Genomic DNA, 72,089 nt, shown 5'->3' with positions numbered 1-72,089 from the left:
CTGTAACAGTTAGCTGAGTAGTTAATTAGAAAAAGGAACCAGGAAGAGAAAAGCTTGTGGAGTGAGACCTCATTCTTCCAGAATTGGGGACAAGGCAGTGGATCCTGATATCGTCTGGAACTTGAGAGAGGACAGGGACCTGTCTGTGTCACTGCTGACCAGTCTGGAGTGAGGCACATGGAGGGACCAAATGAAATGAAAGCTCCTACCTTAGCTGGAAAATCCTTTTCTAGTAAGTAACCCTGAAGGTACAATTAAGTCTGGTGAGGTGGGTAAGGCTGTCCCCTTACCCCAACAGTAGGGAAACGAGGAGAGGTGGGACCCCAAAACTCCCTCAGGACTGAGTAAGTAGCTCTGGTGTTCAGAAGGAAGAAGATGGGTCACCCAGATATTATTATTACTACTCTGGGTTCCCTGTATGAGGTGGGAGTGGCTGGGCTGGGAACCTGGCAGCTTCAGTCATGGCTGAATGCCAAGCCTGGGAAGTCAGCCAGAGGGTGGTCCTGTGCCCCGCCTGCAGGGCTTCAATGGGTTCTCGACCACCCTAAGGAGGGAATGTAGGGGCAGGAGATACAAAGGAAAAGACACCAAGTCTGGATTCTGATCAAGGTGCCACTTTATTTCTCTTCCAGAAAGGTTTATATAGCTCAGCAGGGTGGGGGGAGCAAGAAGCCGTCATCTGCATAAGGTGGGGCAAGCTAACAGGATGTGTGTATAGGATGTTTACAGGGTGAGAGGGTCAAGGGCTCTGACTCAATGTCCTGTTGCTAGGCAACCTGACTGTAAGATGATCTAGTTCCCTGTCTTATTGGGGGTCTGTATTTTTCCATTAACTAGAGATTCTGTCCTTGTCCCTGACAGTCCTGATCTGATGTTCCCATGCTGCTAGGTACACTGGGGCAGTCAGCTGACCAGTGGCCCTTCTGGCATCATTTTGGACAAGGCCTTATCGGAAAAAAAAATCTGAGTTATGGCATCAATGTTGTTTTTTAAAAATGATAAGCGGCACTGGTTACTGTGCAGAAAGGTCATGAGGCACCAGCCATGACAAAACCCAGTATCAGAGCTTTATTAGGAGAAGAGGGGATACAAAAGAACCAGGCCTAGGGAAGAAGCACATGCAGAGAGTAGAGAGAGAAAAATAGTCGGGGGAAGAGAGAACAGAACAGAGAGGAGGGGGAGTCTGCGTCTAGCTTTTTAAGGACTCCTGTGAATATGCAGGTGAGCTTACAGAGCTATGTCACACATGCACTGGTTGTCTGACCATGCCATGTGCACATAATTACCAGCACACACTGATGATGTAAGAGGCAAGACCCCTTGCTTAGCTCCTGAACTGCGCATGTGCGGTCATGCAGCTGGAGCAGCAGCAGAATCCCAAGAGTGACAGTTCCTCATGTTGTGTTGACCTCCAACCATAAAATTATTTTCTTTTTTCTTTCTTTCTTTTTTTTGTGGTTTTTTGAGACAGGATTTCTTTGTGTAGCTTTGCGCCTTTCCTGGGACTCACTTGGTAGTCCAGGCTGGCCTTGAACTCACAGAGATCCACCTGGCTCTGCCTCCTGAGTGCTGGGATTAAAGGTATGTGCCACCACTGCCTGGCCCATAAAATTATTTTCATTGCTACTTCATAAGTTTGACTGTTATGAATCACAATGCAAATATTATTTGGTGATAGGGGTTTTTGCAAAGGGGCCTTTTGTGAACAAGGATGAACAGTTTTTTTTTTTTAAAGAATGATTCTTTTATGTATCTGGAAGAGGCTTTTTAATTCAACAATATGTACTATTACCAAGGGCTCTCCAGTTATTGAAGTCTCTACTGGGAGCTCAGAGGGTACTGCAAGCCCATGGTGTGAACTATATTACAAACATAAAGAGATAAATACATTTGATTATCCTAATTCATCAGTTGTGAGTGACAATGCTTTTGGTGACTCTGAGTATCTTTAGATAGTGTGATAAAAGATAAGAAAGTGTTAATGCTGGTCTGTTGCTCTTTGACGCTCTAGATGAATTGATGAGAGATAAGGATGAGCTCTGTGATAACATTAATCAACTTCAAGCTTCTCACAATACATGGTAGGACAACAATGACCTTGATGAGAAAATTGACAAGCTCCAGATGCAAATAGACACTTTAAAGGTTTCTAATTTTGCCCTGGAAGAGAATGTTCTTTCCAGAAGCCAGAGAGCTAAAGTTGTAGAAAATCAAAGTGAAGCCCTCATTATAAGGTTGGCTTGAAAGACCCCCAGGGGAGATCTTCCTTCAGGAGAGACCCCAAGCCCAAGGAACACACTGAAACCACAGATCAGATGCAAACAGCAAGAGGGTTTATTAGATACACAAGTACCTGGGGCGAAGTCTCTCAGAGGACTTGCGCGCCTTCCTAGGGCAAGGGGGACTTTTTATGGGATCCCAGGGGCAGAGGCGCAGTTACAGAAGCGAGAAGCATAGTTACAGGGTCCCTATTGGTTGTTTCAAAGAAGGCCAGGGTGAACTTGGGGTCATATGTGTGTGGCTGACTTGGCCTTGCCCAGGGTATAGTGGGTGTTTTTCCAGCCCAGCTGCTTATTCCTCAAGGCCAGGGGGCCAGCCATAAAATATCCTGATTTGACTCAACTGTTTTTCTCCCAAGGCCACCGACCACAGTTATCTCTCTCCCAAGGCCGGATGGCTGGCCATAGTTATGTCTCTCTCAAGGCCGGATGGCTGGCCACAGCTGTGAACTCCTGTTTTTCTGATTCCTTCAGAATGGCGTTTCTTAGGCTAAGTTATTGGGACGGGGGGGGGAGGGGCATTTCATCGGCCCAACGCCCCATGTCCTCATAATGTAGTGGGGGTCTTTCATTCCCCCATTTTCTTTTGTACCAAATGGAATCTTTCATTTTAGGATGGAGAATAAGGGGTCAGCTCCATCTCTGACTGTCTGAGCCTCTGATATTGCTGGGTTAGGATCAAAGCCTGGACAACAGAAACCCTATCCTTGATGAATTGCACCAATCTGTTGAGGATGCATGGCCCAAACAATAAAATGAGCAGGAGGATGATTAGGGGGCCCATAATGGTAGAGACAAGGGTCGTAAACCATGGTGACCTTTGGAACCATCCTTCAAACCATCCCTGTTGAGACTCAAATAATTGCTGTCTCTGTTTTAATCTTTCTCTTAATTTAGCCATGTTATCCCTGGCTACTCCAGTATGATCTGCATAGAAGCAGCATTCTTCTTTGAGGGCAGCACTACTTCTGATAGGGATGTCAAGGATTTTTCTAACACACTAACAGATTCCTCTAGGGCTTTGATGTCTGTATTCATGGCTACTTGGAGCTGTCTGAATTGGCCGGTCTCCATAAGGGCTGCGGTCCCTGTACCTACCCCAGCAGCTATTCCGCCCATGGTAATTCCTCCCAGTAACAGGGCCAGCGTCAGGGAAACAGGCTCTCTGGTGATGCCCCTCCTAATGTCAGGAGGACTATTAGGGGGATCAAGGGGACCCCCGGGTGAGTCTTATCTTTAGTGGGTTTGGAGAGCGTTGAACTAGATGTCTCGGTGCTCTCAGCTTCGTCGGGTTCCTTGGCAGCCTTCACATGGGACGCGTGGACCCAAGCCGCTATCCCGTCAATCTTGAGTGCGGTGGGAGTAGTTAACAGGACGGTGTATGGTCCTTTCCACCTCGGCTCTAGGTTCCTGGATTGATGGCGTCGGACCCAGACAGAGTCCCCAATTTTGAATGGGTGAGGCACCACCGGGCGATTCAGTTGCTCCCGGTAGGCATCGGCTAGGGGTTTCCACACCGTCTTTTGTACCAGTTGGAGGGCTTGGAGGTGCGCCTCCAGGGTAGGGCTAGTGGCAAAAGAGGAGATATCAGGGTGAAGGAAATTTACAATTGGTGGGGGAGCCCCATACATAATCTCGAACGGGGTTAGGCCATGAGGCCCAGGAGTATTCCGGGCTCGGTAAAGGGCTAGAGGGAGTAGGAGCACCCAATCTCTAGTGCCAGTTGCAAGCGTTAATTTAGTTAAAGTCTCTTTAATGGTTCTATTTGCACGTTCTACCTGTCCTGAGCTCTGGGGGCGGTATGCACAATGGAGTTTCCAATCAATCCCCAGTAGCCTGGCCACCTTCTGACTTACCTGGGAGACGAAGGCGGGCCCATTGTCTGACCCCAATATCTGGGGCATTCCATACCTCAGTGAAGTCAAGTTCCCAATGGACTCCGGGGTGGTGGCCTCGAAGGCGGCTCCCTCTGCTCAGATGGGCTTTTCCTGGATTAACTTGGGCACAAGCAGGGCAGTTGGAAGTCACCTGTTGGAGGACCTGTTCCTTCCGCCATCCGGAGGGCCTGGGTCAGCTCGATCAGCTCTGCTCTTTGGGCCGATGTTCCAGGCGGCATCGGTGAGGCCCAAATTACCTTTGATTCGGTGGTGACGGCTGTTCTGGCCCTCTGTTCTCCTTCTTGGAGGAAGCTGCTCCCATCCGTGAACTAGATAAAATCTGGGTTCGACAGCGGTTGATCTGTTAGGTCGGAGCGGGTGCCATGGGCTTCCGCCAGAATCTGGAGGCAATTGTGCTCCTTGGATGGGTCTGGCAAGGGCTGCAGGGTTGCGGGGTTGAGGGAGACAACTGGTCCGAACACCACTCGGTCTGTGTCTAACAACAGAGCCTGGTAGTGGGTCATCCTGGAATTTGAGAGCCATCTATCTGGGGGCTGCCGGACCAGAGCTTCCACCGCATGGGAGGATAACACAGTTAATGGCTGTCCCAACGTCAGTTTCCCTGCATCCTTGAGCAAAACAGCAATGGCGGCTACCATGCGCAGACAGGGGGGCCATCCTGCAGCTACCGGGTCCAATTTCTTGGATAGATAAGCTACAGGTCTCTTCCATGGCCCCAGTCTCTGTACCAGCACTCCTTTTGCAAAGCCTGAGTTCTCGTCCATGAACAGTTCAAAGGGCTTGGTCAGATCTGGTAGGCCAAGAGCCGGTGACTCAAGTAAGGTTCTCTTAATTCGTTGATAGGCCTGTTGTTGCTCCTCTCCCCAGTGGAACATGGTCCCAGGCTTGGTGAGAGGATACAGGGGGGGCAGCCATCTCGGCAAAACCTGGGATCCAGAGGCAGCAGTAGCCGGCTGTACCTAGGAACTCCCTCACCTGGCGAGGGTTTTGTCCAGATGCCAGCTGAACCTTTCTCTCGGTGGTCCATCGATACCTCCTGCTACCTGTGGCCCCCTGGACCAAAGCTGTGCGGTCACTGAGAGAGCCTCCGGTATGGGTCAGGACTGAATGTTGAGCCCCGGTGTCCAATAGGAAGGTCACTGGCTGCCCCCCAATCTTGAGAGTTATCCTAGGCTCGGGGGGGGGGGGGGGCCTCCTGGCCTTGACCTCCCTAATCCTCCAGATTGAGGAGGTCCGTGGCCGTTGGCTTAGTTCTCAGAGACCCTTGAGGCTTCTTTGATCAGTCACGAGCCCAATGCCCTCTCTCTTTACAGTAAGCACACTGGTCTTTGTCAAGCATTGTCCTTCTTTGACCTCCCGTCCTAATTCCCTCTCTGACCTGTCCCTGAGACACTACAGTGGCCAGGACTTTACTTATTTCCCTATGACATTTCTTATCTCTTTCTTTTTCCCCTCAGATCCAACACCTCTTCCTCTTCCTCGTTTCAGGATCTTTCCTGCCTCTTTCCCTCTCCCTCCGTGTCTCTGTTTCTCGCCCTCCCTTCCTCCTGCTCACTCTCCGCTCTCCTTAAACACTTTCTCTTCTCTTTTATTAAATAGATAAACTGAATGAATGCAATCCTTCTAGTCTCTGTAACTTGGCCCTTATATCTGGACTTGACTGATAGATGAAAGACAAAATGACACCCGGTGCCTGTCCTGGATCTTCCGGATCGTACGAGGTATACGTCCTATAAGCCTCTCTAAGTCTTTCTAAGAACGCTGCCGGCCTCTCCTCCTTTCCCTGGATCACATTCCTAACCTGAGCCAAATTGGGCATCTAGCGGCCCCTCGGAGACCCGCTAAGAGCAACTGGCGATAGAGACGTAGGTGCTCCCTACCTTCTGGGGTCACAAAGTCCCAGTTCGGGCGGGTGAGGGGAAAGGCTGCATCATCGTAGGCGACCGACAATTGGGGAGGGAGCCGGGGCCTCATCCTCCCGCTCTCTCTGTAGAGGCTGTTCGGGGGGCCGCTGCGGGAGTCACCGGTCCCTCCGGTGCTGTTGGGGGGGCTGTAACACTCAGGGCGGGGTGACTCGGCGTCCACGGGTGACGCCGCCCCCGAGCCACCTTCCCCACACTGGGCCCTCCCAGCCATCCCGGAGCCGGTCACGGCGCACCGCCATGGTGGAAGTGCGCCCGGCGGCGGCGGCTGGTCGCCATCGGGGAGCGGTCCCCTGCCGACCCCACCCCTGGCCCCGCCCATGCGCCCCCGCCACACCCCGCGCCCGCCGCCGCCGCCGGAGCAGCGGGACGCGGAGAGAAGAAACGACGCGTGGGTGAAGGGGTCGGGAGGAACGGGGAGCGGGAGAGATCCACCGATCCAGCTTCCTCGGCCCCGGGATTCGGCGAGCGCTGCTGCTGCTGGGGGCTGGAGGGGAAAGAAACGGCCTAACCCATGGGGGGGGGGTTCTGTCGCCAGGAGTCTTCACATGGCGATGTATGGGACCTGGTCCGGGTGGCCATGGGGACTCGGAGCGAAAACTTTTCCCTCCACCTGTGAAATAAGACTGAGGTTAAAGGTTCCTTCGCGAGGCCATCCTATTTCCATCATGACCCATTCGGCCTCGCAAAGGGTGAGTCATTCATTTTCCTTGATTACAACTCCTTCGTTGTTGGCTCGTGTCTTCACGTCTGACCAGTGGTCAAGCGTGAGGCTCAAGGGGGTGGTGACAGTCTGTCCCATGGCTGTTTCTAGGAGGAGAACGGTTAAACAGAAAACAAAGAACAACAGACAAACACAAATGAGACTAACACGCGCTGCGCAGCTTCGGTTCCAGACCGAAAGCAAAACCTCAGAAGGAGACTGCGAGGGTCCGGACCCCTCGTCTCCCGAAAAACTGTGCCCCAGAGGGGACTTCAGACACCCATGGAACGTCTTCCAGGGTCACGGTGGGCGAAGTCCGAGCTCGTCAGCTCCTTCAGCCCTCACCACCACAGACAGATCAGGCGCACAGACAAACAGACAACACTCAGACAGGACAGGGATGACATATACCGAGGCCAGCCAGCTTACCTCTTGACGGTGGGTCGGTGGTCCCAGGGAGGGGTCTCTTTCCCCATACGGGCCACCAAATGAAAGACCCCCAGGGGAGATCTTCCTTCAGGAGAGACCCCAAGCCCAAGGAACACACTGAAACCACAGATCAGATGCAAACAGCAAGAGGGTTTATTAGATACACAGGTACCTGGGGCGAAGTCTCTCAGAGGACTTGCGCGCCTTCCTAGGGCAAGGGGGACTTTTTATGGGATCCCAGGGGCAGAGGCGCAGTTACAGAAGCGAGAAGCATAGTTACAGGGTCCCTATTGGTTGTTTCAAAGAAGGCCAGGGTGAACTTGGGGTCATATGTGTGTGGCTGACTTGGCCTTGCCCAGGGTATAGTGGGTGTTTTTCCAGCCCAGCTGCTTATTCCTCAAGGCCAGGGGGCCAGCCATAAAATATCCTGATTTGACTCAACTGTTTTTCTCCCAAGGCCACCGACCACAGTTATCTCTCTCCCAAGGCCGGATGGCTGGCCATAGTTATGTCTCTCTCAAGGCCGGATGGCTGGCCACAGCTGTGAACTCCTGTTTTTCTGATTCCTTCAGAATGGCGTTTCTTAGGCTAAGTTATTGGGATGGGGGGGGGCATTTCATCGGCCCAACGCCCCATGTCCTCATAATGGAGTGGGGGTCTTTCAGGCTGAGGTATAGCTAAAAGGATCAAGCAGACACCATAACAGGCTCCTCAGTCTTCTCTTAGCGATCAGGTCTCAATTTCAGTTTCCTGAGACTTGAGCAAGCAGTTTCTGGGAGGGCTATGACACAGTCCTTGCAGTAGCTCCCTTTCTACATGTACTCTGACCACTCAAGGTTCAGCCAGTTGTATACTGTCTGGGACCCCTCATCAACTTAAAGCAACATGCATGGGTCAATGTGAATGTGCAAGGCCAGGCAGCATCCATGGCAGCTCAAGGACAAAGCATGGAACTTGTCCAGGTCTGCCCAAAAATGATAACTGTAACCCCCAACCAGTAAATTCAAAGGTTACACACCCTCACCCAATCATATGACAAAAAAGCTTGTACCACCCTGCTTGTGATTTTTCCCTTTAAACCCCCCTTACCCTGAGAGCTCAGGGCCATCCTTCTCCACCTGCTCTGCTGAGTGTTGGACATGGACAAAGTCCAGGCTTGCTTGTTATCAATTTGGCCCTGTGTGGTTTGAATTGGATATCAGCTTGGTGGTGGTCTTGCTCAGGGGTCTGACAACATGGGCACAACACAGTCGACCTCAAAATTCAAGTCCTAGCCCTAGAGTGTGTTAGCAATCAATGTAAAGGTCTAATTTGGTAAAGAATAGGATCCTGTAACTTAGGAGGTGGCTGTGTGGAAGGATCCAACTGAAGCTTAGAACTTCGACCCCTCAGATTCTCAAGGGTTTATCTGAACTGAGGAAGTAGTACCCTCTGCCCCACCCCTTGAATGATGCCTTTTTCACTTTAGACTGAGAGATTATTCTTTCATTGTCTGCTAATCATCAGTGATTTTCTCTGAACGAAATGCCAGGAAAGGGAAATATATAGGTGTGTGTTCAAAGGGTGTGGCCTATGTGTACCTGGTAGATATACATGGTAGGAGCAGGTGTACCTGGTAGATATACATGGTAGGAGCAGGTGTGATGCGTATCTCTGCCTGGCTGCTATCTTTGCATGTAGAATGTTCTGCCCAGATCATTACCCCCAGAGAGACCACCAAAGACAAGCATGCTGGAATGCAAAAGCAAGGTTTCATTCTGGATATACAAGCCTAGGCAGGGACTTCGTCCAATACATCCAACCTCAGCTTTTTATTTTATTTATTTATTTATTTTACAATACTATTCAGTTCTACATAATAGCCACAGATTCCCTTGTTCTCTCCCTTCCTGTCCCCCTCCCCTTCCCCCCAGCCCACTCTCCATTCCCACCGCCTTCAGATCAAGGTCTCCCCCGAAGACTGGGATCGACCTGATAGACTCAGTCCAGGCAGGTCCAGTCCCCTCCTTCCAGATTGAGCCAAGCGTCCCTGCATAAGTCCAAGGTTTCAAACATCTAACTCATGCAACGAGCCCAGGACCTGGTACCACTGCCTAGATGCCTCCCAAACATATCAAGCCAATCAACTGTCTCACCTATTCAGAGGGCCTGATCCAGTTGGGGGCCCCTCAGCCTTTGGTTCATAGTTCATGTGTTTCCATTCATTTGGTTATTTGTTCCTGTGCTTTATCCAACCTTGGTTTCAACAATTCTTGCTCATATAGACCCTCCACTTTATCACTAATTAGACTCCCAGCGCTCCATCAGGGGCCTAGCCGTGGATGTCTGCATCCAGATTCCTCAGTCCTTGGATGGGGTTTATGGCACAACTATTAGGGTGTTTGGCCATCCCATCACCAGAGTAGGTCAGTCCCGGCTGTCACTCGACCATTGCCAGTAGTCTTTTGTGGGGGTATCTTTGTGGATTTCTGTAGGCCTCTTTAGCACTTTGTTTCTTCCTTTTCTCATGTGGTCTTCATTTACCATGGTCTCCTATCCCTTGTTCTCCCTCTCTTTTCTTGATCCAGCTAGGATCTCCTGCTCTCTTTCCCTCGACCCTTGCCATTCATTGCTCCCACTCATGTCCAGGATCTTCAGGTAGATCTCATCGATTTCTCCGTGTCTTTCTTGGGGTCCTGTTTTCCAGGTAGCCTCCCTGGTGATGTGAGTAGCAGTCCAGTCATTCTTGTTCCACATCTAGCATCTTCCTATGAGTGAGTACATACCATATATGTCTTTCTGAGTCTGGGTTACCTCACTCAGGTTGATTTTTTCTAGATCCATCCATTTGCCTACAAACCTCATGATGTCATTGTTTTTCTCTGCTGAGTAGTATTCCATTGTGTATATGTGCCACAATTTATTTATCCATTCTTCAGTTGAAGGACATCTACGTTGTTTCCAGGTTTTGGCTATTACAAACAATGTTGATATGAACATAGCTGAGCAAGTGCTCTTGTGGTATGATTGAGCATTTCTTGGGTATATGCCTAGGAGTGGTATAGCTGGATCTTGGGGGAGATTGATTCCCAATTTTCTAAGAAAGCGCCATATTGATTTCCAAAGTGGTTGTACAAGCTTGCATTCCCACCAGCAGTGGAGGAGAGTTCCCCTAGTTCCACATCCTCTCCAGCATAAAGTGTCTTCAGTGTTTTTGATCTTAGCCATTCTGACAGGTGTAAGGTGGTATCTCAGAGTTGTTTTGATTTGCATTTCCCTGATGATTAGGGATGTTGAGCAATTCCTTAAATGTCTTTCAGCCATTTGAGTTTCCTCTGTTGAGAATTCTCTGTTTAGTTCTAAAGCCCATTTCTCAATTGGACTGTTGGTCGTTTTGATGTCTAATTTCTTGAGTTCCTTATATATTCTGGATATCAGTCCTCTGTCACATGTGGGGTTGGTGAAGATCTTTTCCCATTCTGTAGGCTGTCGCTTTCCTTGTTGACCATATCCTTTGCTCTACAAAAGCTTCCCAGTTTCAAGAGGTCCCATTGATTGATTGTTTGTCTCAGTGTCTGTGCTACTGGTGTTATATTTAGGAAGTGATCTCCTATGCCAATGCATTCAAGACTACTTCCTACTTTCTCTTCTAGCAGGTTCGGAGTAGCTGGATTTATGTTGAGGTCCTTGATCCACTTGGACGTAAGTTTTGTGCACAGTGACAGATATGGATCTATTTGCAGCCTTCTACATGTTGATATCCAGTTATGCCAGCACCATTTGTTGAAGATGCTTTATTTTTCCATTGTACACTTTTGGCTTCTTTGTCAAAAATTATATGTTCATAGGTGTGTGGGTTAATGTCAGGGTCTTCAATTCGATTCCATTGGTCCACATGTCAGTTTTTATGCCAATACCAAGCTGTTTTTATTACTGTAGCTCTATAGTAGAGCTTGAAGTCAGGAATTGTGATGCCTCCAGAGGTTGTTTTATTGTACAGGATTCTTTTGGCTATTCTGGGTTTTTTGTTTTTCCATATGAAGTTGAGTTTTATTCTTTCCAGGTCTGTGAAGAATTGCGTTGATATTTTGATGGGGATTGCATTGAATCTGTAGATTGCTTTTGTTAAGATTGCCATTTTTACTATGTTAACCCTGCCTATCCATGAGCATGGGAGATCTTTCCATTTTCTGAGATCTTCTTCAATTTCTTTTTTCAGGGACTTAAAGTTCTTGTCATATAGGTCCTTCACTTGCTTGGTTAGTGTTACCCCAAGGTATTTTATGTCATTTGTGGCTATTGTAAAGGGTGATGTATCTCTAATTGCCTTCTCAGCTTCTTTGTCCATTGTATATAGGAGGTTTACTGATTTTTTTAAGTTGATCTTGTATCCTGCTATGTTACTGAAGGTGTTTATAAGTTTTATCAGTTCCTGGGTGGAATCTTTGGGGTCACTCAAGTATACTATCATGTCATCTGCAAATAGGGAAAGCTTGACCTCTTCCTTTCCAATTTGTATCCCCTTAATCTCCTTATGTTGTCTTATTGCTCTGGCTAGAACTTCAAGTACTATATTGAATAAGTATGGGGAGAGTGGACAGCCTTGCCTCGTTCCTGATTTTAATGGAATTGCTTTGAATTTCTCTCCATATAATTTGATGTTGGCTGTTGGCTTGCTGTAAATTGCCTTTTTTATGTTTAGGTATGTTCCCTGTATTCCTGATCACTCCAAGACTTTTATCATGAAGGGGTGTTGGATTTTTGTCAAATGCCTTTTCTGCATCTAGTGAGATGATCATGTGGTTTTTTTCTTTGAGTTTGTTTATATGGTGTATTACATTGATGGACTTTTGTATGTTGAACCACCCTTGCATCCCTGGGATGAAGCCTACTTGATCATGGTGGATAATTGTTCTGATGTGTTCTTGGAGTCTGTTTGCCAGTATTTTATTGAGTATTTTTGCATCAATGTTCATGAGGGAGATCAGTCTGTAGTTCTCTTTCTTTGTTGTAGCCTTGTTTTCTTCAGGAATCAGGGTAATTGTAGCCTCATAAAAGGAGTTTGGTAATGTTCCTTCTGTTTCTATTATGTGGAACAATTTAGAGAGTATTGGTATCAACTCTTCTTTGAAGATCTGGTAGAATTCTGCGCTGAAACCATCTGGTCCTGGGCTTTTTTTGGTTGGGAGACTTTTAATGACTGTTTCTATTTCCTTAGGGGTTATTGGACTATTTAAATAGTTTATCTGGTCTTGATTTAACTTAGGTATGTGGTACCTATCCAGAAAAATGTCCATTTCTTTTAGGTTTTCCAGTTTTGTGGAGTAGAGGTTTTTGAAATATGACCTTATCATTCTCTGGATTTCCTCAATGTCTGTTGTTATGTCCCCCTTTTCATTTCTGATTTTGTTGATTTGGATTCTCTCTCTGTGTCTTTTGGTTAGTTTGGATAAGGGCTTGTCTATCTTGTTGATTTTCTCAAAGAACCAACTCTTTGTTTCATTAATTTTTTGTATTATTCTCTTAGTTTCTAATTTATTAATTTCACCTCTCACTTTGATAATTTCCTGGTGTCTATTCTTCCTGGGAGACTTTGCTTCTTCTTGTTCTAGAGCTTTCAGGTGTGCTGTTAAGTCACTAGTGTGGGATTTCTCCAACTTCTTTATGTGGGCATTTGGTGCTATGAATTTCCCTCTTAGCACTGCTTTCATAGTGTCCCATAAGTTTGGGTATGTGGTGTCTTCATTTTCATTGATCTCTAGGAAGACTTTAATTTCTTTCTTTATTTCTTCCTTAACCCATTGGTGATTCAGGTGAGCATTATTCAGTTTCCATGAGATTGTAGGTTTTCTGTAGTTTTTGTTGTTGTTCAAATGTAACTTTAAACCATGGTGGTCTGATAGAACACAGGAGGTTATTCCAATTGTTTTGTATCTGTTGAGATTTGCTTTGTGGCCAAGTATGTGGTCGATTTTAGAGAAAGTTCCATGGGGTGCTGAGAAGAAGGTATATTCTTTCTTGTTAGGATGGAATGTTCTGTAGATATCTATTAGGTCCAATTGGGTCATGACATCAGTTAAGTCCTTTATTTCTCTGCTAAGTTTCAATTTGGGAGATCTGTCCAGTGGTGAAAGTGGGGTGTTGAGATCTCCCACTATTAATGTGTGGGGTTTTATATGTGGTTTAAGCTTTAGTAATGTTTCTTTTATATATGTGGGTGCCCTTGTGTTTGGGGCATAAATGTTCAGAATTGAAACTTCATCTTGGTGGATCATTCCTGTGATGAGGATGTAATGCCCTTCTTGATCTCTTTCGAATGATTTTAGTTTGAAGTCTATTTTGTTGGATATCAGGATGGCTATACCCGCTTGTTTCTTAAGACCATTTTTGATTGGAAAGTCTTTTCCCAGCCTTTTATTCTTAGGTAGTGCCTGTCTTTGAATTTGAGATGTGTTTCTTGTATGCAGCAGAAAGATGGGTCCTACTTTTGTATCCATTCTGTAAGCCTATGTCTTTTTATAGGTGAATTAAGTCTGTTGATATTAAGGGATATTAACGACCAGTGATTGTTCATCCCTGTTATTTTTGGTGGTAGTGTGTGTGTGTGTGCTTCTCTTCTTTGGGGTTTACTGTTGTGGCTTTATCTATTGCCTGTGTTTTCGAATGTGTATCTGACTTCCTTCAGTTGGAATTTTCCTTCTAGTGCTTTCTGTAGGGCTGGGTTTGTGGATAGGTATTGTTTAAATCTGGCTTTGTCTTCGAATGTCTTGTTCCTTCCGTCTATGATGATTGAAAGTTTTGCTGGGTATATTAGTCTGGGCTGACATCCATGGTCTCTTAGTGTCTGCATTACATCTGTCCAGGTCCTTCTGGCTTTCAAAGTCTTCATTGAGAAATCGGGTGTTATTCTGATGGGTTTACCTTTATAGGTCACTTGGCCTTTTTCATTTGCTGCTCTTAATATTCTTTCTTTATTCTGTACATTTAGTTGTTTAATTATTATGTGTCGAGGGGAATTTTTTTGAGGTCTAGTCTGTTTGGTGTTCTATAGGCTTCTTGTATCTTCATAGGCATTTCCTTCTTTAAGTTGGGAAAGTTTTCTTCTATAATTTTGTTGAATATATTTTCTGTGCCTTTGAGTTGGTATTCTTCACCTTCTTCTATCCCTATAATTCGTAGGTTTGGTCTTTTCATAGTGTCCCAAATTTCTTGGACATTTTGGTTCATGACTTTGTTGGCTTTAGTGTTTCCTTCGACTGATGAAACTATTTCTTCTACTGTATCTTCAATGCCAGAGATCCTCTCTTCCATCTCTTGCATTCTGTTGGTTATACTTGCATCTGAAGTTCCCGATCTTTTACTCAGATTTTCTATTTCCAGCATTCCCTCTGTTTGTGTCTTCTTTATTTTTTCAATTTCCCTTTTCAGGTCTTGGACTGTTTCCTTTATTTGTTTCATTGCTTTTTCATGATTTTCTTTCAGTACTTTATTGTTTTCTTCCTGTACTTTATTGTTTTCTTCCAGGACTTTATTGTTTTCTTCCAGGACTTTATTGTTTTCTTCTCATTTGTTTGCCCTTTCCTCTAGTTGTTTACAGCGTTCTTCCAATTTTCTTGTCTTTTCCTCTACACAAGCCTCTAACTTCTTCATGTTGTTACTCATAAGGCTACTTTCTTCTGCTTCTTCCGATTTTTGATGTTCAGGTCTAGATGTTGGAGGTGGGCTAGGTTCTGGTGATGCTGTATTGCTCTTCATTTTGTTGTATGTACTTCTGCCTTGACGTCTGCCGATCTCCTTGTGGTTCCTTCTTGGTCTTATCAGTGTACATGGTTCAGAAAGAGCTGACAGATTCAGGAAGTCTCTCTCTCTCTTGTCCAGATGGGAGTTCTCTCGTCCAAATTGGAACTCCAGGGCAGGATGGAAGCTCTTATCTGGACCCGAAGTCTCTGATCCAGAAGGGAGGTTGGGAGAAGGATGGGAGCTGGGGACCAGTCTCTAAGTCTCAGGAGGTGGCTGGGGTCTCAGGCAGATGGGCGTGGGGGCAGGGTGTGGAGATTGCAGGGGCTGCCAGGGGGGGGCTTGGAAAAGGGGATCCCTCCCGGTGGGGCTAGAAGGGGACCTGCCCGGTGGCCAGAACCTGGAGCCAAGTTGGACAGGTCTTCCTGGAGTGGCTGGTGCCCAGGGATGGGGTCCAGGTTGGGCCCGGATACTCACCTCTGGTCCAGAAGGGAAGTCGGGGGCAGGGTGGGAGCTGGGGAATGGTCTAAGTCTAAGGAAGTGGCTGGGGTCTCGGGCAGATGGGTGTGGGGGCAGGGTGTGGAGATTGCAGGGGCTGCCGGGGGGCTTGGAAAAGGGGATCCCTCCCAGTGGGGCTAGAAGGGGACTTGCCCGGTGGCCAGAATCTGGGGCCAAGTTGGGCAGGTCTTCCCGGAGTGGCTGGTGCCCAGGGATGGGGTCCGGGTTGGGCCCAGATATTCCGCAACCTCAGCTTTTAAAGGGAAAAATCACAAGGTTACATCATTTAGGGATGTTAGTATGGGTACAATTCTGATTGGCTCGCTTCTAGGGACTTCTAGAAATTACTTCTAAGGAAGTGGTTGCCCGCCACCTTTTCTCATTGGCTGCCCTCAGGTGGGGGTATTTCTGTGGTCAGTTACCCTGGAAACCAGGGAGAGGACATTCCATAGTCTGGCAGGCATTACCTCGTGACTATCTTGTGACTCTGTACTTTTACACTTCCTGGTTTCTGGAATCTAAACTGACTGGTTTCAGTAACTAATGGCCTACCCAGTTCCCTCAGAGAACTTGGGAAACCTTCGACTATAGCCTGAGCTATATTCCTTGCACTGGACCCCTAGGGGGTCCTCTGTTGTGGACATTCAAACTTGACAAAGTATTCAACCTTGACAAAGTATTGGATTCAAACTTGACAAAGTATTGGATGCTGTCTGGACCCCCAGGGGGTCCTCCGGTAAGTACACCCCAGCCCTTTTTGGGATGGTGGCTCAGGTAATTTGTGCTAATGCCTGTCCACAGACTGCCTATTCTCAAAGATGCTTGAAACAGGAGCCTGGGGATCCTGTTTGTTATTTTAATTTTTTAGTTTTTTTTTCTCTCAGCTGCAGCTGAGTACGGGGGGGGGGGGCACACAGGCTAGTGCATGCCTGGCCAGGCCATCAACTGAGCCTTGTTCAAAGTGCCACCTGAAGAGACAACTGGTCAGCTGACTGCACCCAGGCACTGAGTGGCATGAGGACAGACAAAGACCTCCAGCAGACCTCTAACCTTGGCCACAGGATTGATTGCAGGGAATCCAGAATGCAGCATGGAAGTGATCCATTTCCTTCCTTCTGGATACCAGAGCCACTTACCCAGTTCTGGAGATTTTTGGAGTCTCACCTCTCCTCATTTCCCTATTGTTGGGGTAGGGAGGACAGACTTACCCACCTCACCAGACTTAATTGCACTTTCAGAGTTACTTAATGGGAAAAGATTTTCTAGCTAAGATAGAAGCTTTCATTTCATTTGCTCCCTCCATGTGCCTCACTCCAGACTGGTCAGCAGTGCTTCCCATGCACAGTGACACAGAAACCAGTTTAAATGCACCTGGACAGGTCAGATTTACTTCAAGATAAGTACCAAACCCAAACCTTCCCAGTCTTGAGACCCCTCTCTATCACCCTGGAAACTCCTTCATAATAATAATTCTTTCTTCTAAGCTTCTCTCTGTCTCACCAGCATCCTGTCAGACACAAAAGCAGCCAGAGTGCCAAGCCAAGAAAGATGAACAGCTCCGAGAAAGCAGATGATAGCCCACCATACCGGGACAGCCCACCATATGGTGATATTTTAATTGTACTAAAATGTGATTTTATTTGTATGTTAAATAAAGTTGCCTGGGGGTCAGGGCTAATAGCAAGCCGTAACAGAAGCTGGGCGGTGGTGGTACATGCCTTTAATCCCAGCTCTTGGGAGGCAGAGCTAAGCAGATCTCTGTGTGTTCAAGGATACAGCCAGCATGGAGACACATGCCTTTAATCTCAATACCAACCATAGAAGACCTGGAGGTCTGTACAGACAGGCAGTGACAAGGAGGTCATGTGGTTGGGTTTACAACCAATGAGAAGGCAGAATAGGAAGTCAATAAAAAGCACAAACACACAGGAAGTAGGTTTCTTGCGGAGAGGTAGGACAGCAGCGGCAGTGAAGGGTAAGGTTTTTAATCTCAGCTCTTAGCTATTGCTCTGATCTCTTGGCTTTCATCTCTGAATGGGCTCTGTGTTTCTTATTTAAAAAGACAGTTACATCTACACGACCATCCCAGGATGCCTGTCTACCTTGGAAGCCCCATTCCCTCTCCCCTCCCCCAAGAGCCAACCGATGCCCACCAAGTCAGGTGGAAGCAGTTTTTCTGGGAGAAATGATGCCCCTATTCCTATTCACTCACTTTTTTATAATAAGCAAAAAGTTTGGAGTGTTAGAATTCTGCCCTCACTCCAGCTGCATGACTGCACATTCGCAGTTCAGGAGTTAAGCAAAGGGTCTTGCGTCTTATGTCAGCAGCGTGTGCTGGTGACTACATGTTCATGGCATGATCCTGCAATCAGCACATGTGTGGTGTAGTTTTGTAAGCCCACCTGTGCATATTCACTAGGGACCCTTAAAAAGCTGGACACAGACCCCACCCTCTCCCTCTGTTCTGCTCTATCTCCCCCCGACCCCACCATCTTTCTTTCTGTTCTGTTTTGTCTCTCCAGGCCTGGTTCTTCTCCCCCCACTTCCTCTTAATAAAGCTCTCTGCTGCCAGGTAGTGTGGCTGTGGCTCATGACCTTTTCACGAGGTAACCAGTGCTGTAACCAGGGCTGTTTATCATTCATTTCAGAGGGTCCATTTGTTTAAATTCTTAGGTGAGGTAGGAAATGTTATATTAAAGAAGCCTGTAACCTATCAAGAAGAAGAACTGCCACCATCTATTTCTGGAAAATGTTTGCTTCCTTTTGCTCTCTCTCTCTCTCTCTCTCTCTCTCTCTCTCTCTCTCTCTCTCTCTCTCCTCCTTTTTCTCTCTCTCTTCCTCTAGAGCTCTTTCTACTTAGGTTATACCAAAATGTGAGACCAAAATGAGCCATCTTAGAAATAAGACCAAAATGCTTTCACCCAAAAACTAAGGCCTAAGATTTCTCCTTCTAGGAATAGGCCATTAGTTACTGAAACCAGTCAGTTTAGATTCCAGAAACCAGGAAGTGTAAAAGTACAGAATCACAAGATAGTCACAAGGTAATGCCTGCCAGACTATGGAATGTCCTCTCCCAGGTTTCCAGGGTAACTGACCACAGAAATGCCCCCACCTGAGGGCAGCCAATGAGAAAGGTGGCGGGCAACCACTCCCTTAGAAGTAATTTCTAGAAATCCCTAGAAGTGAGCCAATCAGAATTGTATCCATACTAGCACCCCTAAATGATGTAACCTTGTGACTTTTCCCTTTAAAAACTGAGCTTGCAGACAGGTGGGCACTTCCTCCAGCCTCCACTGTGTTGGATGTATTGGACGAAGTCCCTGCCTAGGCTTGTATTGCTTTTGGATATCCAGAATTAAACCTTGCTTTTGCATTCCGGCATGCTCGTCTTTGGTGGTCTCTCTGGGGATCACGATCTGGGCACAACAAAAACAGCTTGACCACACAGCTGCCATGACAGGCTTAGAGGCCCAGACATAGCATCTATGACAGGCTTACTGGCAGGCAACACCCAGATCCAGGAAAAGCCCTAACCTGACACCATCCACAGATCTACTCAGGGATGGGGAAGTACCTAACATCCCAAATATCCCAAACATTACATTAGGTGGCCAGATGTCCCTGAGTCTAGCACACACCTATTTCTGTTTTACAGATACTCCTAGATAAATGTCAGCCAATCGGGGTCCTGAACCCTGGAAATACCCTCACCCCAACTTCTGCTATGATAAAAACTCTACCCTGCCTGAGCTCAGGGCGCTATGCTCTCACTGCTGCATCAAACAGACAGAGAGACCAAGCCCAGAGCTTGAAAATAAAGGCCCTTTGCTTTTACATATGGGATTTGGTCTCTGTGGTGGTTTTTTGGGTGTCCCTGTGATCTGGGCATAACATTTGGGGGCTTGTCTCAGATCCCCCAAGACCACTGGAACCATCACCTATAGAGCTTGAAGCCTGCCAGTATGTTTTTGTGTGTCTGTGTTTACTTTTGTTTGGATAAGTAACTGGTAAGTGGGCCTTTTGGCCATTTGGATACCCTTTTGTGAGTGAGCCCAAAATTTATAAGTATCTGCAGTATAAGTATCCTTTGGGTTTGGATCCCTTTGGTTGATTTGTATTTGAATTTGATTTGTATAGATGACATGGGTTGCTCCCATGGGGCCGGCATGAGGCTAGCATCTTCCTTTTTGGTTTTGTCTCCAGGCACCAGAAGAGCTGTTTTGTTGTCTTGTGTGTTGTAAAAAGTATTGTTTGCCTTTCTGTGTCCTGTCTATATGAATGTGTGAATGTGTGAGAAGTGTGGCCACAGTGTGTGTGTTTTATGCCTGGGCTTATGTATGCATTGTGACTCCAGATAGAAACTGTACACGGACAGCCTTTGGGCCTGGGTGGCCAGCAGAAGGGACAGAGGGTTCCTTTGGTTGAACTGGGACAGAGTAATAGTACCCCCCCATCAATTCCTTGCTGTCTGACCAGGAGCACAGGCAGTGGCAGGCAGGGGAGCACGCTGTTTTGTGCATCGAGTTTGGCAGGCATGGCCTGAGCAGCCCAGGGGCTGGTGTGGGGACCTGGGGTGCTGTGGAGCAGCCAGGAGGTTCAAGGCTGCTGGGAGCCTCCAGGTGGAGTGGTGAGGAACAGGTAGGGCCTCTCATAGCTGGGAGCACCTGACCCAGATATGCTGTGGGACTGACAGACTGTGGAGCTGATGGAGAACTGGCCCTCTGGGGTCACAGCTTCAGAGGAGCCTGTCCAGGGTTTGGAGTCCCTTCCAGTCTGCCCTCTTTATACTTGAGAATCTTGGGTTGGCGGTGATCTTCTGTCCCCATGCTGCTCACAGGCTCCCATGCTGATGGGCAGGGCTCCCAAGACCTGCCCTGGGGCTACCTGGTAAACCTGACTGAGGTTTTGCTCCAAGGGCAGAATAGGATGTCACTGCCTATGGTTGCTAAGCTTTGGCTGCTATGTTATATGCTGTACCCAGGGCTGCCTCGATCATTCAGATCCAATAGATTCTGCATGCCAGTAGTGTTGATGCAAATTTAGAGTTATTCTTGTTATGGTATATGCATGTATTTCTGTTCTTCTTTAAAATATTGTAGCTTTACAATATATTCTAGACTACTGAGTGGGAATCACAAGAAAGACTTTGGGAAGAGTTCTTGCATTAAAAAAAGAAAGAAAGCAGGAGACTAAAATAATAAAGAGAAGGAAAGGAAAAGAGAAATGTGAAATGCTTGAGGAATCAAAGGAATGGACTAAGGGTACATGGAAGGTTGTAGAAAGTCAGAAGGGATGTGATGTGAACTGTGTTTGTTATGATTTCTTATACCTGGAACTAATGAATTTAAAAGTTAGTTCTGATTGGTTTTTATTTTAAAATTAGCTGATGATTCTGCAAAATGTTTATGTTAAAAAACAGAGATATATACATATGTGTATATGAACATATATGTGACTTGGATTTAACTATATGTGTGAATGTAAGCTAGTTTTTAACTGTATGTATGTGTATATAACTTGGATCCTACTGTGCATATGTGTGCAAGTAATTATTGTTTTTAAACAGCAACCACATGGCTTTCCTCCATCTTGACTGGTGACCTCATCATGATGTAGGCAGCCACGAGGCTGGCAGCCATCTTTTACCAAGGTTATAAAGATCTATTGAGATTAACAAAAGGTAACTTAGAGATTTACACCTAGGTACTTATGTCTTTGCTAAGTGCTCAACAGTAAGCTTTTAGAGAATTTAAATAGATGGCAACATGTGTTTGATAAATAAAGTATTCCATAAATATATTAAAGCTACACCTCAATGCTTTTATACACAAGAATATACCTTGTTCTGGCAGCTAAACTTTATAATTTAAGTCACCTAGGTGATAGTCACCAGAAGCACCAGCCACACTGAAAGGCAGCAGGCTGAGATCTAGAGGGCAGGTTGTGTGTATGCTGCTAAGGGTAGGGCCAAAGCTAAACCTCTAAGTAAAAGAACCAAAAGGATTGTAACTGAGTCCCAGATATTGGACTTTGGGATTGCTTGCACTTTGGAGCTTGGTTTTGCTTTATACAGATTGTGCTTATGCCATGTTTTCTCACCCTTAAAGTAAAAGAAGGTATTTTATCTTTTGATATTGCAGAAAGACATTTGAGAGATCTTAGCCTTTTTAAGAACAGTTTTTAAAAATATTTAAATTTATAAGGCTATGGGACATTTTAAGTTTATAAAATGTTCTATATTGTTAATATCTGGACTGAAAATAAAAGACTAAAAATTAGGGTCACAGCCACAAGCACCAAATACTAACTAGAAACTGGAATGTGCATTTCTTGTGATGCAGCAACACAATGACCTAAACAGTCTGGCAAAGGGCTTGGAACAGCTTCTGACTTCATGAGTCTCAACCCTTTGGGGGTTGAAAAACCTTTTTTTCAGGGGTAGCCTAGGACCACCTGTATGTCAGATGTTTGCAAATGAGATTCATAACAATGGCAAAACTACAGCCATGAAATAGCATCGGGAAATCTTGTAATGGTGGTCACCACAACATGGGGAACTATATTGAAAGTTCAAAGCATTGGGAAAGTTAAGAACCAGTGGCTTAGAGAATGTTTCTCCTCACTCAAAGTCTATTCAAACTTAAGAATGCATGTCCAGCCTCTTTGTCTTTGCTAAATTTATTGATCTTAAGATATTTGGATAAACTTGAGTCATATAAATGTTTTATATTGATACTAAAAAAGCTTTAATGGAGAGGTTTTTTTTTTTTTCATTCTCCCCCTCTCACACTTCCAGAGGAAGAGAAGAACGATAATCAATGGCAAAGCAGTTGCATTTTTTTGTTTTGTTTTTTGTTTGTTTGTTTGTTTTGAGACAGGGTTTCTCTATGTAGCTTTGGTGCCTTTCCTGGAACTCACTCTGTCGCCCAGGCTGGAGAATTTTTAAGGCTCATACTTAGCAGAGATAAAACTACAAAGTCATTTTCCCAAGGTCAGACATTTAGACAAAGTTCCCATTCCCTCAGGGGCTTGGAGAAAGTTCTTACTTGCTAAAAAGCAAGTCACTCTTCTTATCTCTGGTAAAAGGAACTTATGGACCTTCTATTAACAATATGGCTATTTTGTTTTTATTTCTTTTCTGAACCCATATTTGATACTAAAGGAGCTTCAATTTAAAGTCATTGTTTTTAAGGCTACTTATTGTAGACTGCTAGAGAACACAATTAAATAGTCAGTCATCTTATAAATAATCAAGCTCTTTAATTGTAGTCACACTAAGTACTGGTAATTAATTACAGGGATAAGCTTTACTCAGTCCCTTGCATATATTTTCAGGGTTTAGCTTAAAACAAGTAAGTAGAAACAAAGTTTGTCTATTCAGCTATACATAGACAGCCCTCATACTTCAGAGATGTATATACTGCAGAATATGGCATTTAAAATGTTAATCTAAAAGCTTATTGTATCAGACAGACTCCCAGATCCTAGCAGTGACCCAAGGTCTCCAAAGAAGATTACATATGGGACACAACAACATCTCCACCTGGATTACAGCAACACTGACCCCGATGCAATGCCCTGCCACCAAGATCTGGCCTAGACTGTGGATAAGCAGCAGGACACTGGAATAATTGCACCCCTTTTGCTTAGACAAAGCAAGATCAATCTTCCCCATGTCCCTTTTCTATAGGAAAAAACTCTGCCTGATGGCCAAAGAAGATTGATGCTGTTCTAATATTTGTGCCTCCAACACTATGGAGACCTGGGTATGGACTGGTCCCTGTTATTTGTAGAATTGGTAGCTGCTTCGTCTGCATTAATATATAATTTATCCTTCTCAGACCTCTGATAGTACTGAGGGTTGGGTGAGCTATAACTTTGTCAGTTTCGCAGCATCAGACAACCAGATCCTTCTGCAAGGCTATAGCAGCAGCTTGTTAGCTGATTTTTAAGAGAATGTTCTAAATAAGTCATAAAGGTTTTAATATGGGTCAAAAAATGGTCTGAGGATATCAAAGCTTACAAGCTTTAAGGACCTCAGAAAATGATTTAAGATATAAATACAAGTTGTAATGAGAAATGTTTTAGATTGCTCTCACCTTCCATGATATAATGGTTCAGAGCTTAATATTTAATAGAGGCCAGATAAGCTGGTAGGGCAATGACTACTTAATATTCAGTCACAAGCTCAACATTTTAGATTTGTTTTAGTTGTCATCTAAATATAAACTTAAAAGTACTTCTCATCAGGACAAAAATCTCTGTTTAATTTATAGTTGGCTCTCCAGACAGAAGGAAAATGCACAAGCTTTTAACCCAAATTTATATTTCTTGTTGGGACTTGAAGATATGAGTCCACTTCTAATGTTTTACAGGTATTCATCACCTGCTTTTGTCTATGATATGAATTTCAGTACAGATTGGTAATACTAATTTATCTAAAACTTTTACGTCATTTCATAGGATAATTCATCAATACTTAGATCCACTTCACAGAGGTTAGAAAGACCCCAGATAAGTACAGCTTAAATTTTTCCCACTTGTCTATTCCTAAGGATGGTATTTTTTAAAATTAACTTTTGTTCCTAGCTTCAGTTTGTCTCAACAGGTTTCTACTTGGCTGATAAACATGTTCCAAGTTTCAGTTGCCGACTACACTGTTCTAGTCAGCTATGAGTTATGAACTTGCTAAAAGCTGACATGGACCAGCCCAGCCAATGTGATTGTTCCCTTTCTTCAGCTGGGTCAGATGGCTACATCCTTCTGACAAATGCCCCATTTTCCAGCCTTTGACCAGCCTTTCAGCCATTTGGGGGTGGGCTTTGACAACAGTGCTCCAATGCCAGCTCAAAGCAGTTCCAGAAGAGAATATGTCATCCCATGTTCCCTGTTCAGAACAAGGCTGAAATGTTGGGTCAAAAGGAAACTCACTGGCGTAGGGGCAAGATGGCCAACTATAATGGCCATTGACATACCAGAAAAAACAGGTTCAGAGCTGTCAATTGATAAGTTAATTAATTGAAATGGTTCTGCAATAAATAAGATAAGACACTTGACCTTTGTGTAGAACCACAGAGGTTTTATTATAATCTAGTTGTACTCAAAGATTAGAACTATAAGGCCTTAAGAATGGCAATAGATATGGATGTCACTGCCCTAGAAAAATCTGTTAACTAATGGTTTTTAGGTCCTAATACCCTTGAATCCCTGGGCAAATAGGACTCATGACTGAGTCCTATTACTGGTACTTGTGAAGGGGGGGATGTGGGGAGCCCCAAACAGCTTGATTACACAGCTGCCATGACAGGCTTAGAGGCCCAGACACAGCTTCTGTGACAGGCTTACTGGCAGGCAACACCCAGATCCATGAGCTGACCCTACCAAGGGAGGGCCTACATCTAAGGGGAAGTATCTGACATTCCAAACATTCCAACCATTAGATAAGGTTAGATAAGATGGCCAGATGTCCCTGAGTCTAGCACACACCTATTTCTGTTTTTACGGTAACCCTAGACAAATGTCAGCCAATCAGGGTCCTGAATCCTGGAAATACCCTCACCCCAAACTCTACTATAATAAAAAAACAAAACAGCAACAAAAAACTCTACCTGCTTGAGCTTAGGGCTCTCGGCTCTCACCGCTGCACTGGACAGACAGAGAGACCAAGCTCAGAGCTTGAAAATAAAGGCTTTTTGCTTTTATATATGGGATTTGGTCTTTGTGGTGCTCTTTTGGAGATCCCTGCAATCTGGGCATAGCATTAGATTGTGCTCAACACCCCCATGCTCTTATATTTAAATGATTGGTATAACATTAGCAGGTAAGTGCTTTTGGGAGATGGTGTGTTTATGTTTGTTAAAGTATGTCATTGTAGATGGGGTTTGAGGTTTCAGATGACCAATGCAAAGGGAAATGTTTCTTTCTGCCTGCCTATGTATCAGGATGTAAGTTTCAGTGCCATGCCTGCCCACTGTGATGCTGCCATTCAGTATGATAGTTGACCAGTTCTCTGTCATTGTAATCAAGCCCCAAGTTAAAAGTATTCCCTTGTAAGAATCACCTTGGTCATAATGTTTCTCCACAGCAATAGAACAGTCACTAAGATGTGTTGTATGTGTATTATTTTGGTGTATTATCTCTCTGTATTGTGCCCCTGTCTCATGATACTGAGCAAGGGTGAATTAAAGAGTAATGGCCTGTCTTGACAAAATATATAATTATGGTACACTTATTACTGATGACTCACGTAGGTCTGTAGAGTAAAAGAGCAACAATAGTGGCAGAAATTAATAAAAACCTGTGTGGTTTGGAAAGAAAAACAGCACTAAGCAGTTTCAGAGAGTGGTCATGTGCTGAAAGAGAGGCTGTAATTATCAGGGGGGTTAAGGCCATTGAAGAGAAGGCATCTGCTCTTCTGGAAATATAGAAAATGTGTTATAGGGAACAGCCTACCCAGCCAAGCATTGGACTCTGGAAGGAAAAGGAAGGTGATTCCTGTCCCAGAAAAAAACTCCATGCAGAATCTGCTGCTGCTCTGTTCCAGTGGGGCCAGGTACATCCAAACTTAGAAACCCGTGTGGTGGTATCTATGTACTGCTTTTTTGGAAAGAAAAAGATGCAGCATTTAAAGGTCATGGATTCTTCCTCTGTGCTTCAGCTCAGCAGTGTTTCAGTCACCTGTTTGGCAGAGATATTGCCCCAATGAGGAGACTGTGAGAGTTCATTGCATGAATTCCTGATGTTGGAGCCTGGGTTGCATTTTGAGACCATATCATGTTTGAGACACCAAGTTTTGAGAACTGCCATGAATAATAGATGCATGAAGATAGTGGAAGGAGCCAAAGTGAGATGAGTGAAAATGCTGCGGACTGCAGGAATATACCATAAGAACTCAGCTGGTTATGGCACAGTCACTAGCTAGAGCGATCAAGGAATTTCTTCAGAGGAAGCCAAATTCCAAGGAGCATTTGGTGTTATTTGGCTTGTTATATATCAGCTGTCTTTTGTTATGAAAATCATGTGTGTCTTCATAGTTTTCCTAATTGATTTTTTCCCTAAGAATTGCTAAGTGTGGACTGGATCACTCTTTGGATATATACATTCAAGGTATTTGGAGAACAGCCTCAGGAAAGACTCCCCGCCCCCAGCACATCTGTTTCTCCCCTTTCAACACTGAAATCAGATATCTCCCATAGCCACTTTCAAGGACTAACAGTAATAACAGTCCACATGCTAGTCTCCTGATTTAAGGTAAATTCCACAAGGAGACACCACCTAGGTCAGGTGGATGTTCAGTAATAGCTTTACACAATTTAGCTCGGACCCATCTTTCTTACAGCCTTACTAACTTTATAGACCTCTAACTCCTTACCTAAGCACTTCTAGGAGTATTTGGATAACCTGTGCGCTAACAGCTAAGCTCAGCCAGAACCCCAGTTTAGGTCTCCTTGTAATTATCATCATTGGCAGCATCTGGCCAGGTCCATCCCCAGATGGAGGAAAGTACCTTATCAGAGATACCTCTGTACTCTCTAAGAACAGGCTTAAGTGTCCAGACTACCCGTTTGAGAAGGCCTGGTGGATGTACCAATTAAGCTTAAGTACTTCTTTTCCCAAATCTTTCCTCTAGTTCCAGATCTCCCTTTAACTATCACCAGAGGCATCTAGCTGTACATAGGTTGCCTAGCGACCGAGCACACTTCCCCCAGCCCTGCAGAAAAAACGGCAGATAGCCTGAACAGATAGGAGACACAGGAAAAAAGAAGGCAGTTTTATTTCCCCCCATTGACCTAGCAACTTATAGATTCTTTTTTTTTTTTTTTTTTTTTTTGGTTTTTCGAGACAGGGTTTCTCTTGTGTAGCTTTGCGCCTCTCCTGGAACTCACTTGGTAGACCAGGCTGGCCTCGAACTCACAGAGATCCGCCTGCCTCTGCCTCCCGAGTGCTGGGATTAAAGGCGTGCGCCACCACCGCCCGGCTTAGATTCTTAACATTTTCTACCAATCATGTTTAAGATTATAGTTGAGCACATAAGATTCCCTCCTTTTAGATATTACCCGAATTTAGCCTTTAGTTAATTCATTTCCCCATTGGTCACTTCCCTTTGGGGTTGCAAATGATAATTAACAGTTATTGCCTATGTGATTCTTATCACCCCTCAGTTTGACCCTGGAAGCCTGACAATCACTGCCTGAGGAAACTCTTAGCTGCTTTTATGACCGACCACACAGGAACTCAGGCCTGGGGACCTGGCTGGAGGGGAGGATTGTGATTGTTTGGTTCAATCTTTCCTTTTTTGAAAGAGAAAAGTATATTCTGTGCCATTGTATGTTTTGATTTTACAGGATGCCGAGTTCAAGACATTGCCTTGATTTTCGGAAGAAACTTTGGACACTGGAACAGTCTTGGGACTGTTACATAATACGGAGATCTTTGAAGTTCTGCTGCAATGCCAATCTCTGCAGATCTGCGACAGATCTGTACAAGGGGTGGAATCGAGGGGTGGGAACCACTGTGCTAAGGCCCTTTGCGACACTAAAGCAGCTGCTCCTGTCGCTCAGGCCTCAGTAGCCAATCAGGGTTTCCAGATGGACTGCCAGTCAGAATGGAAAGAATACTTCCGGTCCCATGCTGCAGGCAGCGGGTGAAGGAGGCTCATCTTGTTCTTTGTGCTGAGCTGTTACTGGCTGCTTAGAGCTGTGAGGAGAGAAGGATGAGCTCGGAAACCCGCCATGGTGAGTGAGGAGCCTCTGTCCCATTTGAGGGAGGAGCCCCGGGAGCCGGTGTGGGGGTCCTACTAGGGCTGTGGGAGCGGCCCTCTGCGGCGCCCCATTAGGCACGTGAGGTCCTTATTGTCCTTGCAACTCCTGGGACTTGTAGCCCCTGAGTATCTTCCATCTGCGGCCTGCGCCTGCAGAGAATACGAGCATGGGTGGATTGTGGGTGGTTTTTTCCATATTGTGATGTCACCATGCAGAGAGGGTGCATTGCGCTTTTTTCACTGTCGCCAGAAAGGCAGATTTGCTAACTCACAGAGCCCTGGTTTTTCTAGTGTCTTCTATAAGTTATTTTCTTGGCCCTGAACATTCAGGCATAGGGTCCATCTGAAGTTAATTCTGTGCAGGGCGTAAAGTCTGTGTCTTTAACACATTTGCATGTACATATGTTTTGTTGATCTCTTTTTTTCTTTCTTAAACAGTACATAGTGAGTTCTAGGCCAGCTAATGCTTCATAGTGAGAGCCCATCTCAAAACACCTTAAAGAAAGTTATATATGTGCACTTTTTTTTGTGTGTGGCAAGTTCTCTCTGCCTGATATAGGTTATGGAATTAAAATTAAGCTCCCTGTAAAAGCAATATGTGCTCTTAACAGCTGAGACATCTCTCCAGTCAAAAATCCAAGTATTAAATCTCTGTTCTTTTAAAACAACAGAATTACTTCTTCAAACATTTAAAAGTTGATTCTTTTATCAATATAAAAGCACTCAAATAATTATGAGGATCATTTATGTGAGAAAAATAATGGTATACTAATAGTCTTCAGAAATTATATTGAAGAGAGTAGTCTCTCTAGAGCAAAGAATTTGTCTGTCACCTCCATTCCTTACATATACTTTTTTTTAAAATTTTTGAGACTAGGTCTCACTGTGTAGTCCTAGCTGGCCTGGAAGTCACAGGTCCATCTGCCTCTGCCTCCTGAGGTCTAGAATTAAAGGCCTAAGATACCATACCTGGCCATATGCAACATTTAAATAAAATATCATAAGGTGATAGGTTAATAAGAAAAAAGTTGCCTTCTAGATCTCAAGTAAATGTACTGTGTTCAGAGCATGCTTTTTTTTTTTTTTAATATTGTGTGGCTCTTTCTCTACAGTTTTATTTCAATTTCTATTAAGCTTTATTGTTTGTTTGTTATGTATATGCCTGAATGTGTGTTTCTGCATGCTGAATTCTCTCAGAGGCCAAAAGAAGGGTCATATCTGTTGGAGTTATAGGCATGTGAGCTAACCATCCTGTGTGTTGGGAACCAGATTCAGGTCCTCTGCAAGAGTAGAACCCAGTCTTGATGGCTGAGCCTTGTTTGAAGGCACTGCAGGATTCTGAAGCTGAGCCAGTACCATGAGAAGATGCTTTTACTTAACTTTACTTTTCTAATGACGTAAATTTGGCAGTCAAATAGAACCCACTTAATGCACCCTCAAAAAGAGCAATAGAATTCTTGATTGTAGTTATCGTGACTATTTTTATGTTAACAAGTAAGATGGTGTAAATAAACATAAGCTTATGCTTTGAAATTGCCAGATGCTCCCTGTGATGGAATATGAAGAGACATGACTCCAGCAGTGTCACCTTGGAAGGGAAAGTCGTCTTCAGCCTACCATGACCTTCTGCTTTCTGGTCCTTTTAGCAGTGTTTACAAGTTTTGACAATAGTACCACATACAACTTGGGCCCATTCACGAGCTGTCAATAACTGTCCAGCCATTATATAATTACCATTAGCATGTGACTCCACCTTCTTTTTTCCAAGTTCAGGTAGAAATGAGTAGCCATTTTTAGTTTGAATTCAAATATTCTTCTTAAGATAATGGGCAAGGACAGTTCAATGTCATCTCACCTTCTAGAGATTTAAATAGAGTAGATAGTGCATAATTAGGTATTAGATATTTTGGTTTTGCTGAACTAGCACTAGAAATAGTGAGCGAAACTCATGTGACTGAGAAAGAATTGGTAAATGAATTCCATTTTCGTGCTGTAATGCTAAATTTAAATAAAAGGTGAAGCAGGTACCTTTTGGCAGGCCCTGCCAAACTTTGCTACTAAGCAAACATACCACAAAGTTAGTGCAAGAGGTTTATTGGGGTGGGGGGAGTGGAAGCATGAAAGGCCCTCTTGGAGTGGGGATATGAGAGAGGCAGACAGACAAGAGGAAGAAGAGGGGAGCAAGAGGCAAGAAAAGAGTAAGAGGCAAGAGAGGAAACAATGGGCAAGAGAGACGAGAGGAAGGAGGAGGCAAGAGAACCATGAGACGAGAGTGATCTGTGCTCTGGTGGGCACTTTTAAAGGGTCCATGTGTTATATATCTGACAGTGGAAAGATGAGAATGTAACTACCTTGGTGACAGAGGCAGACTGCTGCTGCAACAGAAACTAACATTCCTCCCTTTTGTTTATTATAAAAAGGTGAGGAAATAGGAAGGCTTAGCTGGTGAGGTGGGAATAAGGGCACTGTTCTCAAGACTGCTTCCTGTTGTCTGGGGGCATTGGCATATATGGGAGACCTGAGATGCTGGCCAAGTCCTGGGATAGCTGGCTGTTTCATTCATTGTCCAGGCTTTGTGGTACTGTCTGGTGCTAGGAAAGTAGGCCTGGTTGAAGCAGTTTGTGAGGTTGGACCACTTGGGGCTAGCCACTTTGAAGCTGTCTGGGATGCAGATTTTGAGGAGATCTGGCAGGATGCTGGCAGAAAATAAAATTAAAAAGTTTTAGGGGGAAATTTTTTTCTTAAGCCCTAGTAATTGAGGGAAGGGAGTCCTAAGACCAGGGAAAGGTAGGAGAGATTCTGCCCTCAGGAACAGGCAGTAGGTGGGAGCACTTACTTAGGCTGTTGATTGATAGTACTTACGTGGAGTTCATTTGACATGTTTGAGGTAGATCCAAGCCAACTCCCTGGAGCTTACAAGAATTTTTTGAGTTTACACAAAGAGATAAGTTTTGGGCACATTAGCATTCCCACTGTTTGTAATCTGTACTGAAATCCACATTGTAGATAAGGCAGTAGACTCATGCCTTTGAGTCATAGGGGACCCAAAAGTGATTCTGGTTAAATGCATGAACACTCTTTCCTCTAACCAGAAGACTGTGTACAGATGAGACATGTTTTTAGTACAATGAGAAACTTTTTTAACTGTATACTTAAAAAACAACCAAAGGGAATTTAAAATCTTAAGCCTGTGACTATGATAAAAGTAGTGGTGCTTTGCCAGAGCTAGATCAATAGCTTATCAGAATTCCAATGTTAAGACTAAGGACTTTTGGCATCTTAATACAACAGAGTAGTGAGAGAAAGAAATCTGAAACATGTTTCATTTTTTATACACCTTAAGTCACGTTCTTTTTATCACCACTTAAGCTTTTTTCATCCTCAGACCTTTATAACTTGAATTTACACACCTTAAAACACCTTAGACCCTAAAACATTTTCTTAGATCTTCACATCTTAAGCTTTCATATCCTTACGTAAACTTTACACTTTAAAACACCTTCTTCTGTCGAATTCACCAGGAGACACATGTGGTTAATTACTGTGGGCAATCATTATAGAGTGAGTTCTTTCAAATAAAGGAGTAGTAAAAAGTTACAGTGAAATTTGTTTTGTGAGTTTATCTTATTTCTGAGTCTGGTAACAAGGTAAACTGTGAGTAGTGGCTCCAGGAGAGAGAGGCCTGTGGCCTGGATTTTACGCACAGAGAGAACTGAGAAGACAGCTGATAACTTGGTTGCAGCTGTTAAGCTGACAAAGCTATGACTAGCCTAGTCTTCACACACCAGAGTTCTGTGGATAAACTTCACCCGAGTAAGCAGAGGTGCAGATCAAGCAGCTTCTGAATATATTAAAAATGGCAGGCTTATTGGCTACCTAGACAGCTACCCCAGGGCCCTCCATGGTCATTGGGGGCAGAGCTTTCAGGGCAGCACCAGTCTTCAGAAGATCCGACAGACTTTCCTGTGGAGTAGGAACCTGGGGATCGGGCGACCAGCCTGCCTTGCCTAGGCAAAGTGGGGCAATCAATTCTCCAGTGTCCTGATTGTCCACAGTCTGGACAGGATCTTGGCAGCAGTTGAGGTAAAAGGCAGTCCTGTCCCGTCCCCATCCGTGTCCGTCCCCCCGCCCCCCCCCCCCCCCCCCCCCCCCCCCCCCCCCCCCCCCGTGGCCAGTGTTGCCGTATTTAAAGCAAGCTCCAGGAGGAAGTTCTTCTGTGCCTGTCCATCTTTGGAGGAGACAGGGTGCTGCCAGGAGCTGACATATCTATCATTCACAAAAATTTATTAAACATTTTAAGTGCCATATTCTGCAGATCTCGGAAGCATATAAGAGCTGTCTATTTATTAGGTATATCTGAATAGACAAACTTTGCCGGTTTCTAGTTACTTGTTTTTTAAAGATTTATTTATTTGTTATGTATACAGTGTTCTGCCTGCATGTATGTCTACAGGCCAAAAGAGGACACCAGATCTCATTACAGATGCCTGTGAGCCACCATGTGGTGGCTGGGAATTGAACTCAGGACCTCTGGAAGAACAGCTAGTGTTCTTAACCTCTGAGCCACCTCTCCAGCCCTAGTTACTTGTTTTAAGCTTAACTTTGAAAACATATACAGGGGGCTAAATAAGGCTTATCCCTGTAATTAATTATATTAGTACTTAGCATGACTATAATTAAAGAATTTGGTCATTTATGAGATGACTGACCATTAATTTGTGTTCCTTCACAGTCTACAATAAGTTAGCAGCTTTCATAAGACTAGGACTTTACATTCCATTCCTGTTAAAGGTGACTGACCATTAACCTGTATTTCTTAATGATCCTTAGTTGTTTACAATAAGTAGCTTTTTGAAGAATAGGACTTTATGTTCCATCCTTGTTAAGTTTAGCCTTAAAAATAATGATTTTGAATGGAAGTTCTTCTCGTATCAAGATAAAACTTTTAAATCACAGATAATGGGCTCAGTGGGTGAAAGTGGAACAAGTTTGTTCCAAACTGCTAAGCCTGTCTCCTGAGAAGGCAAAGAAAAGAGGTGGGAAAGATCCCCAGGGCCAAATGGGAACAGGACAAAAGGGGCATGTGAGTTGGGGTGGGGCCTGTGGGCAGGGACTGAGGGAGCCCAGAGGCCAGCACTGTCCTTGACAAGCCATTGGGGCCCCTGCTCAAATGCCCAGCCCTGGGAAAAGGACCTTCTCAGGGGACCAGACATTCCATTATAGAATATATCTTATTTATCAAATATATGATGCCACTTAATCTAAATTCTGTAGAAATTTGGTGTTGAACACTTGGCAAAGACATAAATACTTAGGTGTAAATTTCTAAATCGGCTTTTGTTACTCTGAATAGACCTTTATAACCTAAAACTTTTAACATATAGATAGAGTATATCCTAAACCAGGGTTGAATCACATATACAGTATGTTGTAAGAAATATAACCTTACATTTCTATCATCATACCAAAGTCTGTACCAGTCCAAAATATTTGAGACTTCTTGCTTCCTTAGTCTAAAAGGAAACACCATGAACAGAGAGCTCATTAGGACTAGAAAGTGTCACATGATATATATGCTTTAACTTTAGTAAAGATGATTGCCAGCAATGTGGCTGCCTACATCCTGACAAAGTCACTAGCCAAGATGGAGGAAAGCCACATGGTTACTATTTAAAATGTTTTCTTAAACAATAGTTGAATCTAAGTTACATGCACAGAGTTGAATCCAAGTTACATACACATACACACTGACTTAAATCCAGCTTACATTGACCCATATAGAGTTAAATCTAAGTCACATATGTACAGATATACATACATATAACTTAAACAAGACACACATATATACATATATATATATATCCATGTGTAGAATTTTAATTGTAAGCCTTTCATTATAAGTTTAAAGCTAAATTTTGTTACATATGATACAGATTTTAAACCATATCCAATGAGCAATTGACAAATCCCGAGATAAGAGTTTATAGCATAATCTTAACACATTTTCTTTTGAGAACAGAGTACAAAGAAATCAGAGATAAAAGACTTTTAGGAGTGGGAAGAGGTAAGGGAAGTATAGCAGAGCAAGTTTATGTATAAGGTATTTGTGGATCATTTGTTTGTGGCAGTAGCAGTTATTGATAATTGATGAGAATTTGGAAATTACATTTGCCAACTTTGGCCATTGACTTGTACTGAGGCCAAGATGTTGTAATAAAATCTGAGTCTATGGAGGAAGAGAGAGAGGGGTTCATAAAGTGGAACACTGTGCCAGTGTGTTCTTAAGTTCCAAGGGGAAGTTGAGAGTGAAAGTGAGCTTCAGGGCTGCATGCGGAAACTCAGAGACAGCACAGTGGATCTGCAGTCTGACTGCCAGGTGAGGGAAAGCCCGGAAGGAGCAGAAGAAAAAGGAGGTGTCCACATCGGTCAACAGGCTGCAAGGGCCAGAGCCAAGTGGGGAATACAGTAGGCTGTTCCTAGGCTGCTTATCTGGCTCCTGCAGCCTGCTGCACACATGTATCCACATGGAAAACAATGCCAGAAGAATTGGACTCTATAAAATTTGGGATTAGATTCACTCAGACAGATGATCCATACATCCATTACTGAGGGTTAGATCAGCAGATACTGCAGGGGAGAACTAGTGTATGCTGAGCAGGATGAAGCTGCCCTCCTTGTCTCTAACTCCCATGTTGCAATAAACATATCCACAGAACATTTACAAAATTTAGAGAGTCTTGGAGCAAAGAGAAAGTAGAGAATTCTTTCTCAGTTTTCCCTGATCCATGGTATACTAAGGCCAGATTTGATTTGAAAAGAGTTGTCAGAAGGTCTCCAAAAGACATCCCACAGGAGCAAGGAGGCTTTTGACACAGTTCCCAAGGATGAGGCAGAGAGAAGTCCAGAATGTGAGAGCCTCGAACATCCCCAGGACATGGAGTACTGAACAGTGAAGAGAAGGCACAGGCTGTTCAGTGCATCATCATGCAAGAATAAGGGCCAAGGACTAAGAGCCTGAGTGAGTCATCTGGTAACAGGACTTTGAGAAAAGTGAGAAGGCGAGGATTGTGCTCAGTAAGGGAAGTCTCACATCTAGGAAAATGGTAGAGGCAGGTAGCCCCACCAGAGAGCCAATTGTCAGTGATGAATGGAAGGCAAAGCCATTGGTGATCGAGAAAGCAGATCTGTTGTGGATGGAGCAGGTGGGTAGAATCCCAGTGTGGCCAGACCAAATGCCAGGAGAGCCTATTGAGTCTCAGAACCAATGTAAGGATAAAAAATGAAAAGCAAAGTGGTACCTTTTGGTGGGCTCTGCCAAAGTATGCCACTAAGCAAACACATCACTTGCACCAGAGTTAATGCAAGAGGTTTATTGGGGGAGGGGGAGCAAAAGACTGAAAGGCCCTGTCAGAGTGGGGACATGAGAGAAGCAGACAGACAGGAGGAAGAAAACAATGTAAGAAGAGAGGAAAGAAAAGGTAAGAGAGACAAGAGAGGAAGGAGGAGGAAGAGAGCCAAGAGATAAGAGCAAGTTTATGGTGATTTATTGTGTCCCCCAATATATTATGCACCCTAAAAAAGCTTATCTGAGGATCAGAGGAAAAAGCTAGCCATTATATTAAACATAGAAGTCAGGCAATGGTAGCACACACCTTTAATTCTAGCATTCAGGAGACAGAGATCCATCCAGATCACTGTGAGTTCAAGGCTACACTGGGAACAGAGCCAGGCATGGTGGCACACACCTTAAATTCCAGCACTAGTTAACCATAAAGGTCTGGAGGTCTGTACAAACAGACAGGAAGTGACAGAGCTGGGCAGGAAGAGAAAGTAATGTAGTTGAGTGGAGGGAGGCAGTGAGATGGCAGGTACAGAAAGGCATATAGGCATGGGTATGCAGGAAGCAGGTCTCTCTGGAGGCTGAGGAGTTGGTAAGATGAGGTTAGCGGTGGCTTGTCCTATTCCCTGATCTCTCAGTTTTTCACCCTAATATCTGGCTCCAGGTTTCTTATTAATGAGACCATTTAGCAACTTGTCTTACACAAGCTGTGCTCTGCTGGGCACTTTTAAAGCGTACACATGTTGCATAGCTCATGGTGGAGAGGCACCTGGTGACAGGCGCTGACATAACTGCTTTGGCAGCGGAGGCAGGCTGCTGCTGCTGCTGCTGAGGAGGCAGAAACTAACGCCTACCCTAGGCAAGCTAGCTTGCCTAGGTTGTAACGTTAGAATTTTCATAACTTCTCATAAGTCCTCATCAGTCAGGAAATGGAGGGAATTTAAGATTAAATAGATTGTCAAAATCCTCACTATGCATCAGGGCCATTTTCAGACAATGAATGATATGTAATTAAAGGAAGTTCCAGTAAGGGAGCTGAGGGAACTGACATCAGCTTAGCTGTCAGGAATGCTCTTCTTACTTGACCTATATATGCTATTGTCTTTTTAGTTAGTAATAATATTGATTGGCATATCATATTCTTTGATCATGAGACTCTGTACTCAGGAACGTAAAATACAGAGGGATAACTGTAGGGGGAAATGCAGGCATGTCCTGGCAGTCAGCCTACCTAGTACACTGTGCCTCTAAGTAACAAGCGTGGTCCACCATGAATATTCCCAGAAGTGTGAACACTGAAGTAGCATGGGTAGCCAGGAGCAGGCCTGCTGAGGTGTCCACTCTTCACGTCTCCTTTTGTGAGCTCCTTCTGCATAGAGACCCTGGTGTGTTGTATGACAGTGCTGACTTCAATCTAAGGTCATGTGCTAACCAATCATAGTCGATAGGCTTCCACTATGTAAGTGGCTGCTCATGTGCAGTAAAGCAGATGCTGTTCCCTGAAACCATCCCCGAGTGGTTCTTCTCCATGTCCTTTACTGACCCACAGGCATTGCAGTCTTATTGGGGGACACCCAGGTAATGGCTGTAACAATATGGGTGACAAACTCACCCACATTATGATCCATGTGCACAAGGGCACACATACACAGGCATGATAAATAAATGTAATTACATATTTGAAAAACAAGCCTAAATATATTATCAGTGTATTTCTTCTTTTTTTTTTCTTCAGGACTGCTCTTACTAACTTTTGCTTGTTTCCCTGGAGCTTACTATGTAGTGCAAGTTTGCCTCTGCTTCCCTAGTGCTCATATTAAAAATGTATGTGACTGTGCCCAGCCTCAGTGTTTACTATTTAAATATCAATTCCTGGAAGATGTAGCTTGATAGGGAACAATGCAAGGCTAAACTCAGATATTACTGAACTTGAGGCCAACCTGAGCTACTTGATACAATGTCCTCCCAAAGCAAAAGCAGCTGTGTGTGGTGGTGCACAAATGTAACACCAGGACTCAGGAGGCAGAGGCAGAAGGATGGAAGCAGGTTCAACCTAGTGTTTGCATAGAGTTCCAGACCAGTCAGGCTGTTATGAGGAAGCCTTGTCCCTGATACCAAAACAACAAATGATGTCATAACCAATGAGCAAAAGAATACCTGCAAGTGATTAAGGTGCTTGTTTCTGAGCCTGATGACTTGAGCTCAATCCCCAGGAACCACTTGATGAAAAACTGACTCTTCACAACTTCCCTGACTTCCACATGTGTGCACTACTCAAGTCAAGATGCATGCAGAACAGGATACTAGGGATGTAGGTCAGGGGTAGAACACTTGGCCCAGCACATTCAAAGCTCTGGGTCCCATCATAGCATTCAAGGAAACACGTCATGTTTGAGACAGATTCCCTCTTTGCTGTCCCTGATCTTACCTCCCTGTGTAGCTCAGGCTACTCTGAATGTTGGGATTACTGACATGTGCCACCTACTCAGCTTGATATACTATTTTTTTTTGAGACAGGTTTTTCACTGAGTGTGTAGCTTTGTGCCTTTCCAGGATCTCGCTCTGTAGACCAGGCTGGCCTCAAACTCACAAAGATCCACCTGCCTTTGCCTCCCGAATGCTGGGATTAAAGGCGTGCGCCACCACCACCCAGCTTGATATACTAGTTAAAAGTCTCCTGAAGAGTCTTGGAAAGACTTCCTAATCAAACGTAGGTACTAACAGCAGAATGCATTTACACTCCTCTTGCCCCAGGAGTTAAACCAGCAGGGCATAGACTCTGGCAGCTACAAATGTTACAGTTCTGAAAGGAAAGGTAGCCTGATTTTTTGGGAAGTCAGGCTATACCTGAAGCTGGGGTAAAGTGGGGAATGGTCTCCCTGAAGGATATAACAATACGTTACAGCTGAACTTTGCTCTGCGCCCCCAAGGGGGCTTCCCAGTAGAGCTCTGCTTCTTTTCAGTTCAAGTCTTGAACTGTTTCCTTCACCTGTTTGTTTTATTCCTTCCAATTTTTTGTTTGTCTTTTCCTCCATTTTAAGGTGATTTTTTCATTTTCACTTTAAAGGCCTCATGGTCTTCATAAAGTTATTTTTAAGGTCATTTTCTACTGCTTCATTTGCACTGGGATGTTCAGGTCTTACTGTTGTAGAATCGCTAGGTTCTGGTGGTACCAAATTGCTCTTTATGTTGTTGAATGTATTCTTGCACTGCTGTTTAACATTCTGGGTTTGGGATAATTATAGGAACAAGTTGATTCTTGTCATGTCTTTGTTGGGTGGGTCTTTTGTTCCTTTGTTGGCTGTTTCATTTATTGTCTTTTGTCCTGAATGGCCAAGGGTTCTGGTCAGGTCAAGTAGGGTTGTCTCAGCTGAGGTTTGTGGGGGTGGGGGTGCCTAGATCCAGCATATGTCCAGTTCTCCTGACTACTGTGTGGACTTTATTTGTGCCTATGGGCTCTGTTCTTCCAACTGATGTGGGCTTTGCCTGTGCCTGTGGAGTCTGTTCTTCCAAATGGTGTAGGTTTTGCCTGTGCTTGTTTTTCCAACTGGTGTGGGTGACGCTTGTGCCTATCAGATCTGCTGATGTTGCTGGAGAGGGCTGTTGATGGGGAGGCTGCTCTTCTTCCAATTGGTATTGGTGGTGCTTGTGCCTCTAGGGGGCTCATCTTCTAATGGGTGCAGGTGGTGCTTTTGCCTCTAGGGGCTGCTCATTCTCCAGTTGGTATAGATGGTCCTTGTGCAGGGGGTAGTTGGCCAGGGGGAGGATTATGGGTTTGGTGGGTTTGGGCGGCACAATGTGCCAAACTGTTTCTTTCACTCGTCCATTTTAGCCTTTGGGCTCTAGTTTTAGGTCCAGGATGTATTTCTTTCACTGGATCTGGTTCTAGGGCCAAAGTGTGTTTCTTTGGCTCTAGTTTCAGGGTCAGGGTGTGTTTCTTAGGTTCTGGGGTCAGGGCTAAATAAAGCGTTTCTTTCACTGGTCAGGTCTTGGGTCCAGTGTGTGTTTCATTCACTGGCTCAGATCTCAGGGCCAGGGTGGGTTTCTTTTACTAGCTCTGGTTTCATGGCCAGAGTGGGTTTCTTTGGCTCACCCTTTTACCCTACATTTTCCCATTTTTGTGTATTAATAAACAACTGGGGGATTGGAAATGGGCTGATGTTCTTGTTAGACTATTTCCTGTTAAATTGGGGTGTGGTGATATTTTGTTTGTGCTCTAACAAAGTTTGCCTGAAGATCAGAGAGTAGAGCTAGCCATTAGTTAACCATAGAGGTCTGGAGGTCTGTATATAAAAGAGACAGGAAGTGATATGGCTGGGAGGAGAGAGGAATATAAGGTGGGCAAAGACAGGAGCTTAGCTGTTTTTGGTCTGAGGAGTTGGAGAGGTAAGAAGTGACTGATTATTCCATTACTTCTCTGATCTTTCAGCATTTACTATGATACCTGACTCTGGGATTTTATTATTAAGACCAATTAGAATTCATGCTACAAAAAAGGCCACTTGTCTGTGACTTTGCATCCACCAGCACAGGCCAGAGCTGAATGTGGCTGGAGTCACTACCTAACTGGCTAGTTTTTCCTTTCTTTTTTCCTGAAGCCTCTGAGCAAGTGTGGGATTTTTCTGTTTCAGCCTAACTGCAGCAATCTCCACAGGCTTTTGGGTTCCAAAATCTGCAGGAGTTACCCACTTTCACACATCCCTCCATGCAGATGATATCTCTTTAGCTTCTTCTCCCCAGTGGGTTGTGGGCTTTCCCTGGGCTCCCTCCTTGGGCTGCTGGCACACTTGATAGCTGTCTTGACACCTGCTTGGGCTTCTATTGTTCTATGCAGCAGCAGTCAGCCTCACACTTCACCATCATCTAATCATCATTGTCGGCAGATTTGGTGAGACAATTGGGAATTTTTAAAAAAATTTATTTATTTATTTAAAAAAAATTTATTATCTCTCTGGAGAGATGGCTAAGTGGTTAAGAACACTGACTGCTCTTCCAGAGGTCCTGAATTCAATCCCAGCAACCACATGGTGGCTTACAACCATCTGTAATGAGATCTGGCACCCTCTTCTGGCCTGCAGATATACATGCAGACAGAATACTGTATACATAATAAATTTTTACTTATTTATTTATTATGTATAATAGTCAGAAGAGGGCACCAGATCTCATTATAGAAGGTTGTGAGCCACCATGTGGTTGCTGGGAATTGAACTCAGGACCTCTGGAAGAGCAGTCTTAACCTCTGAGCCATTTCTCCAGTCCCCACCAATTGGGAATTGTTAAAGGGAGAAATTAGTTAAAAGAGAGGACCCCCCCCCCCCCCCCCGCACATTAGATAATGGGAAACACTATTACAGTTGAGGAAGATAGGTCTCTGTAACAAAATACACTAGATGGTTTAAAAATGTAACAATTAAATGAGAGGATAATTAATTTAGATGGGATTTGTGTAATGTCAATTATAACCATTACTGGGTTTATCATATTGTTTTATCACTAATTAAATAAGTTGGTTAATAAGAGTGCAAAGATATAAGTTTTGGAAAAACTTATTAAAACAGATCATAGAGATATTCAGACCTAGACAGAGAAATTTAAAAGAGAACCAATCTCAGTGTGGCATTATAAGGTTAGAGAGGAACAGCCTAAGGTTTTCAAACAACCAACTTTAATTTATCCAGTATTCTTACAGGAATTGCCAAATGATAGATATTCCCTAAGGCTGTGTAATAGCTGAATGGACTCCTGTGGAAATGTTAGATTTAAGGGGATTCAAAGAAGCAATAGTCTCATGGCATGCATTCCTTTTGTGAAGTAGATGTTAAACTCATGATCAACTTGTAATAGAATTATCCCTTAAGACTGGAGAAACTTGGCTACAGCAGTCTTGGAGCCTGATCTCCAATTACAGTGGAGGACCTAGTGGAGAGATGAGGCTAAGGCAAATGAACAACAAAGTAGGCCTAGAGTTATGAAAATCTCCCAAGACCAATGAGATTATGCTAATATTTAAGGGCAATCTCTGTATGATGACTTTATGCTGTGCAGCAGCTGTGAATGCTTGGGGCAGAATTGAAGTAGAAAGAAAACTGAGACATTTACTAAAGTTATACAGGGTCCAAAAGAAACCCTTACTGATTTTTTACAAAGATTGACTTCAGCAGTAAATAGAATGATACCAAAGTCAGAAGCTACACAAATAATAATTGAATCTCTGGCTTTTGAAAATGCTAATGCACAATGCAAAAATTAGGTCATTAAAGGCAAGATCAACACCCTTGGAGGAATGAATCCAAGATACAGTCAGTATTGAAACTCATAACCATGATGGTGCTCGGATAGGAGAGGTGATTTCCAGAGGTTTGAAGCAAAATCAAAATGTCAGGTGTTTCAACTGCAGTAAGCAAGGTCACCTAAAAAGGGATTGTAAAAAATTATTCCTAGAAACAATGTTTTTTCCAAGAATAATTCAAAGAGAACGCCCCTCCCTTCTGGAGTATGCCGAAGATGTGGCAAAGGCAGACATTGAACTAATGAATGTAGAGCAACAACAGATAGTTATAAAGCACCTTGAGGGGGTCTCTTGCAGGCCGCCATGTCAAATTTGGTTCAGTCATTTTCTGTCATCATGGAGGAAACTCATTTCCAGAGCAATTGAAGAACCTAATACCTTTTGTAAAAAACCATGATGCTCTCTGGATGATAGAACAACTATAGAAAGTAAATAAAAAATTTCAGGAGCAACCATAAATCAAAATTGATAAGATTAGATTTGAACAAGTTTACATTGTTACAACAATGTAGCAACATGTACACAATGTAGTAACAATGTACACAAACTTATACAACTCACAAATGCTTTTCATTTGAGCAGATAAAACTTGCCAAAAGGCAACCTCCCCCAAATTAGGGTTGGTATAGGGTTTTGTTTTTTCTTTTGAGGAGAAAGAAGACATCCAGCTAAGAAGACCACTAAACAATTGATACATGAGAAGAAAAAGGACAAATCATTCAGAAATATGTCCCAAGGAAAAGAAAAATTGACCTATTGGTATATCACATTTCCAACAGGATAAAATTTCATGTTAACAACATTCTCCCCAAATGTTTGTTTCTGCTGTTCTTTACAGATATACAATGCAAATGGTCTTTTTGTAGTTCCAGTTCAATTGAAAATTAAAGCTGGCTTTGGAGTGGGGGCATGTCTCTCTCCTTCTCTAAACCCAAGCATGTGTAAAAAAAAAAAATTCAGTCTCTGTTTCCTATCAGAAGAGCCATCTGGTATGGGATGGAAGAAAAACCAAAATTTGTGGACTATTCTATTGCCACTAATCTCATAATCCTTTGGTTTTATTTTGACTCTTTAAAACTTTTCTTAAGGTATAAATATTATCTCAAATTTTATAAGATTAATATATATTTTAAATTTTTTATCATGATATTATTGGTCATATAGAGTACTAACTAATTCTAGAAAAAAGCTTCATCTAGCTTCCTGTACATGATTTCAGGTTTGGCTATCAGGTAACTAGGAATTAAGTTTTTGTACTCTGGAGGTACATAACAAATATTGATCCTTTAATCTCTTTGAGATCTGCTGCATATGACATTTAAAATGTTTAACTTTTCTTCAGTGAACCATAACCACACCTGACAGACTTTTGAAGTCTCCAAAAGGATGATGGGGCCTCACAATGATGATTACACCTGGATTGTGGTATTGCTCCTAATCTGATAAACATCACCCAAAGTTTGGCTTTGGACTACAAACTGTTCAGGACAATTTTAAGGCGGCTAGCTGAGATGGTCCAACCTCACAGACTAGCCAGAACTTGAGACAAACCCTGCACTTTGCCATTACACAGAGACTTGACAACAAATGATAACAGCTGACTCTCCCAAGACCTGATAATTATCCCAATTTTTTAGGATCCCCTAAGGATGCTGTTACCTCCAGAGAGCAGGAAGTAATTTTAAGAACAGGACGCCCACATGGCCAAGAGCTAGGGTGGGTTATTTTTGGTCTTTCAATGGTTTATGGATATTTGCCATTGTTTAGGGTGGTTGGTTACAAGTTGTTATTGGTAATGGTTTAAAAAAAAGCTAAACAAAGGAGATTAGATTCAGGGTTCTTGTTTTGAAAACAAAAAGGGAAAAAAGAGAAAGGGGATATAGTAATGATGGGATAAATGGGTAGGCAATTGAATCTGCTTTGGAAAGAAAAAAGGGGAATGTAGATATGACAGGATAAAAGGGTAGATTATTGAATCTACTTTTAAAAAGCAGCTGCTTGTTTTAAATATTTTGCATTGATATGAATCTTTATATATTGACACAAATTTGGGGTTATTTTTGTCAGAACATACAGTACATACATCTTGTTCAAGGTATTGTACCTATACAACTCATTTAACAATGTAATGCAAATTTCTAGTCCTTGAAAGTTATTAATACCAACTAATTAGGATGCAAAGAAATGCAAGTAAGTAGTTATTACAAGAACTTGTAAGCATGTTAACTGTATTTTCAAGGTCAAACAGATATATTTTTTAAAGGATTTATTTATTTATTATGTATACAGTTTTCTGTCTGCATATATACCTGCAGACCAGAAGAGAGCACCAGATCTCATTATGGATAGTTGTGAGCCACCATATGGTTGCTGGAATTGAACTCAGGACCTCTGGAAGAGCAGCTAGGGCTCTTAACCTCTGAGCTATCTCTCCAGCCCCCCAAACAGATATATTTTAGACAAATAGGTCATCTTCAAATACTTCAAAGAGCTACAGAATATAGGATTTAAGATGCTTTAGTAACATAGATTAATTTTTTTCATTATAATGAGACATGTCTTCTGGCAGCACCAATCTACTTTACAGAAGATGATAGGCATCAAAGAAACTCCATACAGAATTTACTTTTTTAACAAATTTTACAAAACAATTTAACAAAAGTTAGCCACTGGCAAAAAAAATGCCCTTGTCTCAACTCCTGACAGTATGCTGTCCAAATTGGACAAGCAGGACACAAAAGAAAGTGACTGCTGAACTTTGCCAAGACAAGGTAGGACAGCCCTTCAGAATATCCTGCTTCACAGAAAAGTTTATCAGATATATAGGTTTGTAGGCCAACGATGAATGCCCCAATGTTGCAGAGTAACCTTGGGTGACTGTCCATGCAGCCAACTGTTTCTGTCATTTCTCACATTTTTTGGAAGTTGCTTGCTTCTATTTCCTGTTTACTTGGGTAATATTATTTCCTTCTCAGATATTTGATGGAGTTGGGGACTAGACAGAGTTTTCCTTGTTAATAAATTCCAAAAAGAAACTCACTAAAGAGGTGTAAAGTGTATAGCATTGAGAGACATTAAAAATTAGTTTTGGTAATGCCAGTTAGAATAGAAAGTGAAATAGGTACAACCTTTTGGAATCACTAAGATAGAATAGATAATGAAGTATTTTCTCTGAATTTGTCAAATGTTTATGGACTAGATTTTGTTAATGTAATTCTTGACTATATATATTGTATATAGTTATTGTAATCATTGTGTATAGTTTTTCTTATAACTTTTTTTTTAGACAAAAGGGACAAATGTGGTGATATTTTGTTTATGCTCTAACAAAGCTTTCCTGAAGATCAGAGGGTGGAGCTAGCCATTAGTTAACCATAGATGTCTGGAGGTCTGTATAGACAGGAGACAGCAAGTGATATGGCTGGGTAGAGAATGGGATATAAGGTGGGTGGAGACCTTTTTGGTCTGAGGAGTTGGAGAGGTAAGAGATGTCTGTGGTTGTTCCTTTACTTCTTTGATCTTTCAGCATTTACCACAATATCTGACTCTAGGTTTTTATTATTAAGAACAATTAGAGTTTGTACCACATTGGTACATCGAGGTTCTTGAGACAAATTTGATCTTCAACTCAGGATGTATCCAGGTGCTACAGGTTTCTGGCTCAGGTGGCCATGGAGTGTAGCTCTGCAAGGCCACCTCCAGGGTTCAGATCAGAAGCTACAGCAAAGTGAAAGGAACTTAGGATATTTCTAATCTGAGGGTTTATGGAAAAACTCACAAGCATGCTGTTCCAGTGATTTCTCTTTATTGTTCTGCCTCTAGTTTCAAATGTTTCCAGTTTATATACACACACAACACCAATTCTTTGGCAATAACAAGGTTACAATGCTTTTTCCCCTGATGGGTCATAAAACAGATTAGAGTAATGCAAAGCAATAACTTGTGAGCTATTTGTTGTGGCTCTGGCAGGTTTGGCTGTAAGAAGTTCCAGCTAACTCTTAAAGGGGAAGAGGTCACAAAGAGGAGAAACTAACCAATAGAGAAATCTGAGAAGGGAAAAGGGAATTTGTATACTATTTTACATTCCTAAATGTGACTAAATATCTAAGCTAAAAGTCTGTGATTGATAAAATGTGAAAGAGGAAAAATACAATAGACGCTGCTCGTCTTACCACATGCTGGGAATACAGCAGTGTCAGTGTAACCATGGCAACCTGCATAAACCGTGGGGGAAGTGTGCAGCATTTGATCCACATCAGCATATTTTGCCAAGTGTTAACTGGCAGTAAAGAACCTTTCAGATCTAAAAAAAAAAAAAAACTTTTACCCTAAGTGGCTAGACAAAGAGAGGGCCTATAAATATTTTGTACAAAATCTGGAACTTAACACCTCCCAGCCACTCTGTCCATCTGTGGCTTTCATTTCTATGGTGACTGTGTGAGAAACTTAGCTCTCTCCAGAGCTGGTCTATCAGTTAATGACCTCTATCTGTTAATCACACAGATCTCAGGGCTAAAATATAAACAGTTAGACTCCTAAGCTAAAATCTTGCATCAATAAACTGAGGCAAAAAGTGTTAATAGCCTTCTGAGGTCAAAGCAGGAATAGCTGAATTGCACTTCCCATTTCTGCAAGTGGGGTACTTTCAGGGCAACTCTATTATAATTATCTCAAATGGGGCTTTGATTCAATAGATGCTGAAATTTTGTCCTTGAGCCTATCTGTGAAAGTCCTGTTTGTGATCTTTTTGCATAAATACCACATTTGGCCAAATTGTCCTGCCATAAAGATAATTATGGAGAACAGACCTCTTAAGTTTTTATTGGAATGAAGAACAAAGATTTGATCATGTGACTTATTTTTCTCACCAGAATTATATGGTGTGGGTAGAAGTCATCCTTCTATTAGTGCACAGAAATAATTCTGCCTGACAAATGAGGAATATACTGCTAAGGTTGTGGGATAAACTCCAAAGCTGTTACAGTGCTGAGGGCCATGGCATAAAATGAGAAATTTACAGTAAAAAGCAGCCATCTGTTCAAAAGGCAGTAATCCTCATTGTCCTGCTTATGAGTTTTGTCCTCCATCAGATATGTACGTTTCTGATGGGTTGATCTTCTAAATATCAGCTGTAATGTACTGCATAATCTTGCAGACTCCATCAGCTAGGGGCTGGTAATCCTGTAATAGTAACTGGTTAAAAATCTGGTTAGAAATCTTTTGGATCTCTTGTTGAAGAAATCCAGACAAGAGGTTTATAAAGCAGGGCACAGTTAGTAGGACTAAGAAAAAGAAGAGAACAGGGTTTAAGAAGGATAGCATCCAGTTCCATATCTGACTATCACTGTTCCACTGGCCAGAGGTATCAAGCTGTTTCTGTTTTTGAAGATCCATTTGGAGTTGTTGGATCTTATCTTTTACTACACCTGATTGGTTGACACAGAAACATTATTCACCAAGAAAGAGACAAAGACTATCTCTCTCTACTGTTAATAAATGTAATCCTCTTCAATTTTGTAGTAGTATGTTGGCCAGTGAGTTTATTTGTCCCTGACAGGTAAGGATAGTCTGAGCTACTGGTTGGAAATCTTAGATGAACTGTGAGAAAAACCAGTGGTAAATAGCTGGGGAATTAATCCTGCTGTTCCAGTGACTACACCTGCAGTTATGCCCAGGACTGCTAGAAAAGGTATTACTTGGATTGCTTGTTTGTCATGCCATGCTGCTATGAATTTGGTGAAGGGAATTGGCAAGGGTTTTTCACCTGATACCACTCCTAAGTTAGGAAACAGGAATACCAGGGCCCAAATCTCAGATCACCTAGCAGGTAAACAGTGATAAACTTGAGTACCACAGAGTATAGAGGCACTGTGAATGTTTGAATATAGGGCCTGCATGATAGTACCAAGGGTAATGGTATTATTGCAGTCTGCAGAATCCAGGGTGCCCACAAGGTGTGTTCCTGAGAAGTTAAAGCAGTCTGTAAGCAGAGGAGAGAAGAGGAGAGGAGAGGAGAGGAGAGGAGAGGAGAGGAGAGGAGAGGAGAGGAGAGGAGAGGAGAGGAGAGGAATGTGAGAGAGATAAGGGGTGGTAGTGACATTTGGCTTGGAGCAATTAACAAGTGGTAAAGTAAGAGAATCTAATAGGATAATGGGTGAGGCCACAAAAGGTGGATGAGAGTTTGATCCTGGAAAGACATACAGCCAGCATTTTCCAAAGAGGTCAGGCTGAGCATTATTTAATAGCTGATACGAAGTAGTTAAGGTCTGAAACAGAAGGCATGACAGGGAGGTGGGGTCAATATCATCAAAAAAGGTGACATTGAGGATATAAGAACATTTGAGGAGCTTTGGATCACTTCTACTATGTCTGTACCTAAAGTTAAGAGTGTGGGATGTGTACCCTCTATATTTTGAGTGTACCTGATGGGTGGCTGTGATAAGTGCAATTGTAGAGCTTTCCAATGACTCCCATTTCCCATCTAGGGTGCCATGGATCCTTAATCAGAATATAAAAAATTCCCCATTCTTCATAAAAGACAGAGATTGCTTGCTTCCTCTATAATCAAACTAAAGGTTACTGTTGGCACTGGCCAAAGACATGATGCACATTCAGAACTGGTGTGCAGTCTTGAAACCCTATAACATGAGTGGTCTGGTTGAACTGTTGTGTATATGTTTCCTGAATGTCAAATTTCCATATGTAGAGTTCGCTAGTGGTAGGGGTGAGTAGAAAGAAATAGAGTGAGAAGAGGTAGGGCATGACCCAATAGGGTTGGGCTTGAATTTTTATGGATGTGTGAGGCCTCATTCTTCTGAGACTGGAGGCAGCCTGTTTGATTTTAGTATCTTCTGAAACTTAAGAGAGCGGTCTTTGTTTGTTTGTTTGTTTGTTTGTTTGTTTGTTTGTTTTTTTCGAGACAGGGTTTCTCTGTGTAGCTTTGTGCCTTTCCTGGAGCTCACTTGGTAGCCCGGGCTGGCCTTGAACTCACAGAGATCCTCCTGGCTCTGCCTCCCAAGTGCTGGGATTAAAGGCATGCACCACCAATGCCCGGCAAGAGAGCAGTCTTGTTGGGGTCAAAATGTAAGGAGAAAGATTATCTTGAGTTAGTGGTTTAAAAAGTTTGAGATAGGAAAGATGAATCCAGTGAAGGAAGCCCTTAACCTTAGCAGCAGTTGGGGTAGTAAGGATTACCCTGAATAGGTCTCTCCATTTTGGAGCAAGAGAAGGAGGATCGTGACCTGGAGGAGAGAGGAGAACTAAATTCCCAATGTTGATTCAAGAGGGAAGAGGATCTAGGACAGACTGAAGCAAATGATGGTTGGTGAAGTTCCAAAGAAGAGTGCAAAGATAGTGTAACAAAGGGGTAAAGAGATGATCAGGGAGAGATAACAGATGAGATGTGAGATCAGGAGGCATAATCTATACATGAGCTTGAAGGAGGCAATTATGAAGGATTTCTTTGGAAGGGCTCTTAATTGAAGGAGAACCAATGGTAGCTATTTTATCCAATCAGTATGGAGTTATTGGGAGAATTTGATAATATTTTGGAGGGAAAAATGGTTCATTTGACTTTGCCTAAAGACAGAATGGCAGGGGATGTGGAAGCACCATGGGATGTTAAGGTCTTTGGCTAGAGTTTAAGAGACTTGAGAAGTAAATTCGGGGTCATTATTTCATTGAAGGTAAGTTGGGACTCCAAAACAGGGAATGATTTCCCTGAAAAGGAGATTAGAAACTGTCTGTGATCTTTTATTAGTTGTAGGAAAGCTTCTATCCATCCTTTGAATGTGTCTACAATGAATTAAAGGTATCTGAAACTGAGCTGCCATTCTGATCCAGGGAGGGATCCCCTGGCTTGGTGAGTGAGGAAAAGGGGACTCAGATGCCCAGAGGTTAGATTAGAGGTTTGACAACTTTTACAAGAAGCCATGATAGTCTTTAGAAAAGACAGATCCTAGAGGTAGGCTGTAGATAAGTTTTGATAAAGTGTGACAAAGCCAAGCTATTGGAGTGAAAGATCTGATGTAAATAGGACAAAATTTGTTGAGTATCTGATGATGATAATGAAGAGGTGGGTTGTGGCTAAATAAATCTTTCCTGCCCACCAGTACTTGAATAACCAGTCAGAGGCTTAATATTAATTACAAACTATTTGGTCTATGGCTCAGGCTTCTTGCTAGATAGCTATTATCTCTTAAATTAATCCAGTTGTATTAATCTCTTTTTGTCATGTGGCTATGGCATTACCAGTTTGCTGGCATGTTGCCCCTTGGGTGGTGGGTTGACATCTGCTCTGACTTTGCCCTTCTTCTCTCTATATCTTTGCTTGGATTTCCTGCCTGGCTATAACCTGTCTTACCATAGGCCAAAGCAGCTTTATTTATTAACCAATGGGAGCAACACATATTCATAACAGAAAGACCACCCCATAGCAGTGGGTTGTAAGATGAAAATACCTCATGGTATGTGAAAGGGACCCAGGCTTCCAAGAGCTACAGCTCTAGCTGCCTCACCAGCTTGTTTTTTTTCCCTTGGAAATGATGAAATTGTTTGTTTGGTGTGATTGGCAGTAGACAATTCCTATGGTTGTGGGAATATGAGAGGCTTCTAATAGGGCCATAATTAGGTCTGAATTGGTTATGGGTCCTCCTTTTGTTGTTAATAGCCCCCATCCTTTTCAGATAGCTGCATGTGACAAGAGAATCTGGAAAGCATACTTGGAGTCTTTACATGGGTTTGGGGATTGTCCCTTTGCTAATTGATAGGCACGGGTTACAGCTATTAATTCAGCCTGCTGATTTTTGTTGTGGGCTCAGAGGGCCCATGCTTCAACCACTATGGTGTCTGAGAAAATAGCATATTCTGCTTTACATACTCCTTCATATATGAAGAAGCGGCCATCTGTGTTCCATGTGTAAGTGGCCTGAGGTAGTGCTTCTTCCTGCATATGTATAGGATATAGTAATAACTCTTCTAGGATCTCGATTAATGAGTGAGGTAGGGAGTATTTAGGATTGGTTGGGGGGAGAAGATTTGAAATGTTAAGAGGGTCCTGATCAGAGAATGTCATAACCCCCACTAGGTAGGTGTTATCCATTTGGAATTCATCTACATAGGCCCTAGCCTGATCCCGGACTCATCTATGCTCTTCTGGGAGGAGATTTTTTGCAAGAATCATATAAATATCATAAAGGGTAAGGTCATAGAATTGGACAATGTACTGGAATTCTTTAATAAAAGTGAAAGAATTGGCAGTATGGGACTCTAATCTTTTTTCTACTTGGGAGAATTCAGATAACAAGAAGGGGACATTTACCTTGACTAAACCATCCACCCCAGCAGCCTCTCATAAAGGAGAACTGGGGCTGGTTTTGATCAGGGAGGTACAGAACGTCCCATAGAAGAGTGGGAATGAGTAGCAGGAGGACTAGGGGCTGTTGGTGGGTTGAAAGTGGGTGGCAGTGAGAGTTGACCTGGTGGGTGACCTGTCACTAAGGAGGGAGAAAGGGAAACTAAAGGGACTAGAGGAAAGGGAGCTGTGAGCTTGGTCTATAAATGGGAGGCTCATTAGCTCGATCAAAGGTAATATATTCATCTTATTCTGACTTCATAGCTAGCAGGAGCTGGGTGGGGGAACAGGAGGCACAGAGAGGCTTGGAGTGAAAGTAAGAGAAAGCTTTAACATGAGGGTCTCTTTCCATTTCCCCAATAGCTCACAGTAGTCGTAAAGGTACCAAATAATATTGGGATCTAGTGTGCTGTTATGTGGCCATTTAGATTGGTTAACTAAGGGATTTGAGGCCAAATGTTATTGCAAAGGCATACAAGTTTTGGGCCTTTCAAATTGGGTGTGAGGTGTAAAGGCTTTAGATTTTCTAGTAGGCATCACAAGGGGGAGTGGGAGGGTATGGAATGCTGAGTTCCCATTGATGAGAAAGGTGAAGGAGAAGGTCATTGCAACCTGCAGTTGTAGATGTCCCCTGGACTCAGGGACAACCAAATGAGATCCAAGCCATTCAGAGGGTTGTCACTCAACTCAATGGGGGTCAAGCATAGCCTGGCTAAGCCAGTGGAGAGTCTCGAGTACCTGGTACCAGGGCTTCCACAGAGGAGAGAAGGCAAGAGAAAATGGAGCTCTGGGGGAAGGTCTCATCTAGAGGAAAGGGCTGGAAAAGGAGCCACAAAAGGCATGAGGGCCTAGAGAAGTTGTGGAATTATGGGCAGCTCCAAGGGAAGACAGGAGAGGACAGAAGGGAATGTTATAACCCAATTTGGCCTAAAGAAACTGCCTGATTGCTGCTCCAAGGATGGTGGGGTGTAGCTGAAGAGAGCCAGCTATAGCCTTAGAGACCATTCCTGGGGGTACTTCCCCTTCCAAGTGTACTAGAGGGGTGCTGAACCCTCAATAGTCACTTCCACTGACCCAGGGAAATGTTTACACTGACCAAAAGGGGAACTCACCTAATTGCCACTGTTGGATGGAATGCTGAGCGATCAGTGAGCTGGAAGTTTGGTCTGTTGCAGATGGACAGGAGAAGAAGGATAGAGTCTTAGTGTGGCTCAGACCATAAGGGGAGAGCACAGGCACCAAGGGAGTCTATCCTGGGTTTCGGCACCAAAATGTGAGTGTTACAGCTCTGAAGAGAAAGATATCCACACTTTTGGGGAAGTCAAACTGTACTTGAAGTTGCAATAGGACAGCTCTAGAGGGAAAGGTATCCCGACTTATTAGGAAGTCAGGCTATACCTGAAGCTAGGGTGCAGTGGGGGATGGTCTCCCCATAGGAAGTAACAACTCTGCTCCTCTCCTAGAGAGAGCCATTACAGCTGAGCTTTGTTCCACACCCCCTCTTAAGGGGGCTTCCTAGCAGAGCGCTGTTTCTTCTCATCTCTGGCCCAAAATGTTCCTCCTTCTGCTTCACTCTATTAAAGGGGAAACCCCAGCAGAAATATAGCAATCTCCTATGGCTCTGACACAAAGTTGTTACATTTTTTCTGCTCAGCCCCACTAAGGGAACATCTCAGCAAAGGTTCTTCTGCTTTACACTGGCAAAAGATCTTCACCCAAAACTCCTTCATGAAAGATTTATTTGGGAAGGAGGAGTCCAGGAGAGTAGCTGCCTCTGCCAGCATAGGAAAGGACAGCTAACAATTGAACAAGCAGAGGGGCTTATATCAGGATTCTTAGGGGACGAGTTTCTCCAGGGAGAAAATTTTCTGCTCAGGGATTTATTGGTTCTGTTGGACAGGGGCAAAGTTGTCTCTGGTTTCAGGGCCAAACTGTATTTCTTTCACTGGTCCTTTTAAGCTTTTTTGGCTCTAATTTCAGAGCCAGGGCATATTCACTGGCTCTGGTTCTAGGGCAAAAGTGTGTTTCTTTGGCTTTGGGTTCAGGGCTAAAGTGTTTCTTTCACTGGCTCTGGGTTCAGGACCAAGGTGCTAGAATTCATGCTCAGGAATTGGTTGGCTTTCCTGCTCAGGTATTGATCGTTTTTTTTTTTGTTGTTGTTGTTGTTTGTTTGTTTTGTTTTTTGTTTGTTTGTTTGTTTTGTTTTGTTTTTGGTCAGGGGCAGAGTTGGCTCCAGTTTCATGGCCAAACTATATTCCTTTCACTGGTCCTTTTTAGCTTTTTGGCTCTAGTTTCAGGGCCAGAACATATTTCTTTCACTGACTCTGGTTCTAGGGCCAAAGTGTGTTTCTTTGCCTCTGGTTTCAGGGTCAGGGTGTGTTTCTTAGGTTCTGGGTTCAGGGCTAAAGTGTCTTTCACTGGCTCTAGTTGCAGGGCCAGGGTGGGTTTCTTTCATTAGCTCTGGTTTCAGGGCCAGGGTGGGTTTCTTTGGCTGGCCCTTTACCCTACAGCAGCTTCTTTCTGTTCTTCCCACTTAAGAAGTCACTAATCCAGGTTTCCATTTAATCCAGTTAAGGTGAATCAGTGTGCTAGAGAGCTTTATGTCAACTTGACAAAAGCTACAGTCATCTGAAAAGAGGGAGCCTCAACTGAGATAATACCTCTATAACATCTAGCTGAAGGCAAGCCTACAGGGCATTTTCTTAATTAGTCATTGATGGGGAGGGCCCAGCACATTGTGGGTGGTGCCATCCTTGGGCTGGTGGTCCTGGATTCTATAAGAAAGCGGGCTGAGCAAGCAATGAAGTGTAAGCCAGTAAGCAGTACCTTCTGTGGCCTGTGCATCAGATCCTGTCTCCAGGATCCTGCCCTGTTTGAGTTCCTGTCTTCACTTTCTTCCTGTGCATGGGGAAGAGGAGCCCTTGTGTGGAAACATACTTATTGTTGACTTTACAATGTAGTGAGTACACCTCAGCTGCTTTTACAGTCTCCATGGAAAGCAGATTTACTAATTTTTAGAGTCATAGTTTTCTCTAGTATCTTCTCAAACTTCTTCTGTACTTGCCACTTAACAAGCAATTGTAGGATCCCTTTGGAGTTATTTTGTCCAGATGGTAACATTGATGTTACTAATATATTTGCATGTAATGCCACAGTGTTCCAGTCATCTGTTAGTAAAGCCATACTTAATGTACTTCCTGGTCTCATTTTTCAAAACTGACTATATTTTAATTGTGTTCTTATGTCTGTTTGCCCTCATGTTCTGTTGATCTCCTTATTCTTTCCCAGACAATACAATCTTTATGGTAGTTTTGTTCAAAGTTTGAAGTCAGATGATGTCACTGTGTGTGTTGTTTATTCTATCTTATGTTGATCATTTTTCATTCATGATGACCTTTTGCCATCACTTTTCTGTTGCTGATGGCATAAATTATTAGACTTTTTATTGGACTTGTGTTAAATCTATACCTCAAATTCTGAATTTCCATAATTGGCATAATAGCCAAGATAGCACCAAACCACAGGGTTCCTTTCTACTCAAGGTTAGTCCAGCTCCCTGCTAAGGTAAGCCCATCTTCCATCAGTCACAAGTCCCAGTGGGATCCATATTTCTCAAAGATTCAATGTGCATGTGCACTGTTACACCATTTCTTTAAAAAGGCACTTTAATTAGATTAGCATGAATATAGGAGGAGATGGTGCATATGGACTAGGCAGATAGGTCCCCAAAATCAAAGGAATAGAGGAACAAGTTGCATGGCCTCAAGCAGAGACAGTTGAGTCCATCTGTGTGTCTTTGCATACACATTATAACTGTGGAAGCCAAACATTGTCATCCAGGTCTTTCACCTTCTCTTCAGGCCCCAGATACAAGATGTTTCTTGGCCCCATTTTATCCCAGTTGAGTGTGATCCAGCTTGTGATTAGACAGATTTGAATATGGTCTGGATTGTGATCAGACAAATTTGTGGCTCCCCATGTTGGCTACAATTTAAGACCTTCAGAATCCAACTTGCTAAAGTAATTAAATTGAATTTAATACCTTAGCAGCCTTGGGTGGCACATCTGCACAGTTAGAAATGCACCCTCCAGTTAGAGTCATCTACAACAGTCACACTGAAGGACACCAAAAGATTGCCTTCATTGCTTCTACCAGACCTTCTACCAGAGAGAATTAGATAGGGACAGAAACACACGATAAAGCCATGCAATGAGAGAGAAAACAGGGACTTAGGAAGTTTTGAAATCTCATATTGATTAGTCCCTTCTTAGATAGAGTAGGGAAGGTTATATTGAGAAGGCCTATAACCCCTCAAGAAGTACTGGCTCCCCCCTTTTGAGATGAATACTTTCTTCCTTTTGTTTCTCTCTCCTTCCTTCTCCCTTCTTCTCTCTCCTTGTTCTTACTCCCTGTTTTTCCTCAATTTCTTTCACTCTTTTCCTCTAGTGCTGTTTCTACTTAGGTTATATTTCTTTCATGGTTTATATTGCTCAAGCCTTAGGCTCCTGTCTTTTAATACTTGGTCTCCAATTAGTGGAAATAATTGTGTAAAATTAAGAAGTATGCCCTTGTGGATATAGGTGTATCTTGTTTGTTAAAGTATATGTGGGCTTTGAGGTTTCAAAAGCCCAAGCCAAAAAGAGTGTTTCTTTCTGCCTCCTACGTATGTATCAGGATGTTAGTCTGAGCCCCATGCTTGCCTACCTTGATGTTTCCATTCATGATGATAATGGACTAATCCTCTGTATAATCAATCTCCAAATTAAAACCTGGAATTATAACAGTCACCTTGTTCATAGTGTTTTTTTCACAGCAGCAGAACAGTAACTAAGACAGATTTTTTTTGGTACTATTTTGGCATATTGTATGTATGTATTCTTCCTGTGTTCTGTGAAAATGAGTAAGGCTAAATTAAAGAGTTATGGACAGTCTTGGAAAAACATGTAGTCTGTTGCTTGGTTATAACTGATGACTCATGCTGACCCAAAGAGTAAAAGAGCAACAGTAGGGGCAGAAATTAATGAAACCTGTGTGGTTTGGAAAGAAAAACAGCACTACAGAGTTTCAAGTGGCAGTCATGTGCTGAAACAGGGCCATTAAAGAAAAAGCACCTGCTCTTCTTTGGTAATATAGAAAAGATGTGATAGGAGTACCATGCACTAACCCTTTGCTCCACTGGAGCATGCCCTTGGTAGGATGGGCACAAATCATGGGAGGCTGGGCACTGACCAGAAGGAAAACCAGTGGAAGCCATTAATATTCACCTGTCAAGTAGACCCAAATGAAGAGATGACATGACTTGTCAAATGGAATGCTTGTGGTAGTATACTTTCTACCTCATGATGAAAATAAAGAACAAAAGAAAAGATGTTGCAGGGTTTCTTCTCAGCCAGCCAGCATTTAAATTGGGAAGGAAAGGAAAAGGCAACAAGATTCCTATGCCCAGAAACCAACTTCATACAGAACTTGCTGCTGATCTGTTCTAATGCAGCATCGTCAATCCAAAGCTAGAACCCCTTGTAGACATATCATCTATGTGTCCCGCTTTTTTTGAAAGAAGAAAGATGTAACATTTCAAAGTCATGGAATCTTCCTCTGTGCTTTCAGTTCAGCACTGTTACAGCCATCTGTTTGACAAAGTCAAGGTCCCTGTGAGGAGACTGTGATAGTTCATTTTATGAAGGTGTGACAATGAAGCCTAGATTGCATTTATAGACCACTAAAGGTTGAAATGCACAAGCTTTGAGGCACCGACCATGAATAGCTACATGTAGGGAGTTGAAGGAGACAAAAAGAGAGAGCATGTAGGGAGTTGAAGGAGACAAAAAGAGAGAGCAGGATGTGTGAAAAGTTGCAGAGAGAAAGAGCCATCTAAGCCCTTTGAAACTGAAGCTCCAGATGTCTGATTCAGAGCTACAGGATTTGGTGTTTGCCCAGCAGGTTTTCAGTTTTGCCTTGGTACAATCATTCCTACTTCTTTGAAATATAAATGTGTATTTTTTACCTTTGTGTGTTGCTTAGATATAATTTATTTTTTAGCTTTATAGGATGCCACAGTCAAGAGACTGCCTAGAGTGTCAGATGAAAACTTTTACATTTGAGAAGTGTTGGGACTGTTACAAAATATGGGGATCTTTGGGGTTAGACTAAATGGATTTTGCATTATGGGTTGAGTGTGAGCTTATGACCTGCATGAAAATGTGGGTTGAATGAAAAATCTTCTAAGTAAGAAGATGTATTTGAGACTGTCTCTGGTTTGTGGTTTCATCAGGGTGCACATGGAACCTTTAGCATGAGGGGTCTATTCAGAATGTTTGTACTCTGACCACAGAGATGAAATTGAGCAGTCTCCTTTCTTCTCATACAGCCACACCATTACCACCATTACAGACTCCAACATTAAATAATATAAAATAAAATAGAAGCAACTGCTTTTCCTTGATAAGCCATTTTTCTGCACTGATATTTTTATTTTTTATATTTTGGCTGATAGAATGAGCTTTTCATACATGTGACGCCTTTGCTTTTGTGCTGAACTTTACCCACTTGTTAACTTTTAAACTTTGGCAGAAAGTATCATTTTTTTCCCACTAGGATAGCATGCATTCATGGCGTTAATACAGAGATTCACTTGTGTCTACTTCCTGAGTTTTGAGACTAAAGTTGTACACCATCTGCCCATCTTGTCCATGTTTTGGGGGGGTGTTATTTCACTCATAGTTTTATTTAATAGTTCATCATCAGAAGCACTAAGGGTAGAAACTCAAGCAGTGAAGGAACTTGGAGACAGGAGCTAATGCAGAAGCCATGGAGGGGTGCTGCTCACTGACTTGCTCGTCATCGATTGCTCAACCTGCTTTCCTATAGAAACTAGGACCACTAGCCCAGGGATTGTACCACTCACAATTGTCCAACTGTTTTTGATGTCAGTAATTCTGATACAATTTTTACAAATGTTTATATAATACTGTTGCTCAGCTTGCATATGTAGCAGGAATCTTAAATGGTCTTATTAATAAAATCAAACCTGGAGCCAGGTATTGGGGTGAACTCTGCCAGATCAGAAAAGCAGAACAAGCCACAGCCACCTCACCTCACCAATTCCTCAGCTGATCCTGTTTCCTCCGACTGGAAGCCTCTGAGTCCTCATCCAGAATGGGTCTCAGCTGAACTGCTTCTCAAAAGCCTAAAGCTTAACCAGCTTAGTGCCTGTTTTTCACACCTTATATACTTTTTTTGCATTCTGCCATCACTTCCTGGGATTAAAGGCTCACTTTCTGGGATTAAAGATGTGTGTCACCATGCCTGACTGTTTCCAATGTGGCCTTGAACTCATAGAGATCCAGACGGATTTCCACCTCTGGAATGCTAGGATTAAAGGCGTGAGTGCCATCATTTTCAAGCCTCTGTATCTAGTGGCTGTTCTGTCCTCTGACCCCAGATAAGTTTATTAGGGTGCACAATATTTTGGGGAACACAATACCACCACATGCATGTCCTGCTATATATGCAAGTCAACATTTCTCTTACAATGCCATATACTATTCAGAGGGCCCAGAAATGAGACTCATAACCCTTCTTTTCAATTTCCATCTAAAATGACTTGGTGATTGCATTTGAAATTTTGTGATTTGAAATAAATTTGTTGAGCACACAGAGTTATATAAATATTCTCAATGAAGTATACATTTTCTATGCATTCAGTCTCACCATTTCTATTACATATGTGTGTGGGATACTTTAGGATGCAGTGACCTATGAAGATGTGCATGTGAACTTCACCCAAGAAGAGTGGGCTTTGCTGGATCCTTCCCAGAAGAGACTCTACAAAGATGTGATGTTTGAAACCTACCAGAACCTCACTGATATAGGTGAGAATGTGAGCTTTCTGACACTTTTTAACTTAAGGGTACAAGCCTTTCTTCAAGATTAATGTTCCACTATGATTTTGACTGTAAAAGAGGAAGAATGTAGTAAATAAATCAGGCATGGTTCTAAGGATGATTGAAGATAACTGAAATGTTGCATAAATTCAAATAATGTGTCATACAATTCTGTTACTATATTTTAGGCTACAAATGGGAAGACCAGAATATTGAAGAACATTGTCAAAGTTCTAGAAGACATGGAAGGTAATTTTTATGTGAAAACTGATATATTTATGCCTCTGAAGAAATTTTAATGTGCCTTGATACTTAATGACAATCAACAGTGTAAATAATTACAGCTTTGTGATGAGTATTAAAGTCCTACAACATCAAGCACCTCAATTTGAGGTACCTGATCTGTGTTTACAAGGTGTTCCTCTATGAAACAAGACAAGGAAACAACTCCCTAAAAGATGTCACCATATTAGAGAGGGAGAAGTGATAACGGTGATTGTTGTCACCTCAGCCTCTTTGGAACTCAAGCAGTGGTGAAAGAAGTTGCAAGGCTCTTCCCTGATCATTTGCTCCTTTCCCTGTGTGAGAGGACCTGGGTTTAACTTGACCTACCTGCATGGCAACTTACAACCATCTGTAACTCCAGGCCCAGTGGATACGAAGTCCTCTGCTGACCTTCAAGAACACCAGGCATGCATGTGGTGCACATACAATGTACATTTAAGCAAGGCACTCATACACATAAAATAATAAAGTAAATATTCTTTATTTATTTAATTTACATTGGTATGAGGGTGTCAGATCAACTGGAACTGATGTTACAGACAGTTGTGAGTTGCCATGCAAGTGCTGGGAATTGAATCCGGGTCCTCTGGAAGAGCAGCCAGTGCTCTTAACTGCTGAGCTATCTCTCCAGTCCCCAATAAAGTAAATCTTAAAAACAAAAAACAAAAAAACAAAACAAAAAAAAAACCTTAGAGCTTCAACACTAATAAATCTCCAGTCTTAGTGGGGTTGTGGTGGCACACTATTTTAATCCTAGCACTTGGGAGACATGCAGGCTGATCTCTGAGTTGGAGGCCAGCCTGGTCTACAGAGTGAGTTCTAGGATAGCCAGGGCCACACAGAGAAACCCTATCTACAAAACAAATATATATATATATATATATATATATATATATATTTGAAATGTTGTATATCTTCAGAAATATGTATCTGCAGATTATCACAAATGTTAGTCTTGCTACATTCAGTGTAAGCTTAGTAAACAAATAGTGAGAGGGACACAATTTAGGATTGATCTGAAGCACTCTTAAGACGTTCAGTATTAGTTAGTTCCTCTCCCTACTTTTGTTTAATAGCACCTTTATACAAAAACAATTATTTTAGTCAGCTTTTAAAACATGAATAAAATGGGAGATTGAGCAAATAGATAGCAAATGGTATTTACATTTTTAGATTTTTGGCTCCCTTCATGTGTACTCAATAACCAACTAAATGAAAGGTGGTTGAAAAACTCAATGTTAACTTTTTTGAGTTAATGTTTTCATAAAATATATAGTAATTTATATTAGCTACTGAGATTGTAATGCTAAGTTTTAGACACTATTTGAAATATTATATGAATACTTTTGTCACATGTAAGCATATGATTTTTGTGCTCCTGTGGCAATAAACCTAAGTATTTTGGTTTAAAAAAAAGATGTTACCATATTAATCATATCTCCCTGAGATCCATCTTGTCAAACTATATCCATTTAGTTTCATTCCCTTCAAGTAATGTAAAGGCATTCAGATTGATTATGGGATTAGAGTATGGCCAAGAACTTTTATAAGCAAATTGTCCCTTAATTAAGCCAGTGTTATTCATATGCTTGAAGAGACTTAATGGTAGTGAGAAGGGCAGTTTATGAGAGTAAAATGTTATTATTGTGGAGAGATCATAATCTCTATACCACAACTCTATAATCAACAAAAAGTTAAACTGTTTGAATACAATGTGAAAACCTCTTGTTATTATTTCTTTAATAGGTATATCATCTGTCACTCTGGACATAAGCCATGTGACCCTAAGGGATATGGAAAGAAGAAATGTATCTATCTTTCTCCCAGAAACATTAGAAGATATGTAGTAGTTCCCACTATGGGAAGACATGGTAATCCTGATACAAGTGTACAGTTAGTTGGATCTCCAACTTCATTGGGAATACATCAACATAAGTACCATGGAGAAAAGCCTTATAAGTGCAAGGAATATGGAAATTCTTCTGCCTGTCCTGGTTCATGTTGCACATGCAGTGTGACTCACACTAAAGGAAAATGTTATGAATGCAATCAGTGTTTTAAAGCTCTGAGTTCTTCCAGTTCTCTTCAAAGATGTTTAAAAATTCATATGGGAAAAGGATGCCATAAACAAGAGCCATGTACTAAAGATTTTAACCATCATAGGAATCATCAAACACACAAAAGAACCCATAATGAAGAGGCACACTGTGAATGTAAACAATGTGATAAAACATTTAGACTTCATTCTACTTTACAATTACCCCAAAGAACTCATTTAAAAATAAAACCCTCTGAATATAATAAAGGCGAGAAACCCTTTGAATGTCAGAGTCATCTACAAGTACCTAAAACTCATACTACAAAGAAACAATATGAATGTCATCAATGTGGAAAAACCTTTGTACGTCCCAGTCATCTTAAAATACATGAAAGAATTCATACTGGAGAGAAACCTTATAAATGTAAACAATGTGATAAAGCCTTTGTAAGTACTGGTGATCTTCAAAAGCATGTAAAAAGTCATACTGGAGAGAAACCTTATGAATGTAAGCAATGTGGTAAAGCCTTTGCACGTAAAAGTCGTCTTCACCGTCATGAAAGAGGCCATAATGGAGAGAAACCCTACGAATGTCAACAATGTGGTAAAGCCTTTGCAGATCCTAGTAATCTGAAACAACATAAAAGAAGTCATACTGGAGAGAAACCCTATGAATGTCATCAATGTGGTAAAGCCTTTGGAGATCCCAGTAATCTTAAACATCATAAAAGAAGTCATACTGGAGTGAAGCCCTATGAATGTAGTCAATGTGGTAAAGCCTTTGTAAGTAGTGGTGATCTCCAAAGGCATGAAAGAAGGCATACAGGAGAGAAACCCTATGTATGTAATAAATGTGATAAAGCCTTTGCATACCGCAATAATCTTCACCAACATGAAAGAAGTCATACAGGAGAGAAACCCTATGAATGTAAACAATGTGGAAAAGCCTTTGCATATCTTAGTAATCTTCAACAGCATAAAAAAAGTCATACTGGAGAGAAACCCTATGAATGTCATCAATGTGGTAAAGCATTTGCACATAAATATCATCTTCACACTCATGAAAGAACTCATACTGAAGAGAAACCCTATGAATGTAACCAATGTGGTAAAGTTTTTGCATACTCCAGTAATTGTAAAAAACATGAAAGAAGTCACACTGGAGAGAAATCCTATGAATGTAATAAATGTGGTAAAGCCTTTGCACATCTCAAGAGTCTTCAAATGCATGAAATAGATCATACCAGAGAGAAACCCCATAGATGTAATAAACGTGGCAAAGCTTTTGCATGTAACAGTCATCTGCAAAATCATGAAAGAAGACATACTAGAGAATAAATCCATGAATAAATGAGGTAAAGCTTTTTATACTAGGCAAAGACTCTAGAACCATGTGGTGTCCAGCAAGACCATCAACAGTGGTGAAGTGGAACCAGTCAGCACTTAGAAGAGAAGCTGTATATGCTGCAGAAGGCTCAGCCCAAAAAATGACCCAAGCCCTTTGGAGAAGCCCAGAAGATTTTGAGTGGATTTCTGTCATTGAATGTGGTATTATTCATATTGTGGGAGTTTGTTTTCACTTTTTTCAGATTGTGACTGCCCTGTTTCTTCCTTTTTGAAGGGAGAAAGTATTTAATTTAATTTTGATTTTTTTTTACATGAGCAATAGTTGAAAAGCTTTAAAATTTTAAAAAAGATTTTGGGTTTTCAGTGAGACTGGACATTTTTAAAAAGAAATTTTAATATTTTTAAATTTGTAGAAATTATGTGATTTTTAATAAACTGTCTCTCTTTTAATGTAAGGTCTTGTAAATGAATAAGAAAGGAAAAGTTGAGGCTTTGTTGTGATATATTTGTGTATCAAGTTGACAGTTTGATTCCTAGTACCCACATCAAATGGCTCAGAACAGCTTATAAAGCCTTGTTCTGGAGATCTGATGTACTCTTCAGGCTTCCTTGGGCACCAGGTATGGAAGTGGAGCAAATACAGATGTATATGCATGCACATATGTGTGTTTGTATGACTCCATATTTTTAAAAGAGCTTTCTTAATGTATATGTTATATTTTTTTAAAATTAAAATAAAATAAGTTTAATTTTGGTGTATTGTCAGAACACCATCTAGGAAAGGAGTCATTTGAGAATTCTAAATGCTTATGTTAACACTCTAAGCAAACAAGACACAAGGCTTTACGACCTCATTTTCTTCAAACCATGGAATTATTGTCCTTGGAATGTGTTTTTGTGCTCCTCCCAGGTGTAGCAGATAGGTGTGAGTTGACTTCAGATTACTCATTATTGTTTGCTGTTGTGATTCAGTGAAATGTTTGAACTGTCCTTTATATGCTTGTATGGAAAAACATGTTTTTGTCCCATGTGTCTTGTTTTTAATCATTGTATACAGCTTGAACTCAGGAGAACTCTACTCATATGACCTTTATAACCTGCAAAGTATAAGTTTTCTGGGGCATGGAATAAAGTCGGCTATTGTATGAGACTTTAGTCCACAATTCTTGGCTCCAATCTTCCAGGTCCCACCACCTATAGAGTGGTAAAAAGTAGCACTTGAACAGAAACCGCAAATCAGCTACAAGTTAAGAGGTGGATGACCCTCATAGAAGGAGGTGAGTGAAAATTATGGGGCAGGAACCATGGGAGGCTTTGCTTTCTATTTTGGTAGTGCATCATGTTTTTAAAGAAAGGAGGAGCACAGGTATTGCAAATTGAATGTGATTATAACTCCTGGTTTCAAAAAGAGAAATTTTAGAAGTGTGGGACAGAGCCCAAAACAATATTGAAAAGACATATAAACAAGGAAAAGACCTTTACTCAATTTTTGGGTCTTTTGGTCATTAATATGGACTATTATCAAACTAAGGAAGATAAGGAGGACATTAATCATGAAGGACTAATAGAAAATTCCTTGAATGAATATAAACTTTATGATCAAACTTTAAATTTTGTAAAAAAGAAAAAAAGGTGATTTTCCTTGTTCAGAAAAAATCAAAAGTAAAAATGGCATCACCTGCATGTATGTTGGTGACAACTTCTTCAGCTACTTTACTGGAGCCTCCTTTACATACATATCCTCCATTTTCTGAAAATAACCCTGAAGCATGGGGTGAGTAATTTACTGATCAATCTAATCTTAAATTCTCTCCATTTGGGCTGAGATAGCCTATGATAAAGTTGACTTCATTTGCAAATTCCTTCTGGCCTCATGAGGTGTGATTGGTATTTCCATTGCAGCTTTAGCAAAATCAAAATGTTTAGCACCTAATTATGCACTAACCAATTGATCTAAACTCTAAAAGGGGAGATGGCATTGGACTGTCATCACATGCTATCTTGAGAGGCAAAAAATAACTATAACTATTTGAATCCAGACCAAAGAGGCACATGTGTACCCTGTGGATCCTTTGTTTCCTTCAAACTTGCTTATTTACCCCACTAAATTGTTATCTACAGACATGATATAGCACAAGAGGATAAGCCTTTGGAATGGATTGATTTATACCATAAAGGCCAGAAACTACCACCTGACCAAGGGCAGATTTACAGCCAGGTTTACTTAGACCCACAGGTATTCCTAAAGATAAGCCTTCAATAGTTTTGGATTTAAAAGATTGCTGTTAAAGTATACTTATTTATCCTGATAACATGTATTTTGCTGTTTCTGTTCCCTCGATCATAAAGAACCTCTGCTCCAATATCAATGGACTATATTGCATCAATGCATGAAAAACTCCCCTACTGTGTGTCATTACTATATAGGAAAGGTGTTAGAGTCTGAGAGGAAGGCTTTCCTTCAGGGTTATATCATTCAATATATAGATGATATCCTGTTTACTAGTTCTAAAGAGGAGGAGCTACAATTCATATATGGTATGACTCGGGAATTACCTAACAAAACAGTGGACTTATTATTGCACTGAAATAGTACAAAGATCAGACACTGTGCAGTATTTAGAAAAACTGGTTACTACAACAACCATTTAATTACAAAAACACAAAAAATCTATTAGACAACTTAAAAACACTTAATGACTTTCAGAAATTATTAGGGAGTATTAATTGCCTATGTTCTCCATGAAGAGTACCTACTGATGCCCCAGCCATTCTATTTAAAACTGTAGAAGGATAGTCACCATTGGATAGTTCTCATATTACCCCAAGAGGCAGAGTAAAAACTACAGGTATTTGAATCCAGGCTAAAAGAGGCATTTTTTTTTTTATTATGTGGATTCTTGGCTCCTTTAAACTTACTTATTTTCCGTACTAAATTGTCTCATACACTTACAGCCAAAAGTATAAAACTTTGGAATGCATTAATTTACACCAGTGTGTGTGGGGAGGACCACTACCAGTTTTCCTTAGTCATATTGCTCAGTTAGTAAATCAGGGCATGACTCAATATCAAAAATCAAAATCAAATTTGACTGTTGCTATATTTTTACTACCCTTAACTAACAATCAGTGTTTAAGTGTGTTAAAGAACTTTATGGACTTTCAAGTCATTTGTAATTTGCTATGGAAAGATAGAAATTATTATCCTTCAGGCAAGATAGGGTTTCTCTCATATGACCTGAATTTATGATTACAAAATTTTTTCAGCCTTCTCTCATTACACAGGCAGAAACTTATTTTATTGATGGTTTATCTAATGGATTAGGAAGGATTCATAGTCCAGATATTCATCAGTCTATTAATACTTCTCTTTCCTGAGCTTATCAAATAGAACTGTTTGTTTTGATTCATATATTACAGTATGAGTAACTCATGGTGTGCTCCAATATAAATCGTTAGTCCCTTGATTACATAGGGTCATGCAGCCTGTTTGAATGTTTTAAGAAATTGTAGTTATAATTACATCATTTGGCCTTTCTATTTATTTCCCAGCCTTTCATATATCTCTTTTTGTTTTCCAATTTATGACCTCATTTCACTTTTATTGTTCCTATTTGAATTAGACCTAAGGTTGGTTTTTGAGAACTTCCAAGGTCTGAGGTAAATGTACTGCACTAGACATTGAGTGTGTAATGGACTGTGCATACTCAGGCCCCTATACCTAAGGAGAAAAAACAATATTCTGGGAGACTGGAACAAATACTACTTTAAATGCAAATTTCCAGTACAGGTTCCCTGTCTGCTCCTGGATAGAACTGGGAATGGTCTGTGCTCTGAGTCATTTCATCTCAGATCACAATGTAGGGGTATTGCTATTCTAGTGAAGCCTCTCTAGCTGGGTGATACTTGCTAAAGTAGGTCTCTGAACAGGCCTTGCAATTGGGAGCAGCAGCAAGGAGCAGTGTGCTGATTCTTTCCAAGATTCTTCTCCATGAGCAGTGATTGAGTACTATGTCTAATGTACTGCTATGTGTCTGAGTACCTGAGCTACACTGCTTTCCCAGGAATACATTTTAGGAGGTATATCAGTCAGATTTCACTTTATGTATAATACACAATGTAGCAGAACTCAGGTGTTAAATTATCTTTAAACACTATTTTGTGAGCCTGTTTTGGTGGTACATGCCTTTCTTCCAAGCACTACAGAGGCAGAACAGGGGGATCTCTGTGAATTCAAGACCACCCTTGTCTCCATTGCAACTTCCAGAACAGCTATGGCTCCTACTCAGAGAGAAACTCTTTCTTGAAAAATCAAACAAACAAAACTACCACCACCACCAACAACAACATGGGAGAGAGGCACTGATCTAAGGAGAAAAATGGTCCCTGCTCCAAGTCATTAAATTCCCACTATAGAGAAGTAGATCTTTGAGTAAACAAAGATTTTTTTTTTTTACAATGCCATTCAGTTCTACATATCAGCCACGGGTTCCCCTATTCTCCCCCCTCCCACACCCTCCCCTTACCCCCAGTCCACCCCCCATTCCCACCTCCTCCAGGGCAAATCCTCCCCCGAGGACTGCAATCAACCTGGTAGACTCAGTCCAGGCAGGTCCAGTCCCTTCCTCCCAGACTGAGCCAAATGTCCCTGCATAAGCTCCAGGTTTCAAACAGCCAACTCATGCAATGAGCACAGGAATTGGTCCCACTGCCTAGTTGCCTCCCAAACTGATCAAGCCAATCAACTGTCTCACCTATTCAGAGGGCCTGATCCAGCTGGGGGCCCCTCAGCCTTTGGTTCATAGTTCATGTGTTTCCATTCATTTGGCTATTTTTTTCAATAATTGAGTAGAACCGAAATTTATTATAAGCCACAGTCGTCCTAGAGACCTCCATACTATATAAATAGCCACTATGGTTCTATGGGCTGTGGTCTGATTGTTCTTTATTTTATATCTAGACTCCACTTATGAGTGAGTACATACCATGACTATCTTTCTGGGTTTGGGTTACCTCACTCAGGATGATTTTTTTCTAGTTCCATCCATTTGCCTGCAAATTTCATGCTTTCATTGTTTTTCTCTGCTGAGTAGTACTCCATTGTGTATATGTACCACATTTTTTCCATCCTTTCTTCTGTTGATGGGAATCTAGGTTGTTTTCAGGTTCTGCCTATTACAAATAGTGCTGCTATGAACATAGCTGAGCATGTATCTTTATGGTATGAATCAGCATTCCTTGGGTATATGCCCAAGAGTGGGATGGCTGGGTCTTGAGGTAGTTCGATTCCTAATTTTCTGAGAAACCCCCATACTCATTTCCACAGTGGTTGTACAAGTTTACATTCCCACCAACAGTGGAGGAGTGTTCCCTTTGCTCCACATCCTCTCCAACATTGGTTGTCATTGGTGTTTTTGATCGTAGCCATTCTAAGGTGGTATCTCAGAGTCATTTTGATTTGCATTTCTCTGATGATTAAGGATGTTGAGCATTTCTTTAAATGTCTTTCAGCCATTTGTAGTTCTTGTTTTGTGAATTCTCTGGTAAACAAAGATTTTAATGGGTGGGTAGATTAAAAAGATTTGAATTCCTTGTTCCCAAAACAAGCTTAATAGTATATGATGGAAAAGGCTCATATTTGGTATTTATTTCACAAATTCTTTTCTCTGTTTTCTAAAACACTGTTTTCTTGAAATTCATTAAGATGTCAGCACTCTGTACTATGAGGAACATGCCTGACTTCATTTTGAAGGCAAGTGCTGTACTGTTAAAAATAAGTTTCTATTTACTGTGAGAATTGAGTTGCTCTCTGTTTCATGGAACCAGACATTCTCCCAACCATGACCTTGATTTGTGTTTTGAGAATACTTTTACTCTTTCTGACCCTCCCTAATCACATGGTGACCTCATGATTTTTTAAACATTTTTGTATTTTCTTGTTGCCCCCTTGTCTCTCTTCTGTAATACTACCTGTGATTCCACTCCTTAAAAGGAGCCCATGAGATGGATTCAGGGCTCTCTCTTTAGCCTGACTTAGGAGGTAGTTATTGGCCAGCACTTGGATACACCCTAATAAAAAAAATCAAGCTTGCTTTGAACATGGCTAAAATTGTGGTAGTGTTCTTATTTTCACTTTTGGTATTAATACTAGCTTGGAATGGAGACCGCAGTGAGTAAGGGAATACTTATTCATAACAGTTGATTCAATAATCCTGAGCCAGGTCATTAGTACAAGGAATTAATTATTGCATCTTTTTTATTAGTGTCTTAGAGTTACTGTTGCTATCACAAAACACCATGACCAAAAAGCAAGTTGAGTGGGAATGGGTTTATTTAGCTAACACTTCCACAGCAGCACTGTTCATCACTGAAGGAAGTCAGGAAAAGAACTAAATCAGGGCAGGATCCTGGATGCAGGAGCTGCTGATGCAGGAGCCATGGAAGGGTGCTGTTTACTGGTTTGCTTCTCATGGTTTGTTCAGCCTGCTTTCTTATAGAACCATGGTATCATCCACCATGGGCTGTGTCCTCTTTCATTGATCACCAATTGAGAGAATGCCTTACAGTTGGATCTCATGGAAGCATTTCCTCAACTGAGGCACCTTCCTCTCTGATGACTCTAGTTTGTGTCAAGTTGACACACAAAACCAGCCAGTACAATTAGTATGTCTTAAAGTGGGTCTCCCTGCTTTCTGGGGTTGTTCCTTGGCCAAAACATTGCCCTATCCTTATTGGAATGTTAGATCTGCAGGCTGGAGATTCAGTTCTCCTGGCCACATTGTTTTTCTTAACAGGCCTTCATTACTACTTTTAATTTTCCCTCTTCTTAAATCCCCTAGCATCAAAGATCAGAACTCCAAAACCCCTTTGGTGTAATATGGCCCCAGACCTTAGGCACAATTGACTCCATGAAATAAGTGCAATCCAGCATGTAAAACTCAGCAAGTAGACAACACTACCACCAAAACTAAAACAAAAGCATACTCCAGCAAAGTCCAAAGTTCTGTGAAAGTCTCTAAATGTCCTAACCTAGCTTTTTAGCTTCTATAATTCTGCTTCTGGCTAACAGTTCTATTTAACTGAAGCATGCTAACCTAGAATATGGGGTTTGTGCCTAAAAGCTCAGGCTGAGAAGGGCTTGGGGTTACAGTGGGATCCCGATCACCATCGTAGTTACTGGCCGGCTAATAAAGACTTTATATTGGCTTAAATTCATGACTGAGAATAACTCACATTTCTGGAGGTCCCTCCAAGATCCCCAGAGATCAGACCTTGAGACACTGGAGGTCTCAGAATCTCTTAGAACAGGGAAGAGTTTGGTGGTCTAGAAACATGTAGGGGGTAAAACCTGAGTTACATATCAAGACTCTCTTTGATCACTTGCTGTCAAATGCTTAGAAGGGTCTTGTCTGTCACCTCTAGAAGTAAGTATGGTCAAACTATCTTCTGCTTGGATACTGTCTTAAGGTTATTAATGCTGTGATAAAATGCCATGACAAAAGCAACTTGAAGAGAAAAGGTGTCAGGACAAATCTCTCTCACCTGCTAGTCCCACAATCACTCAGGCCCAAGTAAACACACAGAGACTTATATTATTTACAAACTGTATGGCCATTAGCTCGAGCTTATTACAGACTAGCTCTTACACTTAAATTAACCCATAATTCTTATTTATGTTTAGCCACATGGCTTGGTACCTTTTCTCAGTTCTGCCTTCACAACTTGCTTCCTCTGTGTCTAGATGGAGACTCCTGACTCAGCCTTCCTCTTCCCAGAATTCTCTTCTTTGCTTGTCCTGCCTATACTTTCTGCCTGGCTACTGGCCAATCAGTACTTGATTTATTAACCAATCAGAGCAACACATTCACAGCATACAGAGCAATATCCACAGCAGAATGGGTCTATTCTGCTTACATGTTCAGATCACTGCTCACCACTAAAGGAAGTCAGTCCAGGAACTCAAATAGGGCAGGAACCTGGAGGCAGGAGTTGAAGCAGAGGCAATGGAGGGGTACTGCATTCTGGCTTGCTCTCCATTGCTTACTAAGCCTGCTTTTTATAGAACCAAGAATCACCAGCCCAGGGATGGCATCATCCACAATGGGCTGGAGCCTCTCCCCTCAATTACTAATTAAGAAATGCTCCACAGGCTTGTCTACAGTCCAATCTTATGGAGACATTTTCTTGATTGCAGTTCTGTCCTCCCAGATGACTATCCTGTGTCAAGTTGGCATAAAATTAGCCAGCACATGGGAGGGGGAGTTAAAGATTCCCTTTAAAATCTAGAACAAGGCAGCGTTGGCCATTCTCTTCACTCCTATTCAATATAGTGTTTGAAGACTCAGCTAGAGCAATAAACAAGAAAAGTAAATAAATGGATATAAATAAGAAAATAAATGTATTGTCCCTATTTGCAAATTACATGAATCAATACTTAAAACACCATAAAGTCTCTTACAGAAAATTCTTAGACCTGACAAACACTTTCAGAAAAGCAACAGGATACAAAAATCAACAAATAAAATTTGGTAACTATTATATACCAACAATGAATTCACTAAATGCTAGAAAATCTGGGTATCAACTGTACTGGTTGGTTTTGTATGTCAGCTTGACACAAGCTAGAATCATCAGAGGAAGAATCCTCAGCTGAAGAAATGCTTCCTTGAGATCCAGCTATAAAATATTTTCTTATTTAGTGATCAATAAGGGAGGGCCCAGCCCATGTTGTGTGGTGCTTTCCCTGGGATACTGGTCTTGGGTTCTATAAGTGAGCTGAGCAATTCATCAGAAACAAAACAGTAAGCAGGTCTCCTTCCTGGTCTCTACATCAGCTCCTGCCTCTGGGACCCTGCCCTGACTTCTTTCAGTGATGAACAACAATGCTGAAGTATAAGCCTAATAAAACCTTTCCTCTCCAACTTGCTTTTTGGTCATGGTGTTTCATTGCAGCAAAAGAAACCCTAAGTGAAACTATAACAGGTTGCTTGGCAGAGGTTGCACACATAAAGTGTGTCTATTGCACTAACCTCACCCTGGTTCATTTTTCCAATGTCATCCCTGCTGCCTGGGACCTGTCCTGGCCAGGTGGAGATAGTACTCCCATGTATAGGTGGCTCTGAAAAGAGCTCTGATTAAGTGAAGTTCCAGAGATGTGAAGGCCAAGGAATGCCACAGAGATCACACCATGCAACAGACCTAACTCAAAAGATTTATAGGGGGGACACCTCTGAGCAGGAATAAGAGGGAGAAAACAAGAGGGGGCATCTGTGATGGTGGGGGCCTTATAAAGGGTACATAACTAGGGGCTACAGTGGAAATGTGTCACATTTGGCCACTGGTGAGGA

The 72,089-nt window shown here is 42.2% G+C and overlaps 1 protein-coding gene across 3 annotated transcripts; it reads left to right on the top strand.

Moving 5' to 3' along the window:
- The first annotated feature begins 28,025 nt into the window (after window positions 1–28,025).
- On the top strand, window positions 28,026–63,890 carry LOC102904434 (uncharacterized). 3 transcript variants are annotated; one of them, XM_076559056.1, is made up of 5 exons: window positions 28,027–28,179; window positions 29,746–32,288; window positions 58,934–59,060; window positions 59,261–59,321; window positions 61,104–63,890. In XM_076559056.1, the coding sequence occupies exons 3-5, from the start codon at window positions 59,027–59,029 to the stop codon at window positions 62,731–62,733; spliced, it is 1,725 nt and encodes a 574-aa protein (XP_076415171.1). In that variant the 5' UTR covers window positions 28,027–28,179; window positions 29,746–32,288; window positions 58,934–59,026; the 3' UTR covers window positions 62,734–63,890. The 3 variants fall into 3 exon arrangements, with proteins under 3 accessions (XP_015846507.2, XP_076415171.1, XP_042122967.2); XM_015991021.3 differs by lacking the exon at window positions 29,746–32,288 and having other exon boundaries at window positions 28,026–28,179; XM_042267033.2 differs by lacking the exon at window positions 28,027–28,179 and having other exon boundaries at window positions 28,211–32,288.
- The last annotated feature ends 8,199 nt before the right edge of the window (window positions 63,891–72,089 follow it).

Source organism: Peromyscus maniculatus, chromosome 22 (genome assembly GCF_049852395.1).
Source record: "Peromyscus maniculatus bairdii isolate BWxNUB_F1_BW_parent chromosome 22, HU_Pman_BW_mat_3.1, whole genome shotgun sequence".
NCBI lineage: Eukaryota > Metazoa > Chordata > Mammalia > Rodentia > Cricetidae > Peromyscus > Peromyscus maniculatus.
Note: the sequence above shows the minus strand (reverse complement) of the source record. Positions and strands in the feature narration are given on the sequence as shown.

What these genes read in the sequence shown, in the direction of transcription:
- LOC102904434 (XM_015991021.3), top strand. An exon ending in CCAGAACCTCACTGATATAG is followed by an intron (nt 59,061 to 59,260) that starts GTGAGAATGTGA and finishes ACTATATTTTAG; the next exon opens with GCTACAAATGGGAAGACCAG. An exon ending in AGTTCTAGAAGACATGGAAG is followed by an intron (nt 59,322 to 61,103) that starts GTAATTTTTATG and finishes TTTCTTTAATAG; the next exon opens with GTATATCATCTGTCACTCTG.